Below are 72089 nucleotides of genomic sequence, written 5' to 3' on the forward strand. Positions count from 1 at the left end.
CCTATATATTAGAGAAATTCAAGAGTTTCCAAAAGTTACCTGTATCTTTTCTCCACACCTCTGTTGATGCACTGATGAGCTGGAAGAGCAAGGAGCTCAGTCCTGAGGAGTTACTCCAACACTGCAATAGCTTGTACACAGAACAACTCCTCAACAAGGATAAACCCACCAATGCTGGACTTGTGAGGTCCTGCTAGGGCTCTGCCTGGAAGGTCACAGCACAGCTCCTGCAGGAAACCAGAGCATGGTGGGGAATCACTACTTCATTGATCAGCTGGGAATGTTCCTAATTTCCTTCCATGAAGTGACTAAACGTTGCAATCAACCCTTAATTAGTTGGGAAACAACAGTTACCCTGTGGTAGATGCTCCTCACAGTAGCAACTTCCTCTCTACCCCCCTGCAAAATAAACCCAGTTTCCAAGCCTGTGCTCAGCCAAACCTTTAACGCTACAGTAAAGCAATGGTGTCTAAGACACAATTTAAATGCATTTTAACCTTTTATTGTTTGTTTTTGTCCAAGTCCTTGTCAATTAAACAAACAAACAAACAAATAAACAAAAAGGCTAGAAGAAACATTTAATGAAACATGGCCACTTTCTTCTTTCTTTGAATATGTCCAATATACAAAACGTGGAAGATCCCTCTTAGAAATGAACTTATTCCCCCACAATCAGCTGTTGGGTTACATTTAACAACTAACCCTTAATAATAATAATAATAATCATCATCATCATCATCACTATTCACGGTTTTCTTCCCTGCCCTCTGCAGCTACCAAAAGAACCATTTTATACACAACTGAAGGAACAGGTATTTACTTCGAATTCCCTCATTCTCGCCGCCGCGGTGGCGCTGCCCCCGGTTTATCGCAGCGGAGCGACTGCGTTTCCAGGCGATTCTGAGGAAAAACGGGCCAGCACGTGCCGCTGGCGGGCGACCCCGCGTGCCGCTCGGGGCTCGAGCCCCTCCCGCCACCATCCCGAACAAAGAGCGGGGTCGGGGGGGCCCCAAATCCGCACCCGTGCACGGTGCAACAGCAGGAGCTCGTGCTGCTGCTCGCCCCTCTGCAAGCGGTGAGCGGAGCGGGAAGCGGCAGACGCAGATGCGTGCGGGTGGTTTGGGGACAGCCCGGCGGCACCGCCCGCCCCTGCGAGCGGGGAGCAACCGCGGGGCTGCGGGGCCACCGGCAGGTGGGTGCAGCGTTTGCACGGAGCACAGGTTGGAAGGGACCTCTGGAGAGCATCCAGTCCAACCCACCTGCTAAATAGGTTCAGCTAGAGTAGATTGCACGGGAAGGCATCCAGGTGGGTTTGAATGTCTCCAGAGAAGGAGACTCCACAACCTCTCTGGGCAGCCTGGTCCAGGCTCTGGCACCCTCAAGGTAAAGAAGTTTCCTCTCATATTCAGATGAAACCTCCTATTGTTCCATCTGTGCTTGTTGCCCCTCATCCTATCATTGGGCACCACTGAAAGGAGGCTGGTCCATCCTCTTGACGCCCACCCTGGAGATATTTATAAACATTATTGAGATCCCCTCTCAGCTTCACAGAATCCCAGAATGTCAGGGGTTGGAAGGGCCCTGGAAAGCTCATCCAGTGCAATCCCCCCATGGAGCAGGAACACCCAGCTGAGGTTACACAGGAAGGTGTCCAGGCGGGTTGGAATGTCTGCACAGAAGGAGACTCCACAACTACCCTGGGCAGCCTGGGCCAGGCTCTGCCACCCTCACCAGGAGCAAGTTTCTTCTCAAATTGAAATGGAACCTCCTATGTTCCAGTTTATACCCATTGCCCCTTGTCCTATCACTGGTTGTCACTTCTCCAAGCTGCACAGCCCCAGCTCTCTCAGCCTCTCCTCGCAGGAGGTGCTTTCCCCATTTTGTGGTGCTCCCTGCAGCCACATGCTCATCCACTCTCAGGCTGAGTCCAGCAGCCTCTCAGTCTTCCCCACTACAAAATACCAGAGAATAACACTAAATTAGGGCAGCTCCACAGCCTTTGAGAAAATAATCACCTTTTTCTCTCAGGGTGGGGTGTGCACAGCCCAGATGTCAGGGTGCCAGGGCCTTACTTTGCAAAAAACAGGTAGTGGCTTTCATCCCAGTTACTGACTGGATTTATCTTCTTTTCAGTCAGCCGGGCTGAATACCGCACTCAGCACGCTGAGATTTACCAAGTTCGCTATTGTAGCTGGACGCTTTCCATTCTCTCCATTAAGTCCATTTACATAAGAGTGCATTAACATATTTCCAGGCATGCTGAGCACAAGTATCCAGCTCTTTTACTGGTTTCCATCCAATGTTTTTATATAGTTTGCCTGCAAACCCCAGTTGGAGAGGCCTGTCTGTACTTATTAAAATTCACATGTATCTCAATGGCGATGGCTGCATGACCAGCACACCTCTGAGGATCTCTTATGGCAAACCCCCAAGCACAGAGAAAGACTTTTTCTCCTGCCGTTTGCAACTTGTTGCAAAAAGCTTTTGTTTAGAGGCTTACCCAAGTTAACATCAATATTTGGAAAATTTTAGTTTTTGTAGTCACTCCAGACTGTTTAACCCACAACAAAAATAGAAATACACATCTAGGAGTTTACTATAATGCAAACACACGTTTTGCCACCACTGACATGTGTTTGACTACAGGAAGTGAAATTGCTATAAAAAGGTGAACACTGATAACGTGATTTTTCGTTTAGATCTTTACAAAGTAACAGCAACAATAATATGCAATGGAATCAGGGCTTTTTTCTTTAAATCACATGCTGTTTATAGTGAAACAACAGATAATATCAATCAGTGAAAGCAATTAAAAAGTAGCAGTAAACAAGTAGTCTGGTTTGTGGGAAAGTCAGGAATTCATGGAATACATACCTTGATACAAGACTCAAACAATTCTGCCCATACAAAATTAAGAAACCACCTGCATGAGCTGTATGTGCTTTATGAATGACAAAGATACAGCTATTAGCATGGTTTACAGGCTATGCACCACACTATTCTTTATCAAAAAATGCTAATTTAGTGTCTCAGCTAGCCCGCAGATGCTTTATTGTATCATGACCATTTAGATTCCACTTTTCTCATGCCACAGTCAGATATTGTGAAAAATCAAGTTCCATTTACAGCAGCCATTGTTATCTCACAAAGTAGCACTTCATGCTACTACTGATGTGTTACAGACTATTAACAGTAATTTAGTTTTAAATGCCAGTGCATGCCAAGTGTTCTGGAGATGAATACTAACAGGATGAAGTTATGCAGGTGTAGAATATTTTCTTAAAAAAAGGAAAAAAACACCACCACACACACCACAACCCCCAGAGGAGCTGACTGCCAACTCTTTGAGAGAGCAAACAGAGGATGGGACTCATCTCTTCACATTTTAGCTGTATAAAGTTAGTTATTCCCCCTGCTTATCAGTGGAAATGCATCCCCCTACAGGGATGTCCAAAGATAGATGCCAACAGCCCAGAAGTATTTATACCCCTGCACTGATCATAGAGTGATATTAAGTAGCATTTTATGGTGGTTCCTGGTCTTACAGGTGGATGAGAACACAGCAATGGCCTGTTGGTGATCCTTCCAGTTACACGTGGTGCTTTACAGGACAAAACACCCACAAACAGTATGATGAGAGCTCTGCCTACCAAACCAGGGATTTTCTCATTCCTGGAACAGCCTCTCTCTATGGTTACCTGCTGCCTCTCATCTCCTGCGTAGTTTGCTGTAACTCTTTATTAAAAGTGTTTCTTGTACCCTGTTGACATTACAGCTGAGTTCATACGTAAGCACATGATAATGATTAATGAACAAAAATAAAAAGCAAAATCAGATAAGTAAACTACCAGAGCTCTCTGGAGGATGAGTGGTCCCATTTAACATCTATTCTTTTAATAAACAGTCAACTGCCTAAACAATACAAAGAAAGAGAGAAGTACAGAGTCTGATGGATGCTTAACCACCTACAAAACCTGCTCTGCCCCGTTCTTTCCTGTATATTCAAAACTTAGATGGGCTCAGAATTGCTCTAACTGAAGTCCCAAGCATTGGACAAATAACTGTTTATCTTTATAAATACCTAGTAAACCTAATTAACTGATGGATAATAAAGGAGAGATGATGCCAAGAAAGGATTGTCCCTTTACCACATCCTTCCCTGTTTCCTCTCCGTGGTTCTTTTTCTGTAAAAGCTGCTTCAAGGTGGGATTTCAGATGGGCAATATGGAACTACAGGGAGAAGATTCGTTATTTGGCCTGTGTATCCCCTTTCGGGTTTAGCACAAGAGATAAAGTGGGAGGTTATTTTTATTAAGCTGGGAATGCATTTTGAGAGACTTTGCCAGCACTGAAATGGTTACTGTACATTGAAACAGTTCTTCACCTTTTTGTTCAATGTGAAAGGCAAAAAAAATGATGCAAATATGAAGCAATGTGTCAGTTCTGCTAAATAAAAATGTGCACAGTAAAACTAAATCACATACATTGAAGTGTTATTTTGGTTTTATGGAAATGTAATCTGTGTTATGACATTTGCATTTCATATAACTGCTATGGATAACTAATCTTCCAATGCATTGCATACCATTTTGTCACCAAAAAAAGTAATACTGTATCATCTGTTTCCACCTGTACACTAGAATATTCCATGACAAATGTATCAACATCAATTGTATAAATTCACTCAAGAGCCAATGAAAAGTACGGATACATTTAATAGAAAGATTTCTTTTTCCCTTAAACACTACACAGCTATTAGAAGATATCATAGCTTGCTAGCAAATAAAAAAACACAACTTCAAACAACACAATATATGGATGTTTGTATGCTTCTGAATTTTGAGTGAAAATTAAATACATCAATAAAGACTGCCAATATGGAAACTTAACTGGAACCTTATGAAATTGCATGTTTCCCATTCCATGACCAACATCCATAGTTTCCAGCTCTAAGAGAGTTTGCATTATGCCACATACTACAAAAAATAAAAATAAATAAATAAAGTAGTACTTAAATACAAATGAAAATACTAAGTACATTTGGGTTTCATTATCCTTTCGCTTTCCCTTCTGTGTCCCTTACTTTTGGTTTTATGTTTTCCTTTGCTTACCTAAGTCATCATCCAACATGCCTGAAGTTTCATTTCTCAACAGTTGCCTTTGGAAGAAGATTTAACGAATGGGTTGTGTGTGCTTTAGCAAGTACAAACAAAAAGCCCCCAACTCACCCATTTTGGAAACCAGTCAAAACTGGGGGACTCCATGGGAATACAGAGGTGCAAGGGTTAACCCTGAGACAAGCCCTGGAAGTCACTTGGGCAGAGGGAGTAGGATTACTTCCAGTAAAAACCAGTATGCTCCAGTAAAGTGCAGTGTTATACCCTTGTAGTACCCTACATATAGCTGAGATATGGCACTTCAGGTAATTAATTGATTTATCAACAGACCTTTCATTGACTTTCAGTGAGACTTGTGCTCCTTAGGTGTCAAGGGACATTTCAAAAAGGTAAATCTATGCCTGACATACAGAATGGCCTAACTTACTGAAAAGTGCGTAACTTACTGAAAATCAAACTAGCAAATGTATGGTCATTTGATTATTTCTTAGCATAATTAAGCAAGGTCAGCTTTAAATGTATTTGTTTCTTTTCTTGGAAAATCATGCTTTCCTACTTGTTGTGAAAGCCAATGCAAAAAAGATGTCTGTTCACTTGAATGTAGCTTTCTGCAGCGACATCGCTGTACTTGGGATTCTTTTGTGTGCTGGGTTAGGAGGAGTAGCAGCTTTTTAAGCTCAGATGTGTAAATGTCCCCATTTACACCCTAGCTCTGCAAAAATAGGTTTTCGTGCGTAGTACAGTCAATATACACGCACAAAAGAGAAAAGCGAAATAAAATATAATTCTCATATTAGAAAACTGAGTACTTACCTAGTGATAGCAGCTGGAATGAAAATGGCTGAAAGCAATAAAAATCCATTTTACCATTTAGTACAGTTTGTCAGACTAGAGAAATGGGATTGAATTTCAAAGCCACAGGCAAGCTGGCAGAAATCTGTGGTTATGCAGTTGATAGGGGATTTTTTTTCCACTCTTTTTTTTCTTTTTCTTTCTTTTTTTCTTTTTTTTTTTTTTTTTTTTTTTCCTTATTTACAACTCTTTTGATAAGCCTTCAGCAAGTTACATAGGTTGTTCTAGTTGTATCTCCTTTGACTGGATTAGAATACTTGATGACAGTTTGGATAAGTTTGAGGCAGATGGTTCTTGACATTTTTCATGCCATCAGTTACAAACCATGCAAGGAAACTCTTTCATCCTTTGTTTATCCTTCACTTAGAAGCCACTATAGTAGATCGTTAAACTTTCATTTTTCACAGTGCTGATTAAGGCGTACTACAAGGCAGATGTTATGCAGCACCATTTTTAACAATTTACATTTAGCACCAAAGCTGGCTTTGTACTTGTTCCAGTGGATCAATTCACATTTCAAAAACTTCAAGGTCAACCTCTAAGCATTGCTACTCTGTTGAACAACTAAATGTTTCATAAAGTTTTCCCTGTGACTGTAGCACTTGAAAATAAGTGCTGGCCTCTCTGCCTACTTGTTTTTATCTGCCAAAATGAATACAAATATCTATTGTTCATCTCCGCTCTGATTAAATGATGGATACAGTTCTATAAAATCCAAAAGACTTAAACCAAACAGAACAAAAGATTACTATTTCAACACACAGTATGTCAAAAAAAAATCCTCATTTATTTTCAGTACCAGCATTTCAAAATAACAAGTAATTACTATTCAAATGGCAATTGGTCTTAATTTACATCAGGTCAGGCAATAACATTTCATGGATAAAAATGTTTACTGGTTTACTTCACATCTTTATGTGCATTCTTGGTTTTATGATTATGTAAATTATACACTTCCTAGCACAAACTCTAATAATAGCTATATGTAAACAAAAATGGGTAAAGGCACCTTTAGAGAACAGCAGAATAATGACAATAATGACAGAACACAATAAAAGTAATTCATGGCAACTTCATTCTTAGAGGATTTTGTGCTCTATAGAAAACTCTGAGTACTTACAAATATTTGAGCTCATCTGTACGTGATGTAAGTCATCATTTTTTACTGAAAATTATGAAATTATCTGTTCTTTTTAAGTGGAGTTTATCTCTAGACACTCATAGCAGCGGGGTAGAAGGTTTTGTGCTAGTGACAGTTTCATCAATAGACAACAAAGGGAAAAGGAACTTTGGTAACTGAAGACTTCTTTCAATTCCGACTCTTCAAATAATCAACATAAAATGGAAAAATGAGTATATATGACATTTGAAAGCATAGTTTCTTGAATGGCATGACAGCTGACTAACATGAATTTTTTGAAGAAAAATTGGGGATTTTCTATGGTTTTCTGTCTTCTTCTTTATTTTTTTTTTTTTTTAAATTAAGCTGCAGCAATGTCTTATTAATTATTATTGTCCTGAAGTTCTGCAGCAAAGATTAACAGATTGGATTATAATTTCACCCTCTGATACCTTCTGATCCTCCACACGCCCTTTTCTTGTGCTCAATTTATCCTACAGGGTATTTCAAAAAGCCCAAATGCCTCTCACAGTGTCTCCACTTTGGGTCCAGCTTTTTGAAACACCCTGTATTTATTTTTTTCCCCCTGAATCTGTGCCATAAGGACTTTTCAATCCTGGTCCTTAACTCCCTCAAGACTTCCCATCTGTTACTACTACTTCACCCTTACATCCTAAACTATTTCATAGTTGTATCTCTAACTATTATTCTATCAAATTAATGTTTAGACTTTTTTCAAATTGAAGATGGATTTCATCTGAGTAGTTCAGTTGAGTAATGACCACAAGTCACTGAAATCTTGTTCTTGGGATAAGCATCGAAGCCACAGAAAAAATACAAGATAAAAATCTCTCATGAAAAATATTTTCTGCTCTGAACCTACGAAATCTTAATTTTGGTAGTACCTGGGAATGCCTTCATTTTGCTTGAAGAATTACAGACTCTGTAACTGTCAGTCATGCTAATGAAAACATGGGGAATACACAGATAACACACCGTCACAATTCTTTGCTGCAGAAACCATCCTGGAAATCTTATAAAGAAAAACCTACAGAATCTTAAAAAAAAAAAAAAAAAAAGGTTTGAAGTGTTTCTGCCTTGAGATATGTGTCTGTCTTAAATGTGATGCTTTTCCCATCTAAACCCATACACCAGTTTATATTTATAAAACCTTGATCAAATAAGGCTCAGAGTGATGATGACTGTGTTGTTCAGGAATGTGTAATGGCCTTGCAAAACCACCGCCACTGACATTGTCTTCTTTTTCAATAGCTGTATCAGCAAAAATAAATATAGAAGATGGATACAGGTGGGAAAGGGTGGATTTCATCTTATTTTTTGTTATATTATTATCCTGGCTTACAACAGTATTTATCACCCTACAGTTTGATTTGCTGTAATTTATGTTTACCTTTTATCTTCTCAGAAGAAAAGAGTATCAGCCTTCCAAGGATAATGGAGAAGCGATGTTATTTAATTATTCCAACCTATCTTGTGCTTTGGTACACAAAAGATAACAGTCAACATACTGCTACAAGTTTGCTGATATGCAAGCTGCGGTCAAGATAAAATATTTAACAGCAGAAAAATACACTTTATAGTGCAGCTGCTATAATGGGATTTTAAAGAAGGAAAAACAATTCTGTTTAGTCTGAGTTTTGAAAATATATAGGAAGTTAACTACATTCATCCATAAATTAACTTGATAACGACTGAAGACAGGTGCATAATGGAACTTGACTGTTTAATATACACACACCAAACAGGTACAGGAGAGAGAAAAAGCACACGCAGGTCACTGTGAGCAGCAACACGTATAAAAAATAATTGAACTTATAATGGAAATGGTGACAGTAAAGCTCAGAGAGATTGCACTGTCCTAGTGCCCCAATGTTCATCTCCAGACTCGGCACAGCTCCCTGTGTAGAGTTGCACGTATTGGAATGTTTGGGAACAGAAAAGGAGTACGGAAAAAAACAAGAAAACAAGACTAACACGGGCCAGATCCTTGTAAACTGGCCTCACTCCATGGAAACAAATGCAACGGTGCCAGCTTGTGCCAGCTGAGGATCTGATGTTACATGGAAAAATCCTGAGGCACCTGCAGTTGTGTGAGAGTGAATAATTTATGAATACATGAAATGTTCTGAATAACATATTTCTGAATATTTTTACATTATTCATTCCATCTTAATTCTTTCACAGACCATGTTCTTTAAACCCGTTTATTATGAGCTCACAGTAGGATTGTGACAGTGACAATTATTTGGCCAATCCCCACCACCCCACCTGTTTCAGTTTCTTTGCGTACTGCGGTTTTCCTGGGAGGTAAGGAGAGGTGACTTTTAGCATATTCTTTTCCTGACAGTTCTAAGAAAGTGACAGACAAAGGACAGACAGGTAATCCTTCTTGATTAAGAGGACAGATACAGTCTCTGCTGGCTTCTCTAATTGCTTTGGCTGCACTATAAATATTATTTCTGCCTTTTCTCAAATCTATATTCCATTTTAGACCTAACACCCATTAAAAAAGTTTCTCAACTCTACTGACAAGGTAAGGTGAAGGTGGAAGGTCAGATATAACATATAACCAAGGACCTCACTAAAATCCTTCCCTTAGGATCCCATATGCAAAAAGGTAATATGCAAGAAACAAACCTCTGATGAACAGAGCTGTTGTAAGAAACCACATAAGCAAGCCTAGATATCAATAGCAGAAAAAAACAGCACCCAGTACTCCAAAATTGCTGTTTTCTCAAGGATAGGTCTGCCTGCTGTCTGTACCAAGAGGCTGGCTTGCTCTCTGCCAGTGGGAGCATCACACGTCCAGGCTGGTCTCTGTGGATAAGGGGTTTGCACACCTGGTTCAGAGCTCACCAGCTACAGAATTTCTCAACACTGGCTGAAATTCTGGCAAAGCCTGGGCATTCATTCCCTCCAGGTACAACTCGTCTAACAGGAATACTGCTTCTTTGGGGTGATCTTATCTGAAAAAGATCTGAGAAACTCACTACAGAGCAGAAATAGCTTATTGGATTTCCAGATGCACAGAGATAAAATGCCTTATGGTTCCAGCCGTGAATGCATATATGCAAAAACTCTACTGCAGCAAAAACTTGCTGGTAGCAAAATTTTCATGCAGTTCCTACGCAGAGATGGCTCTGTGGATGTCTGCAATAGAGATAAAACGTGATGTGAAGCTTCCTGAGGCAGACAACACCCAAAGTGATGCCTCCTGTAGTGGATTTACTGTCTCAAGTTCAAACCTGAGCCGCTTCCTCAGCCACCTCCATCCCGCTGTCGCCCCGAGCGGGAGGTCCCTGCTGACCGTGGTGTGACCAGAGTTGAGGTTGGTACCTGCACCCCTGCCACAAACCTTCTGTGTGATTTGCATCTTGGGGACATACACAAACACGTTGCAAAAACAAAAGTTCGTGTGGGCCTTGTGAAACCTCGTCCAGCCCCTTAAACAGGAAACTTTACTCCTCTTGCCGACTTTTCATCAAGAAATTCTGTGTCATGTTCAAATTTACCAACAGCACTATAGGAGCTGTGCATGTGCGCAGTTTCCCATTAGCCTTCTTGAGATTTATGCATGTATCCAAAGAGGAGAATGGCCCTCTAGGAATGTTTTAACAATCAGAACAATGAAGCACTGTGCATCAGACTGTTAAAAATGTTTCTAAACGCTGTGTTCAATACACATTGCTGGATTTCCAAAGCTACTCTGGACAGAAATGATTTAGAAAACAACTCACAAGTAAACTAAAGCTCTTCTAATAAAACAAATATTTCACAGTTCATTTAATCTAAGATATTGAAAAGAACTGCCAGTACTCAGGTACGTGACCTGAAGCACAGAACTTTATTGCTTTCTCCACCAGAGATTAGAAATGTTTGGAGTAAAGCAGATGCTGGTAGTCAGGGCTTCCTTTAACCCAACTCACATATCCCAGGACCACTCATCCTTGCCCAAGCAGTAGATAAAAACAGCAGGGAAACTGAGGTCAAGAAGATTTCACAAGTTCTCGGCTTTCCTCTATCACATTAGAGAACAAATTTAAAATTCACAAGCTAACGAATGAAATAATTTAAAGCATTTGCATTTGGTAATATTCAGTAAGAGCTTTAAATTTTCTCACAATATTTTTTTTCCTATGTGAAGTGTTTTATTCCACAAGACACTTCACTTGTTGGTGTGTAGCTCTGTCTTTCCTTTCTTATGAAAACTTCTCCCTCTCAACATTTGTCCTCACATCTGCCTCTTTCTCCCCTTCACTTCTGTTCTGTGAAATGCCTATTCAGGAGGTGCAAAAGATCATAGTTACATTGGTCAGTTTGCAGAGACGTGTAATATTCATGAGAGATGAAGCTCACATTGCGTCGACAACACAGGTCAGGCCGATGTCCGTGACCTCTGGTTCTGTGGGCCAGTTATGACTAAATAGAGATGATAAGTGTCAGTCTAACCAGATGTGTAAATTTGCTTTCAACAAGCATGTTTTTCATAGAATGGTGTAGCTCGTTGTTCTTGCTGCATTCTGTAATGTATTTCATATTCTAGCATGTTAATAAAAAACTCAAATTATTTGAAAAACTACATCTCCTCTGTATTAATCTTTAGACAGTGATTGAGTAGAGTTTTCTCCAGCTCTAATCTCTAGGTGAACTGACACTTTTGCAGTCTGAAATAACTAATGCATTGCCAAGGAAAAGGAAGTTGAATTAAGTATCACTCACTCAGAAACTTTAGGCTGATTCTAATCAGCAGCATCAAAACCCGACACTGTTTAAGGACATAAACTGCAGGTCAAGCCCAGCCAAACACAACTGTTTTCCTACCGAAAGAAGGAGCAGATCCAAAACCGGACCTTCTTATTGTATTAGTCTCTAGGGACTGCTTGGAAAGCTCTTGAGGCAAGGCCAGAGGAAAAGTGTCCTCATGGAAAATGCAGCAGCATATTCCTAAAATAGTTGTAATAATGGTGAACCTTCTGATGTTCTCACCATTCCCAAATAAATAATGAAGACTAAAAACACGTCTCTCCCACTATTCTCCAACAGCACTAAGCCTGGCTGCCAAACTAACTCCATTTGAAGGAGACTCAAAGGCTGTTGTGCTTCCTTGTTCATCGTCTTTTAATCAAAATAATTTGATGAGTGAAATTAGATATATATACATAAATAAATCCAATAAATCTAGTTCTTTGAACTCATGGAGAAATTTAATTCCAATTGAAATCAATGAGATTTATGGGCCTAAGTGACTTTGGGACTCTAAATCTTAGAATATATTTTACTACCTTGTAACAATCAATAGCTCTGAGGGTGAGAGGACCAATAATGTCCAGATCCCTTATGAAGATGAGATACTTTCAAACAAATTTCTCTAAGGGGTTTGGAAATGATTGTTTGCTTTCTTATAGATCATCAGAAAAATATTAAAAGTTAAAGCAGTTTAACTTTTAATAAATACAAGTGATTAAGTATGAAAGTGAAAACCATTGATTTATTCATTTGTTTATAAAATAAAATATAGTGATTAAACAAACCTTTCTTGCTAGAAGATCCACAGATAAACAGACATCCATTGACAGCATATATTATCATGAAGTACATTACCTTAGCTCTTATATTGAGGAAATACAGTGGAAATTCTGTGATAACGCATCGTCCTAAGAAAATAATCAAGTAAAATTGATATTTTTTTCACATAATTTAAAATATATATTTCTAGGGATAAAAACTAGGAAAAAAGTACTATAAAATTACATAAGGCACAAGTATAACATTTATGTAGACTCTGCATGATCATATGTGTAAGATACTAGGATATTTTGGTAATCAGTGTAATGTAAACCAAGAATAGGAGAAGAGCCTGGAGCTGTCAGCTCAGTAGTTTGCTTTTTGTAAACTTTGTCATGTTCCTGTATTGTCTTAGTCTGTTAAGAGAATAAATAAATCTTTAATTGAGAAAATATTCTATTTTTCTAGATACATTTTACCTTATTATTTGCACTGAACTCTAAGTGCTCAAAAGCTCATGACTAGATTTTCAAGTACTCAATATCAGGAGTTCTCTTTCTGACAAACACAACAGCTTTATGACAGAATTCAGCTCTTTTGAAAATCAGGCCTTAACCTACTTAAACTTTAAGTATTTCTTTTGTTGGATTTTCCACCAGGTCATTTTAGTTTCAGCACCAGCCCCCAAATTATTTTGAATGCAGTGAGCTGGCAAATTTCTCTTTCATACACAAACACAACAGTGGCTATGGAGATGGTTCTAGTCAGTAATTAATCAGAATTTACATACGTGTGTTAGCAACACAACATCTTAACCAAAAGAAACCAAAGAAAAAGAGTGTACTGTTTAGGAAAACCTTAAGAACATAACCTGGGCTTTTGCCCACCCTGGCTGGCAGGAATCTGAGAAATGCTCATAAAAAATAGCATTAAAGCAAAACAAAACTATTTTCCCTACAGTAAAATTAGATTGAAGAACAGGTCTGTCTCAAAATAAAAAATATCATCTTGAACTTCTATTTTGCAAAAGCTTTGGAGAGAAGGAATGATGGTACAGAGCTAAAAGCAAAAGTAACTACCACACCATACAGTCCACTTAAGAGAAAGCAGCTTGCTCACTGAATAGCCCATAAATGCAGCATGTAAGCAAGTCTGTAATATCCACTTATTTGTTAATATTGAATTGGCTAGACTAACTTAAAGAAAAATTAGTGAAAGAAAACCGGTAGGCCTTGAACTTCACTTAAGTTTATCCATCCAACATAACTAATTCACTCCAATTTGCCCTACTAAGAAGATGAAGAGAAGAACATTATAAACACCAACATGATGGCAGTTATTTTATAGAATTTCCAAAGAGACCAAACTGGAATTCTGTCTTCAGTTGAAAAATGAAAAGACATCGTTCAGACCTCACAGTGTCCAGTTTTTCTAGAAAAGGACAAAATAAAGTCATCATTTTTATGCTAACAAAGGTAGAAATAATGCCTTTTCCCCTTATCTTCACATAAAGACACAGCCATGGTTGGTACTATTGTGAATTTAACCTACATTTTGAGAGCTGGACCAGTTCCATACTGACAAATAACCACTGCTTTTATTCCAAAAAGTCTGCACCGTGGTTTTCTCACTGCATAGCTCTTGACATGAGACGGTCATGGAAAGAAAGAGCATTACCTTCCTTCTTCCCACAGTAGACCTTGACTAACCTGTCTTTACAAAGCTATTCAGTATTTCTAAGTTACCCACCTTTGCTTCCCCCTAGGCTGTAAGAGCCATGGTTACAATAGGGAGCACTATTTTTACACAGCTTGCCTGATTTTCTCTTTTATTAGTTTGCAAAGAATAAAAGAGAGTAGTGGCAAGGAAAGTCTGTTCTTTTTTCAAATATCTGTCCTCTTATACTGCATGTACTTGTGCCTTTGCAGTGTTCTTGGTGCTCAGTTTTGAGCTGGGCAGTCTTGGGGCAAGTGTGTTCATCAGTTTCCTCCCAACAATTCTACAGCCTTTTTACATGATGACTATTTCTTAACAATTATCTTTGCTAATCAATATTTTGCAGTCTTTGGATGCAAGGCCTACATGAAGTTCGAGTTGTCACATTGTAGACTTAAGATGCTCCCATTGGTAATCATGGAGACCCAGCAATATGTCCCAGACAGGTCAGGGATTCTTAGTATGCTCTGATGTGACCTTAGTTCAATGAGTGAAGATGGTAGCTGATTTACATTGACTTCCCACACATTGAGTATTGCAACAACTCACAGTTAAACCAAGCACCATTCCTTAAAAAGCTGTCATTTTAGTTGTGATTAAGTTACATGAATAAAATTAAATATCTGCAAATTACCAGGCTCTAGTTATGTACAGACTATGATCTCCAAAGAATTTTCTGCTTCACTGTAGCTTCTAAAATGCTCTGTTTGGTGGTCACATACAGCGATCTCACACAGATCTGAAGAGTACATACCACTTTTAATTGTTCTAATGTGAATAGGGTACAACATCCTGTCCCTATCCCCTCCTGATCTGTGCTAGAAGCCATGTTAAAAGCAGGACTCCATGACATGTCTCCTGAGGAGATGCCTTTTTTAATAGAGGATGAGAAAACAAAAGAGAGGGAGCCACGGTCTTGTGTTTTCCAGAGTTCTGCCATGGTGCAGGCTTTTAGAGATCTGCAGGAATTAATAGTCTTTTGGTCGACCAGAGGAAGCATGTACACAGTGGACGTTTAGCCCTGTTGATGGCTTCTCGCAGGATGGAGAAGGAAAATGATCCGCAGTGGATTTATCCTTGGGCAACAAGGAAGACATATTCCATGAATTGTGTTTAAATAGCAGCTCTGACCATTTCCTACCATTTGCTTAAAATGCTACAAATTTCTGGTCAGTTTTTGAAGTATTTAAAATATTCTGTAAACAACTGCAAATTGTTTCTAATGCTATATGTCAAATTGCACTATAAAATAGGAAAAAGAAAGTTAAGCTGTCAGGTGTTTAAAATGTGGATATGAGCTTTCTTTTACCTTTTTTATTTTGCCAGAAAGAACTGTCCATCTCATACAAAATTTTAGAGCTTTTCTTTATTTCCTTGTTTGCTTTTATTGCAACAGCAGCTTTTATTAGTCATACAACTAGATTCTGTAAATTGTGGGGGCAATAATAGGTCAAATTAAGATTTCAGTTTACTAGACAGATTAGTCAGGAACTTCCCAGTTACGTATTTGTGTTAATTTTTCCTGTATTGTACCAAGGGATATGACTAAGACTTATCACATTTAATTTCCATTTGTAATTTTCTTTGAATGGATATTTAAATATGTTTTTCTCCTGCTAAGAACATTTGCATTAGGAGTTCCTTCCAATTGCTTATCAAAGTTTGATATATCTTTTTATAAAAAAAATTAAATGTTGATGAATTTTTAGTGGAATTACGGGGCCAAATTTTTCTCTGATGTAAACCTGGATAAAAGGATTTGCTGCAGCAGCAATGGACCACACTGGTGTTTTACTTAGCCCTATATTTCCTTTGCCTCTCAATTGCATTCAGCTTTCTTTGGAATATGGCTAAAAAAGATACCACTTTTTATGTTTTAAAGGTATTTGAAAGCCTTCTGGAAAGAGGGGACAGTTTTAATAAGTATTAATCTTCTATTGCTACTGGTGACTATATTTAGAGATAGTAATTGCATGAGCACACCCACTGTATGTGTGTAGAGACAAGTATCACAAGACTAGGTAAAACCTCACAAAGTACACAAATTAGTATAATTATGCAAACCTACAAGAGTTACAAACAAAAAATAGCAGGAAACAAATATGAACATGCAACTATTATCCAAACAGATGCCTTGGTATAAACATTCTGGAATTTCCCTTAAAAGAGATCTTACCATAGATTCCAGGCAATGTCAGCTATATAAGATTATTCATAATCAAAATATTTATAGACTGCCTAATATATTATCAGTATAGTATAAAAGCTTCTCAGTTCTATTGTGATGAAAAGAAGGACAAAACAACACCCATAAAATTCTAATTAAAGAATAACTGATTTTCCATGGAGCCTGAAGAAATATGACACTTCTATTAAAAGAGATATTAAAGAAAAGAAATTACAACACTAGCATTAAAATGGAACCAACCTGACCCCACTTCAAGCTTATTCTCATTCATTTTTGCAGCCTACTGACTAGTGCCATCTTGCCTTATTTACACTGCGTACTGAACCTTACCAAACCATACAAAAAAGTTCATATTCCAATTTCAGCCAACAGGAACAGCAGGTGTAACCTAAATTGCCTTCCAGACCCTTCTTGCATCTGTAGGTAAATTAAACTAAAGTTCCAAGAGACCCGTCTCTTGGCTGCTGTTGTTCAGAGCATGAGGTCGATGTGAGGCAGGGGCAGGGCCGGGGTATATCACATTTGCATAAGGAAGATCGCTCCTTTGTCAACATTGATGCAGAATGGCAAGGCTCGCAATGACTTTTTCTCCCCTAAACTCTCTCCTCTCTGACTTACACATCCTTGTAGTATATACTGCTGTTTTGACTTGAGCTATGCACCCAAATAGACTATTTGTGGAGTATTTGTGATGCACAGATCTATTATGCGCAGCTATCAGAGGTCAAACACGGAGCAATTCTATAGCTCTGGTGTCAGCCTGAACAGCAGCATTGTTCTTGGCAGTGACAGGAAAAAGGCACCACATCCAAATTACTGAAAGCCCTCTCATGGCAGAAGAAAAAGCTGTCAGTTTAACAGCTGAACACAGAAGGTTCAACCAGTATATATCCTTCTCATTCAAGTAACATGAAACCCTAGGAAAAAAAAAAAAAATAAAGGCAAAAAAAAAAGCTGGAACGGTGTCAGATTTTTTTAAGTTGGAAAAGCTCTTGTCAACGCTGAAAAAAGAAAACCAGCCATTTGTGTTGCCAAGGCAGTGCTACCAAATTACAAAATAAAAGAGAAAGAAGGAGCCTTGATATAAATACGTAACATGCGTGTCTGTCTATGTGTGTAATGAAAGAGGAAATATTCTAAATTTACTATAGTTTCATATTTACCCATCATAGGAGGATGCAAACTGTGTGAATATCAACATGCACACTCAGACATAGGTATATGCTGATATATAGTAAATCTATGATATTTGTCCCCTATGTATATTTCCCTATTCTGGGTTTCATTGCTCAAACTAAAAATAGTTCTGCCTAATTACCAGACTCCTTTCTTATTCATGATCAGTGTGTGTTCCTTGAATATCACCCCCAAACTCCAGAAGGCTGTACCCACAGAGCAGGGGGTGAACGAACCTTTCATGCATCTTCGACAAAATGGACCTGAGCATATTAACAACTACAATATCTAGTAATGACACGAGAAAATAATCTTATGACTCTGGGCTGTAGGAAATGAAGGTGTAGCTGTGTCTAACCCCAAGAACACAACCCCCTTCCCTTTCCCCTAGAACAAAGTATTGCTCAGTGTAAGGAAAGATATTTGGAACTACAGCAATAGTAGGCACCAAATCTTCACATTTTAGTTTCATAGGTTTAAAACATACACTGGATGAACAGGGAGCGTGTGTAAAAGCTAAGTATGTCATCCAGCTTACAGGCTATATTTCATTTTATAATGCATAAGTAAGAGAGATTTAAAGTGCCAGTAAATAGCTCTAACCCAGCTATATCACACAAGCGAAGCGTTAGGTGGGGAATGTGCTCACATCTGTCATCTAATCTGTCCTTGAAGAAATATCTGTCCTGACATGAGCTTTATGGGTTTTGTTTTTCACTACCACAGGATAAGCACTTTAAAAAGTGATGCTAATTTTTATTGGAAGAACCTTGCAAAGTAATACGAGAGAAAGGTGCACACAGTCACAGGATGAATTCAGAATATTAATACATTATTCTCTGACAACATTAAAAAAGGCATTGACTTTAATTTCGCTCCTGTGGATTGCTGTTGCTTTTTTGTTATTATAAAGTAAAAATAGATCATTTTTGATGATTAGAAGTTCCCTTACTCTTCTTATTTATCTCACACTTGAAGTCATAACACTCGGCTTGTGACAACATAATTGTCTCCATAGAAACTAATTGAGTTCTCATGAAATAGAACATTTGCACAATATTTGGACCCTATTTACTGAAAACCTCCTAAACGGCTGTACCACACAAACTGTCACCACTGGCAGATTTCATAGAAACCTAGAAACCGTTTTAGTAGGAATTTATTAGGATAATACTGTTTTCAACTTCTAACCAGCCAAAAATAAAAGAAAAGAAAATAAAATCATTACATTAGGGCCACATAAACTTCTCAGCTGCCCAGTACTAGGATGGGTGCCTGAGTGTTCTTTTATACTCAGGTGTAGCTATGTTCAACCTAAACTGTGCATTTGGCCTCTGGTCACTATGAATTGTTGACACATGACACCAACTCGCAAACCAAAGAGAACATGTGAATCCTGTGTACGGTATAAAATGGATTCTGAGATTAAGCTCCTATTACCTTTATTTTTCTTCTGCTTCTAATTAGAGACCTTTAATCATCACCGAGGATCTCTGTAGGCTCAAAAAAAAAATCAAACTAGACTCCCAAAAGCTCCTCAAATAAATACTTTATGTGAAAGTCTTTAGGAAAGTGTGGACTTCTGTGTTTGTTTTTTTTTTATTTGACTGCAAACAAATATTAAAATGTGACTATATGCCTTTGTTATTTTAATACATGGAGTTGCTTTTGTACATAACATTAAGTGGGACACATCTTGCTTAACTTCATTTTCTAGGCTTCTTTCGCAGTTCACAGAAATCAATAGGTACTGCCAGATAATGAGCAAACTCAAGTTATCTAAGAGTGAGGTGTTGTCTGGAAATGAAGTCAATGACAAAATCCTAATTAGCCCCAAAACTGTAGCATGTGCCCCTAGGCTGCTGGCCAAACCGGGGGAGGCATCACTCACTGGTATTGCCAGCGGTTTAGAAGCTGAATGCGAGAAGGACGTAATGAAACTCTTCCCAAACACATTATCTAAATTTTTCATTATCTCTAATGGGTGACTATTTGCTATATCTCTCTAATAGAAAACTTATCTTATGGCTTTCAGGGTGAGAGGGTGTATCTTCTCTTTTATCAGACTATGCAAAAGAAAGATACATAACTAAAACCAAAATTCCTGAGTGTCTGATGATCAGTGCAACCTGAGCACCTCAGACCAGCCCACTTATATGTGTGACATTACCATATGATGCTGTCTTAGACACTTGCCAGAAGATAAACAGATGGTGCCAATAAAAGGCAAAAATGAACTTCATTCTTCCATAACAAGGCAGTAAAACCTACCGTAATATAATTATTTTCCATAAGTCTGGTCTTAACACATAGAGGGCAAAAGATGAAAAAAATGAAACAACAACAACAAAACCCCAAACAAAACCCCACAACTACTTCTGTTCCAGAGCTTTGATGTCATCATTGTTATTTTTCAGAAAGGAGCTCACAAAACTTTATAAATCCTATTTAGCTTTTCGGTTGCTCTGCTCAGGAATTTAAAAAGGATGTCAGTGTATAGTTACAGACTGGATTACAATTCTCTTTGCTGCCAGGTGTGTGTGGGCTGGAGGAATAAATAAGATGCATGGAGACGAAGTTTGTAGGTATCTCTTTTCCCATATATTGACAGAATACATTTCACAATGCACCGACTGAGTTTTTCCTTTCTCTCCCTGCTTCCTCCCTCTTCCATCCCCAGAATCCCTTGGGTATGTGAATATTTTTCTTTCTCTGTCTTGTTTCCCCATTCTGGCGTGCAAGTTTACCCCGCACACCTGCAAGAGCAGGAGCTTTCAGTCACAAAGGGCTGCCAAAGCTCTCGTGTCAAGGAGGAGACATAATTTGGAGCATCTTTTCCAGCTTCATTAATAACAAAACACCTGTGAGCCAGGGAGTTTAAGAGATTGTGTCTTCATCATTTATGAATCTTCCTCCCTGCTGTGGCACTTATCTCTTTGCCAGCTCAACCTGGCACATTTCCTCAGCATCCAAAATTAAAAAAGAAAACAAAAATATCCTTTTGTCTCCGGTGAAAGCAGTGTGGATGGAGAAGGCAGGGTGCTGGGAAAAAACACCACCAGCAGCTGAAAGCATAACCCTGCCAGAGCTGGGAAGAGTGACAGGCCTTCACATTGCTTCATATTTATTCTCAGTTTGTCACTGTTTTTTTGTCGTTGTTGTTGTTGATTTGTGTTTTAAGAAAAATAGTGGCCAAGGAAAAATACAATCCTAATGATTCAAGTACTGACATTAAAGCTGCTCCTCTCCACCACACTCCCATTGCAAACTTACCCTTTGCATTTTTATATTTATTGTTAAATAAAATAACTGTGGCAAAGGCAGAGAACATTTTCTAAGCTTATCTTTCCATAATAAGTTGCTAAAGGGAAGAATTGCTATTAACACATTCTTGCCGTGAAAGGTTAAACCCTATCAAAAAGATTTATTTTTTAAATCATTCTCTTTACTGAGAAGCTTCAAGGGACACTCTCACAAAACACTCCATTCTGAAGCACTACCAAAGGAAGGACATTTGATTTGCAACCAACCTAACAGCAGCTATACAACAAGCTGCGGTTAATTTGACCTCTGAGGACACCAAAGCATTTTGCTAACTATCCCAGGCTCCCGGGCACAGAAATCGCCTTGTGATATAATCTGAGTTATTGCCATCCCCTATGAGCCTTTTGAAATTCTCTCAATACAAATGTTAGGACCCAGGACTCTTTTGGTAGACGATATAAATGCAAACCAGAGATCGTTGAATAAATCAATTATTACATCTCACAATGTTGTTAGATAGGATTAAATAACCCGATAGATATCCCTGTCTAACTGCAGCAGACAGAATAGCGACCACAATTGGAGAATTTTAACTGATGCTACAGTATTAGCATCAAATCTTGGAAAAGAGACTGAATCTTTAAATGCCAAAGAGTCATGAAGGCACAGAAGTGAATGACTGAATCTGTCTTTCTGGCTTTTAAAGAACAAAATAAGGCTCCTACAACAGCTTGTGCCATTGGGGGGTTGCACCTCTGTCCACCTTCTTCATGATACTGATACTCGGCTTCTCCCAGGCTCTCATCTTTTGTGATAATGTGAATAAAAATCTCAGGGTTTTACAATCTGAGAAATGCTTTGATTTTAGGATATACAGATTTTTTTTTTTTTTAATGCAATGCCTGGTTTATGTTTTCCTTACAGAAGTAATGTAATAAAAGTAATGGTCTGAAATACAAAGCCTGGGCAAGAGCTGATGTACCACAGGTTTCCCCCCAGCTCTGCTCATGGACCTCAGGACAACTCCCAGGATCTTTATTGCTGCCTGTGCTTGAGTTGTGCCACTCCCTGATAGAATCACATGTCCTGCAAGCAGAACGTGAGTGCATCTGCTGTTCATATTCTTGTGCTTCATCATATAAACAACAACTTGAACCCTTCAGAGCTGCCATCCTAGTTCATTAACAGATCGAGCAACACATGTAACCCTGAAGTGAGCAAGTGTCTCTGTGGGATATGCCTGACTTCAGGTTCCAATTGAAAGACAAAAAGTCCAGCTGAGACCTTTTGTTCTTTTCTCACATGACAAGCACTGAAACCCCTCTGGAAATCAAGGATGGACACATTTGTGGGTTTCCACAGGGGGAGGGCTTGATGTTTAATACTTTTGATTTGTGGAAGACCAGATTCCAATACGCTTTCCCTGTCAAGATTCGCTGGTAACTTTGGAAATGCATATATTAAAATCTTACCAAAGTAAAAAAAACAATATTTTTAGAAACACACTATTCAAAAATTTCACATGATTCTTATATTCTTGAACATTCCCCAGTTCAGTTTTACAGCATAACTAACTTGTGGACAGAAAAATCTGAGTTGCTTTAAATGCCATGAGAATCCACTGCTGTACTGGTTGACAAATATAATTCAGACAGCTCAGTTCTGAGTCATGTTTGAGTCAAGTTTGCAAAGCAATCTGAAAAGTTTCTTAAATGTGTATTCTTTTGGGAAAGAAAGAGCTGGGGCAGCTCCCCAGTGTGGGGGTCCTGGGGAACCCCCAAGCCCGAGGAGCAGCAGCCAGGGCATCCTCCTCCCTCACGTACCAGGAAACCACAGAAAGAAAACTGAACTCTCTCACGTGTTTTAAGCTACAGAAGCTTTTGTCAGTGCCAAAGAGAGAATGCAACTGACACAGTGCCACGGAATTAATAAATAAATGCAGACTTTCAACATAATTCCCAGCAATAGGATTCATAAACCCAGCCCAGCCCTGAGCCTGGCTGGCACAGGGCAACCCAGTCCTGTCGACCGCATTTAGAACCATGATCAACAACACAGACACGATATTTCACTTGTAGTGCTACTGAGTAGCTTCTGGATTTCCAAAGCTGGGCATATTACCCACTCAGAGGGGATATTTCTTGTTATTTTGGTGTTAGATGTGAGCTACAAGGCCAACAAACAAATAGCACAACCAGTAGCAAACAAATCTGTAACAGACAAGTGGGTCTACAAATGACAAACATGCTTCAATTCACCTGCAGTTTATCCTCCAGTGTACACAGATACCTGCACTCAGGTGTTATCCAGACTCTTTTCCAGCACTGCCATAGCTCAACAGTTAAAGAACTGAGAGCAACTCAATCAAGAGTTTCACAGACCAGCAATGCAAACAGACTTAGGAAACATGACAGGCCCATCTCTTTAACGAGCATTCATCATTAACTTAAACAACTATGGCTGGAGGGAGAGGAGAAAAAAAAAAAAAAAAAAAGAAAGAGAAAAAAAAGATAAAAACAAACAAAAAAGAAATAAGAAAAAAACCAAAGTGCTACCTTACTAATCGACCAGAATGATGACTAAAACACGGGAGTTCCCAGCACCCTCAGTGAGGAACTGTTTGAGCAACTGGTAAGTCAGAAGCTTGACCAAACTATTATCTTGAATGTGTGAGACAGTTGAAGGGAGCATCTACTTATGGGGGCGGGAAGGAAATCCATCAGGTATCTATCTTCTGTTGCTTATATTATTGATCTGATCACTTGGCAGGGTAGGTGAACAATGGGAAGTCAAATTCTCAAATGGTTTAATTCAGCACAGCTTAATTCTTCTTTAATTTAGCACAGTTTCATTGACTGCAGACCAGCTGGGCTGATTTATTCCAGCTGAAGAGTTGGCCCCATTCTAGTGTAACTGGTGAAAACTATTATCCACCAAAAGCATGATCATAAAGAAAAAAGTATCGAGAGGCATAGTATGAAATACAGGGTGTTGTTACTGAATGCTAATAGTGTTTATGGCAAAGACAGCTCACCCTTTCACTGCTGTGATTGCAGTTGCCTTTTGTTACTACAGAGCAATAGAACATCCTTATTGCTTGGAAGTCCATGTGTTCCTCCTATTTATCTTGCACTTGAAATCTTTACACTTAGTTTGCAACAACATCATTATCTCCATGGAAACTAACCAAATTGTCATGAAACAGAACACTTACATAGAATTTGGACTCTGCTACTTACCTAGTAAGTAACACATGCTGTACAGACTGTCACCAGGGACAGATTTCCCATGGGCACCCTCTCCCTCCCGTAGGAATGCTGGAACACAATGGTCTTCCTGTTTCTGTTCAGCCAAATTATGCCCCTTACTACATTAAAGCTTCATAAACACCTGAATTGTTCCATGTAATGAAGAATTGTTCCGGTTTCATATTCAGAAATATCTATATCTGCCTAAAATAGCCTTATGATGATTTATAGAACAGTACAATGTATGGAAGCTATCATCAAAAACTGAAGGATGCTTTACAAGACTCAATTTCCATTTTTCTAACCTGAAAGCACAAGTCTGGCCAGGAGAATATTTCCTAACAGGAGTTAGAAGTTCAAACCACAGAAGCTTAGCAACAATGAGTAGATTAAGTATGTGAGTTCTATTAAAGTATTTTTTCCTTTACTGCTTTTGAAAATCTCACTGCACACTATTAGCTGCAACTATCCCGGGCCAATCCGATTAGCTATCTCCATTTAGTGTTCACAACTTCCACTGAAAGATGCGTTCTTCCATTTCATGAGATATTTAATAGATTAATTGCAGACTTTTGACAGTTAAGTTGCATTCATCTTATTTTAAATTCAGCATGCACTGATGCTTTAGATAGCATTACATACAGACCCTTTAATATTTCACAATTTTCTTAAATAATAAAATATATATACATGCACACACGTGATATATGCTGTATTTTGCCCCTCTAACTATTCAAGCACTTAAGAGCTATTGGAGAAAGATTAGGAAGTGCTAAATTCACAGTATCACAGTATGTTTGGGATTGGAAGGGACCTCAAAAGATCATCTAGTCCAATCCCCCTGCTGGAGCAGGAACACCCAGGTGAGGTCGCACAGGAACATGTCCAGGCGGGTCTTGAATGTCTCCAGAGAAGGAGACTCCACAACCTCCCTGGGCAGCCTGTTCCAGTGCTCTGTCACCCTTACTGAGAAGAAGTTTTTTCTCAAATTTAAGTGGAACCTCTTGTGTTCCAGCTTGATCCCATTACCCCTTGTCCTATCATTGTTTGCCAGCGAGAAGAGCCTGGCTCCATCCTCGTGGCACTCACCCTTTATATATTTATAAACATTAATAAGGTCACCCCTCAGTCTCCTCCAAACTAAAGAGACCCAGCTCCCTCAGCCTTTCTTCATAAGGGAGGTGCTCCACTCCCTTAATCATCTTTGTTGCCCTACGCTGGACTCTCTCCAGCAGTTCCCTGTCCTTCTTGAACTGAGGGGCCCAGAACTGGACACAATATTCCAGATGTGGCCTCACCAGGGCGGAGTAGAGGGGAAGGAGGACCTCTCTCGATCTACTAACCACCCCCCTTCTAATACACCCCAGGATGCCATTGGCCTTCCTGGCCACAAGGGCACAGTGCTGGCTCATGGTCATCCTGTTGTCCACCAGGACCCCCAGGTCCCTTTTCCCTACACTGCTCTCTAATATGTAATTTCCCAACCTATACTGGAACCTGGGGTTGTTCCTGCCCAGATGCAGGACTCTACACTTTCCCTTGTTAAATTTCATTAGGTTATTCCCCACCCAACTCTCCAGCTTGTCCAGGTCTCGCTGGATGGCAGCACAGCCTTCTGGCGTGTCAGCCACTCCTCCCAGCTTAGTGTCATCAGCAAACTTGCTGATAGTACACTCAATTCCCTCGTCCAAATCGTTAATGAATATATTGAATAATATTGGCCCCAGCACTGACCCCTGAGGCACTCCACTAGATACTGGCCTCCAACTAGACTCCGCACCATTGACTACCACTCTCTGGCTTCTCTCCCTAAGCCAGTTTGCAACCCACCTCACTACTCTATTGTCTAGGCCACACCTCCTCGACTTAGCTGTGAGGATGCTGTGGGAGACTGTGTCAAAGGCTTTACTGAAGTCAAGGTAGACCACATCCACCGCTCTGCCATCATCCATCCACCTTGTTACGTTCTCATAAAAGGCTATGAGGTTGGTCAAGCATGACTTACCCTTGGTAAAGCCATGCTGACTGCCCCATATAACTTGAGGAGAAGACAGAACATGGAGGAGAGTTTGAGGTACTGCCATGGAGAGGATGTGATGAGGGGAAATCAAGTTGCTGACATGACTGAACACACGTGAAGAAATTGGGCAGAAAACTGCAAGACTTCATCAGGGAAAGTTCTTAAGGGAGATATTCCTGGAAAAACAAGTGCTTTGTTACAGTAAAACAATCGACTGGAATTCACTGCTGAAGGTATTGCAATTTTGTAAATGAGTTCAAGAGAACAATAAACCAAATATACTTTTTGTTCCAGGTGAGTACATGGGGCTTTCCCCGCACTAAGCTACTCATTTCTAAAGCTGTCCTGTGCCCCAGCAGCAGCAATTTCATCCCACGTTGTATTTAGCAAATTGCACGAAGGTGCATGAAGCCTTCCCGTAATCTGTGTACATAAGGTCATATATCTGAAGGCAACTGTTACATAGGGGTCATTATCTATTCTATTGCTCAATATCTCCTATTCATGACCATGTCATCTCAGTAAAAATGAAGTTGTTTTGCATTTAGATGCCAAGTAAGGTGTTCTAAAATACATAAAATACAAATATTTCCATACACATAATTTGCTATTAATATAGTAGATTATATCATTCATATAATGCCTTTAAACCAAACAAAATATACATCAGAAATTTAAAACAGCTCCACAAGCAGCAGGTATTTTGCTTTGAATCCATTATTACCTGTATACATATTATCTTCTCCTGAGCACCAGTAATGGGTGAATCTGAAATGTTTTGGAGGTTTTGTCATCAGTCTGAAGTTTAGTATAAACTGACTCAGGAAAACAAGAGGCCAGGCACAACAATCCTCCTGAAACTCAGGATGGTGAGTAACAGAGGTTACACATATGGTGTGGCACCTGGTGCTTATTACATATAGATCAAACAAGCTCATCATTCTTGTAAAGTAGTTCTCCAATATGAGCCTGGCAAACCCCCTTCTCTTCTATTTCTCTCTAATTTTTAGACATCGCAGTCAAAATGTGACAGCCACAAGACAAGAACATACCAGCTGGCCACCAGGGAATAGGCTGCAGCTGAGCTCCCCACTTCTAAAGACTTTCCTTTTGTGGTCCTTTAAGTCAAAGGCACATGACCCCCCCACCCAGAACAGCTGACAGCACTGTCCAGTATCCCCCTCCCTCATTCCATCCTACCAGTATGGCTTTCAGAAGCTCCAGACTGTACTGAAAATAAACCCACAGAACTCAAAAGCATCCAACAGGAGTAGCAGAAAGCCTGTAAAATCAATGCAACACCCCCCAAACCACATCAAACAGGACTGTGAACAACCTGCGTTTGAATCAGCTTGATCTAAGTATTGCTGTAAGATCTGGGCAGTTGCAGTGGTTACCCCAGTGAAATATCATATTCTCCAGTGCCACTTAATAAAATGTAGTGCTGTAGTGTTTGTGTAAGAGTAGATACCTACAGGGCAACCACCAAAGGATATCTCCTGAGGTTCTCCAAGTCAACTCCACAATGCTTCCCACAGCCTTTTTCTTAGGTTAGCAAGAGGCAGAACACATTTAATAATGTAACAATTAGCAAAGAAAAGCTTCAACTATATGGCAATTTGATGGTTGGGTTAGGGATGCCTTACAGGAGCACCTTGGTGAAGCACACCTTTCAGAAATAATCCATTTCTATTTTATCTGTACTTTTTGGTGTAGGTTATCCACAGAGCCCTGCAAAAAGGACGAGCCGATGCTATGGCAGCCCTGTGATAATATCAAATATTATAAGTAAAAGGGACCATCCTCCTTTTGTGAGCAGCTGCGTAAGCCAGGAAGTTGCCATTACCCATTTGGTAATTAGCCCTCAGATTCCATTGACTTTAAAAAGAAAAAACAACTTTCCATCAAGTTTTCATATAGAAAAAGTTATGCTAAGGGAAAAGAACAACATTTTTATGTGTTTCTCCCCCCTTTACTTAATAATAAAAAGGCAGATTCTGTCATTTTTTAAACTCATATAAGAGTTTGGGTTCGCTAAATCTTCTGGAACAGCTCAAAGTTGTAGAGTCAGGCATATAATAATAAAAAATAACTATAATTCAGAATAAAGAAAATCAGAGATGATACATACATCTCTATAAGAAGCCACTGTCTGGCATTTTAATAGAAAAGCTCATCATGGTGCTATTTTGTGATATTTTCAAAACCTGATTCTTTTCCTCAAAGAAGAAATTTAACATTTTTTGCTAGAGTACACAGTTCATTCTATTTAACTGTGACGTGGGGGAAAGCAGTCATATGTGAATAATACATCATCAATAACAGATGAAAAGGCTATTGGTGGTAACTAGCTTCATAAAAAGATTTTGTGGGTAAGTGAACATATATTTAATCTCTGTTAACTTCTTTTCCCCACAATTTAGAGCAGGAGCTTCACTGTCATTGCAACACTACAGCATCATCTATCATAAGAGGAACAAAAGACCAAAGCACTATTCAAAGATGATAACATGAAAGGCTTTGGGGACCTTTCATGCTTTCAATCACATAGCTCTGAATCCTCCCTTTCTCAATTATTTCTGTATAACTGTTACAATATAGTATATAAAAACTGCATCTATCCAATGGCAGATCTCATCTGGAGGTCAGGATTTAAAATACTTACGCTGAAGCACAAATTGTTGGGATGCTTTCTCAACTTCAAGCCCTTTTTTTCTAGCTTTTCTAGCAGTTATAACAAACAGGTGTAGGTATCTCCCATAAAACAATTTATCCTTACTATCAATGTATTTAGACCCCACAGCTATTTATTAGTTAAAACTTTACTAAATAATACTTCTTTTCATGTCTTCAGTGCTTTTCTCAGAGGACCTCAAAGCATTTCACAAATTATAATTAACAACATCCTAATCAGACTCCTATTTTTATTCTGCTTTTACCAGCAGAGAACGAGAAACATGGGCAGTTTCCTTGCAAGATTTAAAAAAAAAATCTTAAAATAAGCCTGTGGTAGAGTTAAGAAGAGAATCCATAATCACAGATGTCCAAATACTGTGCTTTGAACACAAAAGCATTATTTCAGAATGTGTCTTGTTGAGAACGATTTTCTATGCTAGTAATTTTGTAGACAAAATGCAGCAGAGCACTGAAGTCTCTCAGTGTTTTTTGTCTAGCCATAGGTGCATGAAGTATTTATTCACATGTTGACATGAATTGTGTCTATGTAGCCTATGAGAATTCTTTCTTATTCTGTTTTCTTTCTACTATGTCTTCAATTTTTCCACTTCTCATCAATTCTCCAGAAGTACAGCACATGCATTTTAATGGAGAATACATCAAAGGTCCACAATGGTGCCTGGCTACTCAACAGAATGCCAAACTGGTGAATCACAGCTCACAGACAAAACAAAGACCAATCTAAACACTTTACATGTGCTCAATTTTTAATCTCTGTAGGCAGGAATATGCTCAATGTATTTTCCTGGGCTCAACAACATTCAGCTATGCTTTACCATTCACACACGGTTTTTGCAGCCTTCTAGAAATATCAGCAAAATCTCTCACACCGGGATATGTTAGAACCTTGTCTTTGCCAACCCTCCTGAAAATGTCTTTAAATAACATGTTAAAATTCTAGTTGAAGAATTAAAACAAAAAAAAGAGGTGGAAGGATTTTTTGCAGAATAGTGTGAGAGAGATTTAGATTCTTGTAGTTGCAAAACAGCATATAAGTGGCACACAAGTTATCCAGAGGAAATGACTGTATCATAGATGAGGGCAGCTCTGTAGAGCATTGTTTGTCTGCTGGAATTAGAGGCAGAGATGAAAGAACAAGATGGTATGTAAGACAGTTCAAGAATTTCATCCGTATCCAGTATGTTCCATCCATTCAGTAATAGTGCTGTTGTTGAGCAGTGCCTCTCCCTTCTGTAGAATCATTTAATTTCTAATGGAATAAATATGTAAATTTAAAATCGGAAAGCTTGCCTGCAGCCATTAGCTGACTGTTGACAATGTCCACATATCTTCCAAGAAAAGGCCCTGCCTTATATCCCTCAACACTGGCAAGTCAGAGGGCAGAATAAAATGAGTAAATGAAAATGTTGAGTTGCTCTGATTTTGTGTTGATTATTGTCCCTTTTCACATGATGTCCGCTATCAGAGCCTCGCAGTTCTGAAGACAACAGCTAGCAAAGAGTAAGATGACCCACATCTCCAGGACACAGCACCAGTTTGACCCCAGCGTGACTCAGTGGCAGCAGCAGATCAGTTGGTTCTCAAAGCTGTGATGATGGCCTGATGCTTCAAGCACAAAAATCTATCCTTAGGGCTGACCAGTAGTGTCAGAAATGTAATAGCAGAAGCAATTCTACAGCTATTTTATTCACAGCCAGATGTGCTTGACCCAGGATTAACTCATTGACACCAACCCCTTGCCAACAGTGGCCGTAATCCCAACACTTGTGGGCCCTGCTGGAGGTGTGGATTGGGGCAGGTCTGTGCCTAGGACAGACCACAGGACCAAGGATCCCACGGCTAGGGCACAAACTGCTCCTTCCCTATGTCTCCTGAGTGCCACCCAACTGTCCCTATTGTTGACCGGATCATCAGGAAAGGCTTCCAGGATCTGATGGTGGACAAACAGATCATCTTTCCCGGCCAAGTCTTCAAGACATTGCACATGGGATGCCAAGAGACCTCATCAGAGAAGATTTAATAAATCTTAACAATCTGACTTCATAGCAGCTCTTGCTTTCTTTAGCCAGAGACCCAATATTATCTACAAGCCTAGCAGAACTCTGATGTTATTTGTGCATCACATCTGCAGTGCTGCAGACACTGTTTTGCATCAAAAGCGAAAAGATATTTCTTTCTAAGCCACATAGCTTGTTAGAAGCTATTTGGACCTGAGGTATGAGACATCTGTAGAAAAACTAAAGCTTTCATATGTTTTAAAGTGTTTGGAGTCAGACCCACATCCACCCTTCCTGCTTGCAAAGAGCAAAGCGGGCTCACAGTCATTTCCATTTTTACCCCAACAGATACCTAAATTAACTGGGAAGTGAGAGGTGCAACCACAGCTGAGTGGAGGCTACAAAACCAGAGCTTTGGAGTTGAGAAGTTTATAAGAACTCATCCTCCTGAGGAGACACATGTAAGTGTGATATTGTCATGGAGACAGCATCCAAGCAAACTGGAAGCAAATAACACATTAGAAATAAGATATCAGGGGAAAAAATAATATATATATATTTTAAAATTAAATACTCTTGCCTAGTTTTCCTTAGCTAATTAGCACCCCTTCTTAGAGGTTTAAGTAACTGCTCATTTAGATCAGTGAATGATTGCTCTGAGATTAGGGTGTAGGAAAAATCTTTCTGTTGGGAATAATCTACTTATGCTACTGTTTATTTGAAGCAGTGATAAACATAGAGATTTTCCTTCCATATGTGCCAAGTATAAGAGAAAGCAGCATGATTAATGAACCCTTGCATTTTACCAATAAATTACTAAGTTCAGACACAAATTTATAGTTGTCATTAGTACAAGACATCACAAAAAATCATAACTAATTTAAATCAGTTTCAATGAAAGCTATTCTTGGGTTTTTAAGAATTTTTGTATTATTTCCATTTGATCTGCTGGGAATGACATTTTGCACACCATTATTTATAATCTACAAAAATTAATTATGCTTCTAATTAATGGCATGCAAATAAATTATTGCTCAAGGAGTTATTTATTCAGTTGTAAAGCAGGAGATTTGAAACTGTATATACACACATTTCAGGCTTGTTCCTAGGGTTTTATATTTTGTTCCTTTGCTTTTCACTTACTCATTTCTTCTCAGATTTCTGAGGTCCATTGAAGTTTGGCTTTTCTGAAAGTTTTCAGATGCTCATATCTATTTGTTCTTCAGTAAACAAGAACCGGGTATACAACTTCATATGCATTCCCTTTCCTATAAGAAGTCTAAGAAAAAGAATAATGGGAAAGAGTGAAAATATATTGACTGACAGCATCTACCTCGTCTCCCAGTAGAGACACGTTACATGAGAGAAACTCTCCGTTACAAAAGGACCTGAGTGAATGCAGCCACACAATTACTGCATTTGTGCCTGTTTTCCATACATTCACAAGTTAATGGTAGACACAGTCATAAAAAATAGTTTGAACTGATGTTGCAGAATATTCAGAGAAAATGCACTTTGCATCATAAATATTCATTCGCCCACATTTCAAATGTAACTACTCCTCGTAGGGAATCAAGGAAATTGTAAGTGGTGTTATGTCCAGGCAGAACACCTCTAGTTTCAAAATGCAGACAGCCAGAAAATGATTTTAAAATGTTTTACGGACTTCAGTATGCACACAGAAATAATTTCAAACAAACAAGCAAACCCACCCTATCCGCTCATGGGCGAACATAGGACATAGAAAGAAGGTAACCATCAAAATCTTCATTGTTAACCCAGAGATAGCCTAAACTTTTTTTTTAACTAAGATAATAATTAACTACTGAAATAATTTTTCTGGGGTTCAAGGAGTCCCACAGAGCTCCAGTGACCAGCTCCAGGTCCGACAGAGCCCAGAAAGATGTATAGATTAGGTTCTTAGGGACATGGTTTAGTGCTGGGTTTAGGTTATGGTTAGACTTGGTCATCTTAAGGGTGTCTTCCAACCAAAATGATTCCATGATTCTCCAGACCAGCTCTGCGTCCCTGGCAGCCCATCTGTGTTCATCTCCCAGCCGTTGTCTCCAAAGTCACCCTGGCACAGCCCACTCCAGAGGAAGCTGCAGCAGAAGCAGCTGGAGGTTTTTGGACACAGCCATGGACTAAATTAATAAGATTATTAAAATGAAAGAGGTTTTCAAAAGACACAGCCTTGTATTTATAGATGGGGGCAGCTGCTGTTGAAAAAGGGCCCATCACTGTCAGCGATGAGGAGTTTGTGCACATCAAACACAGCGATGGCCAACAGAGCCTGACGTGCTCCACCAAAAAGATGTCAGCTCCTTCTCTTGCCATCAGTGAAGATGGAGAAGGCAGTTTCCTCCCCGGGGAAGGGACTTCATTTCCAAGATAAAGTTTTCATTAGATGCCAGAGAGAGTCTTGCTTCAGCCCCTCACTAGCTATGGAGCATCTGCTGCAGTGATGTGCCGGGACCCTCAGCAAGGAGGGGAGAGCAGGCTGCTGAAGCATCAAAAAACATGGTGACAGCCGTGTGAGGGGAGCCTGGTGACAGGAAGAGGGAGCGGACACTCAGAGTCTTCTGAAGGAAATACTTTGTGAACCTGTTGTATATAAACGTGCTCCCTAAGGTCAGAATTACTTCAGGTTCCACACACCTGCCACAGGCTGGATTCATGGCAGGGATGCTCCAGCTTCAGGAGGGGCTTCCCACCGCAGAGGGGAACATCTTCAAACCTGTGCACAGAGGAGAAGGGAAGGTCCTTGAGGACTGTCTGGATGTGACACAGCCAAACTAGGGGGCAATATATGGAATAACTGAATGTAAAGTGCTACCAGGGACCAAATGCAATTGAACCACTGAGTACTCTGGTAATAAGATCATATTGATCTGAAAATTTACAATAATGGTACACCAATTTTGCTTTAAATATACAGCACATACTGAAGCGGAAGTCTTCCTTTTCAACACTGGCACTTGATCATCTGTTTTTCTTGATAGTTGCCATGTGGGTCAGGTTGAAAACATAATGAGACTATCAAAAGGTATGTTGGACAGTTTAATAGAGAATTCTAATAAACAGATGTTAGTAATGAACAGCTACCAAATATATTAATAGATCTTCTTTCTAATAAAACATAACGTAAAGTAGATGGATTGTGATACTCAACAACCTCAGCAGTGGAGTTAAAATTGAATTATATGGAAGAAAAACCAGCTCTGTTCCAATTTCAAAATTATGATGATCTACTATTATGATCCATCACTGGCAGAGCAGTAGGTGAAACAATAATAAATCACTGTTATTTATAATGCCGCAAATCATAAGAAGTGTCAAGAGGAGTTATAATTCATTTTCACTTCGGGTCATAATTATACATCTACTGCATTGTATTTTTGCATAGGTGTATCAGTAGCATAGTAATCCATAATCCATCACAGAATCAAAACAAATGCAAACTGAGTAAAAAACTATTTCCCTCCCCAGTTCATGTAATATATGCATCAAGTAACTGGAATAAGTGCAGATATGCAGCATACACAAGTGATGTGAAGTATATTTTTTCTGTTATGCTAATACAGGTCAATAATTTATGCAAAATTCCCTATTGGCTTTTGAATTTGATGACTTATTAAAAAAACCTACATGCTTTCAAACATATATTTACCGGGTTTTTGCCACACTTTTTTGATAACCTGAAGTGGTGATTTTCCAGCCAGGTAGGGGCTCCTGGTTTCCTTCTTGGTTTCTGAGTGCACAGGCCTTCAAGGGAGCTTAGAAGCAAAGTGGTACGAATTTCCATTTGGGGGAGGAATTCAGTTATTTTACCTTCTCCCTTTTCTTGTTTTTCCCTCCAGTGTGAGAAATTTTGCTCCATGGATCATGCGGGAAGCATTTTGCTGCTGAAAAGCAGCAACTGTGATATACAGCTGCGCAGATCAGTGGGGTTTATTATAACAGGGATTAGAGAGTCTTAGTTGTATTTACAAAGAATTTCTCTCCAAAGCAGAGTGAAGCCTGTGCAGCTTATTCTTCATAAATAAATACTTTTTTTTTTTTTTTTGAAAAAATAGGCAGCACAAGATTAGTTTGGACATAAAGACATTGAACTTCTCTTTGTGATATTGTAAAATAAGCCTTGGTGGAGGGAAGGTGCTACGTTTCTGAGATTCCAGATCCAAGCATCTAAGGTCCGGGACCAGCATACTTGTTTTTTAATATATATCCAGGTTTGTATGTGCAGCATTTTCTGATGCACAGGAACTGTTCCTTAAAGATCAAAATAAGACACTGCATTGCACATCTCTTAGTGGCACAGGCAACCAAAGTGGCTCTGCAGCAAATAGAGATCCTGCAAAAACCTGCAAATGCCAGGCAGAAATTCAGAGTCATTCGGATAAAGTTATAGCAAACTGCTTAAACTCCTCACGGGCTGTGGTACCGGTAGCACCCTGTGTCACTCCACTTGTCACCTCTCCATCTATGACCTCTTGCTGGAGCTCTGCCCTGCACTTGGGCTCTGACACCCCAACCTGCTCCCAGCAGTGACAAACTGCACATTTCAGATACAATTTACAGCAGGCCGAGGTCAGGCTTCAACACCTCTGAGCATTATTCTACAATGCTGTTGATTATAGCATTACTTTGTAAGAACGCCTGTCTTTCACTTAAAATGTAGCCTCCTGTTAGTTTTTCCCTGCTGAGGTCGTGGCTGGAGGAAGCAGCCACCCGATAGCAAATTTTGGAGAGTGTTGTAGGAAATCCGAAAGCAAGCTATACATCAGAATAGTAATTTGTGCTTCACAAGGTGTTATTCAATAAAAAGTTATCAGTGCTATATCTCCTGTGGTAGAAAGGATGTTTTTTGGCAGATCCCCCTCACCCCAGGCAGGTTTCGGAGCCAGTGGGTTAAACACGTCCCCTCCCTGCGGGTTGTCACAAATCAAGCCCCATCCCCTGCCCCTCCGAATCCGTGTGCTCCGGGTTTGGTAGAGACATCTGTCTGATAAATAGCTCATTTTGCAATCGCTATCATATAATTTAGTATTTTGACAGGTGCATAAACTTAACATGAGCTTTATATAAATATTAAACAGTCTTGCTAAAAATGAAAGCTGCGAAATGAACACAGTTCCCTAGGCCTGCCTTAATAATTATTCTGAGGAAAGGGTTTTTTTCTGAAGAAGAAAGGAAAAGAGATTTATCTAGTGAATGAATATTGGAGTAATTTGGTTACATTGTATCTGGGTTTTGTGACTATCAGTTTCAGGTGCTGTCAGACAGTACCGGTAATGGCAGCTTTGTACCAAGCTTTCTGTTCTTCCCTTTGCTTTTGGGGTTCTTTTATTTTATTTTATTTAGGCTTATCTCTTCTTTTCACTATGCTGAAGGGAGATGTTTACTATAAATCTGCAAGAATATCACTGAATGGGATCAAGGTTGAGTGAACACACAAGAAGAGTTAGGAAAGACATGATAAAATTAATGAAGATGTTCCCTCCTGATGCTCTTCCTGATGTGTTACCCTTTTCACCCTGCGATCGCCTTTCTATTGTCCACCTCCTGCCCTCTGCTCCTGTCCCAGCTGGGCACGGCTTTGTTCCCAGAGAGGCACTTAAAGGATAAATAAGGATAAATCCCAAAGTCTTTGTGCTATTTTTTTTTTCTTCTTTTATTTTTCTTCTCTTTTTTTTCCCTTCACAGGCATTGATTTTGCACAGAATGCACTCTACTCTCAGCAGTTATTGCAATCAACATGAAAATAGTGTGGTACCACTTCTGAGGGGACCTTTCTTGTTTTGTCTCCTGTTATAAAAAAGATCAGTGAAAGAGAATGATACAGCTGAAACCTGCTGTTTAACTTCTTGTAAAAATGTTCTCTTCTTTTTTGTCCTTAAATACAGTATTTAAAGTAACCTTTTAGGCGGCCTTTTGTCATAATGAAGCATCTAAAATATAGAGTACCAAATATTCTCTTGCTCTGCCCTAATAATGACAATTAGATGTTATACTGAATGCATGATTTATGTTAAAGATGTGTAATGGTCACCAGTTAAACAATACCATCCAATCTCTTTAAAGATAATTAAATAACCCATTACCAACTTTACACTTAGAAAAAGCAAAATGCCTCTAAGAAGTTATTAATATAAGTTGTCGAACGCAACTGAAGGGTCCAGTCTCAGGACTGAAAATTAGGAGTCAGGAGCTCCCGGCTCCGAATTTTCCACTGTGGTTCTGTCTGATGTCTCTTGGCCCAACACTGGGCGCACGCCCTGAAACCCCAACAGACACACTATCCAAGGCACCAAAATCTCAATGACAGCCACAACATGAATCACAATTTCTGGCACTTCTGTCTCCATTACTTTCTTGTACACCATTTTTTAAACCACTATTGTGTTTACCTCTTTATAACCTATATGCTTACTCATTACAGCTTTGTGAAATTCTATATATTCCATGTTTCACTATTTTTTTTGCCCATTTGTTATTTTTGTGCTATAAGAAAACATTTTCAGAGTAAATATAGCTTTGTGATGAGGATTACCTGCCCCCCATATCATCAGCCATATTTCACTCTTTTATTTCCCTATTGACATCCCTTGCTAATACGCAAATACGAAGAGAAAAGAAATATTCACGTATTATTCCTATTAAGGACTAAGTTTTACTAGGTATGACATTGAAGGTGAAGTTTTCAAAAGATAAACTTTCCCACAGGAGCGGATGACATATTGCTTAAAATGGCAATTTATTAATAATGGCCTTATGCATACACAATTACCATGGAGCTTCTTTTGGTGACATATCAGAAGGAAAGCAAGCCCACAAAATACAGATTGTTCTTTTAATTTATTCTTTAGTATTTGGACACTGAATATGTTTCATTGTCTCACATGTAATATTCTAACACCAGAAAATACAACCATGGGCACAAAAGTTGAAAATCTCAACCAACTATAAGATACTCTGAATTCAAAATTGAGTAAATTAAATGTAAATTCCAAGACCATTTACCAGAAGTTTTCAGGAAAGCCAAATCCATTTCTTGTGGCCACTATATCAAATCAGTTCTAATTCCTACAAACCTCTTTGCAAGCGTTTCTGTACCACAATACATTGCCTTCTTCCTTACATGAGTAAATCCCCCAAAGTCCCTCATTATTATTTTACCAGAACGATTCCAACTAAACAGAGTATTTGCGTGTGTTGAGGAACTGAGTTTAAGGGACAGATTTTTCTGGTAAAATACAGACCTCAATAAAGGAAGAGAACCCCCAAAATATTTCGCAGTGGTAATTTTTAAGACCCTCCTGAATTCCGTGGACAAGTTTTATCATGTGTGATTTCCATTCCATTTTCTTCATCTCTGTTATAGCATAAAATTTCATCAAGTGTAAATGTCAGATCTTTGTTTTATTATTTGCTAATATCATAAAAAGCTGAATTGTTTGCTTTGTTAAAGGGCTTACTGAGCGTTGACTTTTCTTTATTTGTATTTTACTACCAAAAAGGTTTTAAAAAATAAAATAATAATAAAAAAGATCCATCTGAAATGGGATTTAAATAACAGAGCAAGGTTTGCCGTTATCATAAATGTATAAAGTGTTTTGTGAGTAATAAAATGGATCATGGATTCTGGATAATTCAAACTGAAATGTTATGTTCAGTATCAAGATTAGATTACATTAATGTAGTTCATTTTAAATGGTTTAAAGGCCATCAGATGCATGTGAAAAGAATCTGTATCATAACTTAGAATAAATAGACTGAGACATTTGTTTATAATGTCAGTGCTAAACAAATCTATTACTACATTTCTGTATGTAACATTATGTTACCACTGTTACTAAACAAGCAGAGCATGAAGATAAATTATAGCTTTAATTATAAACATTACTTTTGCATATTTATTAATTTAAAATGAAACAATGTTCACTAACCTTGGATTATTTATATTTGCTAACATTTTAATTAACTTTGGTTTATTTAGGTAACTTCTTTGCTGCTGCTGGTCCTACATAGCCACTTAACTTGTGTAATCTGATTTATCATACTACGTATTATCCAGGAAATCATGCAATGCTGTTATGGCTAGTTTTGCTATAAGATACATATTAAAAAAATTGAGTTAATAACTGATGGGAACCCCCTTTAAGCTCAATCTTAGATATAAACTCCAGCCTTGCTTTTTCTTTTTTTAAAGTTAGACCCATCTACCCAAGATATCAGCCATAATTCAAAGAAAACTCGTCTTTCCCTGAAATTATTCCATTTGACAATATGCCCTTGATTCAATGTTGCTGGCTCTCATTCTTAAAGTGATTTGGGGAGAAAAAAGTCCTTGAAGGCTTCCATGTTTATTATAGCTCAATAATGAGCAGATAATGGGCTATATGGAGGAATTAAGGTCATAATGCAGCCTGAAAATTTTCTTTGCCTGGTTGAAGTGTATCGGAGGAAGAGAAACTGCTGAAGTTTCAAATCCCTGGATGAGTTTCAAATCCGTCCAACTTCCAGCTAGAAATGGGGAAAACAAGCTTAACAGTGAAATTCTTACTGCTGCTTTACACTGACTCTCTTTATAACTTCCCACCAGCCAAACTTGGCTAAAGTCATAATAAGACTCAGCTGACTTAAATTGCAACTCTATGGGCCCACCTGCAAAAATCTTACATGGATTCTCTTTGTCCCACATATCTGGGAGACAGTTTGTTTAATAATTTATTTTTTTAAAAGGATTCAGAATTTATCATACTTTGTATAAATAAAGTTTTTAAAATTAATTTTGTAATGCAAATGCATAAAGTATCTTTAGTATAAAAAAAACTTTTAATAAGGAATGCCCTTAAATTTAAGTAAATGACATAAAGATTTTTATTGGATTCTTCCCACCAATTGCCAAGTTGCCTCAGTAACCACGAGTCAGAGACACGAAAAGGAACCAACTAATACATTCTAATACATTTTTAATATTAAGTAGAAAGCTTAGATTAAGTTCTATAAAGGATTTACACTCTGTGATACTTATCTTTATAATGCTACAGCATCATATACTCTGAATAACTGGGACGCTCTATATAGCCTGTCTATGTGTTACCACATTTGGATCCAATTCTGCGTAGTTTTACTTACAAAAGTGCTGAAAATACCTTGAAATCAGCCTGACTGGTGGGATTTAACCAGCCTTCAGAGAGAAGGTACTGGTGCCCTCCCCATCACAACCAGGTGCATGTTGTTACCAAAACAGTGAGGTTTAGGACTCTGGTCAAGACCTATCATGTCTGAAAGGAAATAAATAGAAGAAAGTCCAGATCTCTCCATCCCTTTTAATATTCGAGTAGGGGAACAAAATACGGGTTATTTTTTTGCAGTCTTTCTAAGTGGCACTGAAGAGCTGGTATTTCTGGACAGTTTCCCCAAAATTTCAGTTCAGCAGTCATAACACAGCTGTCTAACTGACCATCTATCCAAGATTTTCCTATTGGTTTAGGAAATTAACTTTTTCTTTTCATTTGTTTATTTTTTTTTTTACTATGACCCTCCCCAAAGGGATTATGTTGTTTTAATGCATCTCAATTACAAACAAATGAGCCCACATGTTGTCATTTTCTTGCTTCCCACATTTAAACCCAAAACTCTACCTCTGTCTTTATTCAGAACCATCTAAACTTCTCTGTCCTTAAATAATATATACCATACTGAGGTGCAGTCCTGTCAATGACAAAAAATATGCTTATTAATTGTAAGCTGCCCCTTTTTCAAAACCTTATCAGTAATCCCATCAAAAAGCAGTTGAAACTCTTTAGTGAGATCACATGTTAATTTTGGATAATCATCACTAAAACTGTCTAACGATTCCAACTCATTATTCATTATGATGACTGAAACCTCCTTTATCAGCTCTTTTGACCTCTATAGTTTTATTATTCTTTAAATCATTTACAGCATGTCACTTGCCACGGCTGAAATTGTAATTAACCTTAGCGATATCATCAAAAACTTTGGAAAAAGTTGGGAGTAGTAGGCAGAACTAAAAATAAAATGTCCTCAGTGGTGTATCTGCTCCATCCAAAATTTCTTGTGAAAAAATGATGTAAAATTAAGGTTATATATACATTATAAAGTAAGAATCATCATTCTTCCTCTAGAAGAAGACTTAGTTCCTGCATCAGAAGACAGTATTTTTAATGATATCCAATTAAACTCAATAAACCAATTAGCATTAGCTCTCAGGGTAATTACATCCCTGGGCTTGACAAAGATCATACTTCAACCAACATGCTAGCAGAGCTTAGAGACTAAATAAATGTACGGTTTACCCCACAAGGTCATCTCCCTGATGTTATTATCCCCGACAAAGGAGTCAGCACCACACGAGCACAGCGAGATGGTGAATGTGCCCACTGCTCTGATCATGGCTGTACCCAATTTTCTTGATCGGCAAGAAACATCTCCTGGCAAAGCTCAGCAAAACTCTGGACCATTCTCACCCCTCTTCGCAAAAATGGAGGAGAAAAGCAATCTGGCCGTGCAGAAATTATACTAGGAAGTGCCAAGATAATGCAGTTTTACTTTGTATGTGCTTGAAAGGCTGGCAGAGCAGAAAGAAAAGCCATCCATGCGTGGTCCACCTGGGGAGATGCTGCTCTTGGATCTGCTTTAGAGATGGCGAGTTATGCAACTCTTGGGCTGTGTTTCCCCGCAATTCTGTTCCTGTGCAAATATCTCACAGAAGAGCAAAGGACCATACAATAATTTTTTTTCATGTTCATTCAAAAACAAATTCTGAAAAGTTTATAATACCGTCTTAAAACATCACAGAAAATGCTTGAAGATTGAACAACTATCGATTTCACTGAGACTAATTACAATTTCAACACAAACATTTTCTTTAGATTTTTTTAGTTTAGATTTTGCAACAACAGTCTCTTACTAATACAAATATGCAAAATTCTGATAGGAAAAGATAAGGAAAGAAGAATGATCTCATTTTGATCCATTTTTTTGGGTGACTGGAAACCCCACAAGACTGATTTACTACCCAGCATTGTAGTTCTTCCTGTCGATGTTAAGAGATGTCTCAAAATGCAAAACCGAAAAAGGCGGTACGCATTCATTATTGTGCTGTATACAATACATTTCTTTCTGATTTGGTTCTAAATTGATCCTCAGCTTAGTTACATTTTCTTAACTAGTTCGCATTTCCCTGATACCTTCACTTGCCACATCAAGAAACCTTCCTGCTGTTTACTTGGTGCCAGCTGATACAAATAAATATGAGAAGATGCAGATTGTCTCTGGAGGGAGGAGGGACAACGTGCAGGACTCGCTCAAACCAGACAGTCTGAAGGTTCAGGGTTTGTATTTGACACATGGAAGGCACATTTGGGTGGCTGGGACTCCAGCAAACATCTTTTTCAGTTTCACAGCACATATCCGAGATGTTGCTCCACGGATGTTGTGTTTATAATCTTAATAACGCACCAATTTAATCAGGTCTGCCACAGTACCATCTCTGGCATTTAATTGACTGCGGTTTATATCTTGCATATTTAATAGTTATGTGTTTTATCCACTTAGCCAAAAAAAAAGATACAAATATTAACAAATTTTATACTGTGAACTCAAATTAAATATGATGGTTTTATTTCTCTGGATTTTTTGTTGTACTAAATAAAGCTTACAAGCTGAATTCATAGAGGAAAAAAAAAAGTTCTTAATTATACCTTTCCAGTCTCTTACAAGGAAATCAAAGCATCGTTGCTGATACAGCTAAAAAAGAACTCATTATGTCTCACTCCTCCTTAGCACCAGGTCTTTCTCTAGTAACAGGTGATCTTTTGATCTCTTCCTTTTTCCTCCAGGTTGACTGCATTGAGCATTTGTCCGAAGGCTGCAACACATCTCATGACATTTCATAAGCTTTATAAATTCCATTTTTTCCCTTTCCTTGTTTCCTCTGGTAGTTTTAAATCAGTTTATCTCTCCCACAGAGCAGAGGTCCTGACCTGACATGGACCTTTGACCGTCACACTGCTAACACAAGAGCTCACTTATCAGATCCGAGTGCCGTGGAAACCCAAAGACAGCTGGCACTTCCTGAGAATGGGGGGATAGGAAAATTAATGATGTTGTACTGAAATGCACAAGGTAAATATTTGGATATGTTAGAAGAGCATATATACCCATAAACCTCATCCATATGGACACCGCACATGAGCCGCGGCTGAGCCGGAAAGGGAGAAGCAATACTGAATGCCAAACCGTAGCTGCTTCCTCTCCAAGGAAAGTTTAATTTTCTCCTCCCACATTTCTATTTTCTATAAAATTGAGTTTTAAAATAAAAGGGGGGGTCACTCTGCTCATCCTTGGCTTCCTGGTACATTTTTGGAAGTCAGTGATATATGGAAGATATCATGATCTCTTCTACACATCCCATGAAGGGGCAGCCGGGTGAAATTCTTAACTCAGTTTGTCACTAACTTATGAGAAGCACTTGAATTAAATAAAATATTTTGGGCATAATGGCTATAAAATGAGATTTTTATTTCAAATGTTAAGCAGAAGTGGGTGTTATTTTACCTAGCATATCGATTTGCTCATTTTCTAGAAAATTGGTTAGGAAACAGCTGCATTTTTTGCATAGACAACAAATAAATGAACAAACAACCAACCTTCAGGAGGGTAGAGTTTATTTAAGGTCTTATAAAAACAAGGGATACATAGCATGAAGTTTTCCTCAGAAATTCATACAATTTTCACCATCAGAGAAAAAAGAACTGGAATATCTGTGGAACAATCCCCATTTTAGTTATAGCTCTATATAGGTTCGAGTTTGCTGTTACTACCACAGTGCTCATGTTTGGTAAAATGTTTTCTGGCTATCTGAAGGAAATTCCAGGATAATGATACAATCTTGAGAACTTGGAGAATTCGCCCCCTCCAAAATTAGATTGCTCTCAGGAAATACATCTGGATGGACAAAAGATGATTCATTCTCTGTTTAATGGAGTAAATTTCACGTTAGGTAATTAGTCTTAGTGCATTACCATGATTTGAAATGTCATATTCCTGCTTTCCTCCACCATCTATAGGTCTGTGCTGCAGCCAAGACAAGGACTTACTCTTTGGGGTTTGGCTTCAGAGCTGGGAAAGCGTGGCTGCGGTCAGACTCCACACAGCAGGGATATACAGAAAACTGGAATTTCCATGATTCAGCAGGGAAAATGGACCTTGGATGTGAGGGCCACGTTTATCTTCACAGTCCTGGGGCTTCCTCACACACACGTATGTGAGGAGTGACACAGTTATCTCAATAGCAAGTAAATTGCTTCCTAGAAGTTGTGAAATATCTGTAGCTAACATTTGAAACAAGTTTTGTAATTGTGAGCAGAGGGCACCGAATCTCAACCAGTAACTCATCCAAGCAGTTCGCATTTATACCAGCAGATACAGTGTGATTTAACAACATTAAAGAATGGATAGATTAGTGTATTCATTGTCAATAATTTCTGCTGTTTAATTATCCTTATAATATCCTGCTGAGACGTGAGACCTCAGCTGGGTTTGCATTCCACTTGCTCCAAGGAGAAAATTTAAAGTAAACTTGCATTGTTTAGCAGAAGGGGGGTGGGGAGGAACATGCTGAGGGGAGATCAGCAGTGGGCTTCAGGAGTTTGTCTTACAGAAGGAAAGGAATTCTATGTGCTGGGTATGGGGGTGAGCCCTGGGCTGTCTGTGCACAGAGGCTCTGGGAAGATACGACATCTCTCCCTGCTGAGGGTTTTGAGGAAAGATTCAAAACATCTGTCAGAAAAAAACCACCTTGGTCTACCCTTGGGAACTGGAGCAGGTGACCACTTGAGGAGTCTTTCCAACATAAACTTGTGCCATTCTTTATTTTGAATCTTGATGGTCATTTTCCATGTATTTCATTTTGACTTGGGTTGTTTTGCTGGATTGAGGAGCGCTGTAGTATCAGGTCTCCATTTCTGATATATACCCATACCCACATTTTATTTTAAGATTTTCACTCATCATATAGATGCCACGTATCTTGTCTTAGACTGGTCTTACCAAAAATGCAATCTTTACTTTCATGAGCACTCTAGCAGTGTCAGTGGGAAAATGTATCTGAGTAGAAATATGCGAACAGTTTCTTTGTTCTGAAGTCTTGATTACTGTAGCAAAAACCAGCTTGGAACATAATAAAAGTGGTGCTATTAACACAATAACAGTAGTATTAATATTACTGGCGCAGTTGTTAAGATCCTAAAGGTTTTTCAACAATGGATTTTATTTGTTTCACCAAAAGATTCTAATCCAACACAATAGCTTCCATTTACAAACAAGTCTGGCATATGCTTGAGTGAGAATTTTTCATTTCCCTAAACACAGAAAACAATTCAGGCCCTGATGTTAATACTAAACCCCTGGATTTGTTAAATGTAATGGCGGTTTTGCTGTGGGCTTCAGTAAAAGTGAAGAAACCATCAGGATTTCAGTTCAGTCCTTACATGTCCATTCTGCTTTTCCTTCTTGCTTTTGTAATTAAGCATGCTCTAGCTTGCTCAGGACAGTTCATATTATTTTACAAATAAATCTTTCATTGGCACTGGTCCACAGAAATGGACTAATGGCAATTTAGAACATAAATTATGGGAACATAAATAAGAGAGCTTCTCTTTCTACCCCCTCCCCCCCCAGTCATTCCTTCTTTCAGTTTGACTTTGATTGGAGTGGGATTGCCAGTGGTGTTGGACAGTTTACAAGCTGTCCCCAAAATCCTGAATGATGTGTTTCTTGCTGAATCTATGCCCCACAGGATCCGCCAAGCAGCCATCACACTAATCCAGTATTGAACTATTCAAGCATGTGGGAGTTCGAGCTGTCAAGAACTGTAAGAATCATGTGTAAGAAACTCAGCTTTTCTCTCATTTACTTGCCCAGTTCATATATGTAACTACATTTATCAATATGTTATGTGTTCATCTCACCACTAGCCTATTTTGATTTCTCGCTTTGAAGAAGCCGCTATAATCAATCCAAACCAATCTAAACAATTCAAGGCATCTCATATGTTCACTTCAGAAAGAGCTTTCATGAAGAAAGGGCTCTTACAATTCATGCAAAATGTGGATGCAGGGGTGGGCAGTTGAAAGGGGACAAACCTCAAAGTGGTCACAGACTTCCACTGAACCTCAAAAAACTGTCCAAGCACCTTTTTCCCCTTATCTGCAAACATTCTCAGTATTGCCCCTGAAATCAGTGGATGGTTTGACAATCAAGAATTATATGCAAACCATTAACAACCCGGGTTGTCCTGCTCACGCTCCCTCTGGTGCTCTGGGGTTTGCAAATAAAACAGTACAATTTGGTTTAAACAGAAGGTTAGGCTTGGCTTTACAGATAGTGTATAAACTTCTGAGCCACTCTTCAGAAATGCCTTGACACCAATATACTCCTAGGTTACGCTGAGTAATTGACCCTACGTTTCTGAGAAACATCTTCAAAAAGGAAGAAAAAAGCCCTAAATTCTTGGTCGTGCTCAGTGTGGAGTTACGTACAACCCCAAAAAAGGTTAAGGAAAGCAGATGAAGAAGGCAAACATTTCTCAGAGTGGTTAAGTGACCCTCATGAACAGAAAAGATTCCGGCTTGAGCTCTCTGTAGCATAGTGGGCAATATCTATTTCAAGAAAATGTTTTTATCGTTTATTATGTCATAAGCAAAAGAGCAAAATAAACTGTTTATTATCATGTATAAAATGCTTTTGACCAGCCAACTGAAAAACTAATTTCATTTTCTCATTACACTGCCTCAGGCATCCTTTAACGTCAATTTTTATTACAGACAAGGAAGGGAAATTAAAATGATCAGTTACAGCGGAAGAAAAACCATTGGTTTCAGAATTTTAAAAAGTAAGACTAATAAGCACTGAACCTGCTAATCATTCTTGGTAATTACCATTAATTTTGCAAGAAATGGAAGAGAGGTCCTAGGGATCTGTATTTTAATGCCTCAGAAGGAACTCTCCTGTGTGGAAGTATTAAGGTTTCTAAGAAGCCTTGAAACTGTAAAACCAGAGGTCTCTGTAGGGACTGAGAAATCTCACCACACTGGAATAGGAAAGTTAGTTATAGAGATGCTCCCTCAAGGAGAATTAGAGGCATTTTTCTTGCTTCTAGGTGGAATTTATTGTTCTCCTTTGGGTACGATTAAACCAGTTTCACCCGCACAGTCACACGCCTTAACATCTTTTATGCTTCTAAAGTGGATCAGATTACCAACAGCTTTATGCACTTACCAAACAGGGCAAGAAAATGCCCAGAAAGGTCACACAGGGTCCCCCACCGCTCCAGTGGGTCATCTCAGCCCTTTTCCACCACAAGGAGCTGCAGCAGAGCGGTCCCAGACTGGAAACAGGCCTTGTGGTGACCTCTGAAAGACACACGGGAAAAGAATTGAAAAATAAATCTGCACTTAGCAGTGGCCCAGTAACTAATCTTGTCCTGTGACTTTTCCCCAGGTGCGAAGGCCTTTTGGTGACGTGTGGCCAGGGAATCAATAAGCAGCAAGACTGAAACAGCTGACATAACATCAGTATTTACTATTTTGTGACTTTTTAATCATTTTTTAGTCTTGAAAGATTCCAAGAGTGCTATTGAGCTCATCATCATGCAGTGCCTGGTGGAGCCTATAGCAAATCATTGAGTTTTCTGTTTTTTTCCAAGACGTTCATCTGCTGGGGGACTGGTGGCAAGGAGGACCTTCACAGATGTAACGTCACCAGTGCAGTGACACCAAAAGTGATGTGCTTCTTACAAGTAGCTTGTACAATAAACTCTACCAAAGCAGCACACTCCAACAAGGCAATAACACAGGAAGACATTTCATAAGAAAAGGGAATGTCACATCTTTTTGTGTAATGATTTCATAAGTATTTCGAACCCAGTTCCCAAGCTACTCACAGATGGAGGAATTCAGGCTATTTGTTTTCCTGGGACAGCTTTAGGAGCCATGGTGTTTACTTTCCTTTCCTTCCTTTACCTTTTTTTTTCCCTTTCTTCTCTCTTTCACCATCATTTTCTTCCTTTTTGCAGAGCACCTTGGGCTTCAGTGGGAATGAGTTTCAAAGGCTGACAGAATACTATCTGAAATGACTTCCACTTTCTTCCATGGAAAAAACTCCAGGGAAGTGTGAGTATATGTATGTATATATATATGAATTTTTAATTCACCTACAATTGAACAATTTTCCTTAGATTGTGCAGTAAGTGATGGATGGAGGAGCGAAGGCACAAATGCACGCTATGAATGTGGTCAGTTTGCTTGTTTTCTGGAGCCACACTATAGGGAATCAATCCTTACTCATCTGCAAAAATCAAATTAGAAACTTCTTAAACTCTGCTAAAATGCCAATTCTTAGGGGGCATTTCCTCTCCAAGCATCCTCCAGGCTGGTCCTTCCTGGGCCCAGGTGAGCAGGATTGCCAGGGCTGGTTCTGGCCTGATCCTCAGCTTTTGTATTTTGGTGGAGTCACTCTAATTTATTCAGTAATAAGACCAGTTCCTATCAGCTCAGAATATAGTTTGCACATGCCTGTTTGCAATGACATACGCAGTGTGAAACATGAGACAAAAATTTCCTCAGGTAGATGCAAGCCCTAGACAGGTGTTTTTTCTCTTTTGTTTCCTGAAAATTGTTTAAATATTTAAAGCAGGTGCTTGAATGATCACCATTAAAAGCTAACTTACCATCTCTCCCCTTTCTAAATGACATGTTGATTGAGGACTGCGTGGCACATCAGTTATAACATGACTAAGCCTGTCTTAATTATTCTCTTTTTTTAAGCATACACACTACCTTTACGTGTTTCTCTGCCAGACTAAAATTGAGATTATGGCAAGTTCCCTTCATCTTAGAGTTCTTCTGGCTTGTGTCAGTCAAAATTAGTGTTATTATTAAGCTATTGAATGCTAATGTAATTCATCTTAGAAAGAGGCAGCAGCAAACATTCAATGCATAAGGATGATGGGCAAAGCTTGGTCTTAATATGCTCATAGGAACCTACCGCTGGCTGAATATGCAAAGCTGTTTGCTTGGATCTGTAAAACAATCTAGTCTTTCAGGACATAGAAGTGATATAACATTGGATTAAGGGTACAAGAGGTACTAAAATAATATTTCCAGGAAGCAGGAAAGACGGTTAAAACAGAACACACTCACTCTACAGAAGTAAATACAGTGTTTTGAGAATACCTTCTGTTATTCCTGTGAATACCTTCTGTTATTCTTGTGAATATTCTCAGGAGGATAAGGAGGCTTTATATCACAGATAATTAAATGCAGGCTCTTTACTATTATATCTGTTGTATTCCAGAGAGCAGTAGGTTATAGGGCAATAGACTGAAATTAGATTTTAGCAGAACATGTGTCCTGACCTTTCTTTAAAGCAGATCTATTTACTTTATAATGCAGTTCATCTTGTAGGAACTGATGTACTCATAGCCAGTGTAAAGGTTAAGACATATGTGACTCTTAAGCCTTCTTGCTTCTAACTCTGACATAATTCTCTTTGTTTATATTGTGCGAAGAGATAGTTTAAATAGCCAGTGTTGAAAATAATATTTTTGGGGGTGATATAATTTCAGCTATCTTAACATTTATACGTGCAGTGGAGCAAATGCATTTCTAAATTGCAAATCTAATGGGCCTGATCTCCTCAGCGTAAATCAGAGGAGCTTCAATGAATCAAATGCTGAAGCCAACGAAATTTCACTGATTTATGTCTAGATACCTAACTTAGAGCTTAAAAGGATTAAGGCCAGATTTACATGATTGTAAGTGATAAGATCTTGGCCTCATGTATTTTGATACATTATGGGCCAGATTGTGAAACCCTTATGTCAGAGGCACAACCTGCATGAGTAAGTGCTGGCTGATGTGACTGTGGGCTGCACAATCTGGCTCTGTATTACACAGATGTAAACAAGGAACCAAGAGAAAGTTATTAAGTGGCTTTGATGATCTCATAAATAAACACGTCATGACACTTAAGTAGCTTTAATAGTACCAGAACCACAAGAAATATGTACAGTCCTATATTACAGATGTCCTGTGCTGTGGTCTTTAAACATAATGGATGAGAGTTGACTCAACTATATCATGCCACAATTCCAGATACCATCTGATTTGCTGAGAAAAAAATAGCATAAAACAGGACAATGTTGCACAATGCAATGCAAATAGGAGATTTTGCACATTCCTCACTACTCTTACTGTTGTTGTCTATTGATCACCTCAAATCTTTTTTCTTTAGCTTGTGATCTTGTTGTGTTTGTTTTTTTTTTTTTTCTTTCCTCTTGTTCTTATTTTCTCCCCTTCCATGTAATTTATTTTCTTAGCAAGATCTTCACATTTTGACTACTATATTTTTTTCGGTACCTAAATTTATCTACTAATACTGCTAGTAACTGAACACTAATGCACATAATAGACATTATGTGTGTTCATCTGTGCAGATTTCACAGCCATTAATACACATATACATATATTAACCATTTTTTACTCTAGGTACATCACGTAGGCTAGTTTACAAGAAACACAGTCATCAGTTTAAGTGGTGAGAGTGTCAAGAGTCTCAAGGCAGTTATTACGTAGCAGATCTCCCCAAATGCATGGCCACCCCTGGAGCCACTGCTACGTCCCGGCCAAACAACACTTGGTGGTGTGACATTCTGCAGCCATTTAGGACCTGTACAAACACATTCCCATAGCACAGCACTTAGCAGAAGGTGAGAGATTATTGAATTAGCTCATTGACCGTGTCTGTGGCTCTTAACCACTAAACACTACGTAAATTATCACAGGCAAACACACAAGTCTTTCTCTACTAACAGTAACATACACAATAAATACAAAAGAAATGGAAGAAAATAATGTTTGACACTAAGGGCTTAAGACCAGAAAATTCTGCTTTTAGAAAACATAAGCCCAAATACATAGCACCTGGGATCATCTAATTTGCTGGTATCAGCTCACGTGTGCAGGGTGCACAGAGAAAAGAAGGGCCAGGGATGGGTGTTTGGAGGGAATATTTGCTCACTGGACTTTTTCTCTGAGGACCAGAGGGAGTAACAGATGATATTAAAGGATGACCTGGGGCAGGAGTTGCACTGCTGGCTGCTCAGCAATAGGGACACCTGGGCTCTCGGTGTGCACCCCAGTTCCTCTGATACTCTTGTCCTTCATCACACTTTCCTCTGTTTTATGAGCACCCAGGTGAAGAAGTGTGTCTTCCTAATGACATTCAGGGAAAAGGAAAAAGAATTCCAGGTTTCTGCATGAGAACCAGACTTCAGGGAAGCCCTTATAGATTTCGATGGAGCAGCACTTGTTACCAGCAATAGTACTGGGTTATGAAGGCTAACGAACACAGCTGCAGCACAACCACTGCCACATCCGCTGCAGAAATGGGGATCTGGAGGGCTGGAACTGGAACCACCAATTTGCTGTTGGTCCCAGGGTATGCTGAAGAGGGGGGACCTTGCATAGCAGCACTGGGGGCTCCCTGCAGTATCTTCTGGGGGTACCCAGGGTCTCTGGCAACACCATAAGCTTTGCCCCTGCCACAACCACCATGTGTGTGTGGCACTTTTTGGAATACACTGCATGATGTTAACATTTTAAATTATTTTTTATTTTTTCCAATTAAAGACTATATCTTACAACTAAAATAAAAAGCAAACCATGAAAAAGCACCAAAACTACAAGCCTGGTAACAATCCTTGATAATGTAATTTCAAGTCTCACAGAAAGTCTGGCAATTTCAAAATCCACAGAGCAATTACCACCAGCACAATAAGGGATAGCAGCACTGATTTTAATGTGAGCAAAATGGCTTCAGCAGTGTTCTTAGAGGAAAAGTAGATATATTATGGAAAAGGCCTTACATAATAACCTTTTTGTAAAGCTTGGATGGCAAGATGATTCTGTAAGACACTGAAGTCACATGCCATTAATCAGAAATGACAGTCTTTATTCATGTATATTTGACTGAAACTGCATAATTTTAGCCTCCAATAGCCCTGGATAAATGACCCTAAGTATAGCACTTTTTCAAATTGACAGTGATTGATGATGGACCAAAAAATTATGAACACAGAAGAAGTAAACATGAAAAATAGACAAACCCTTTAGTATCACACAGATTTCTTGTTTTCGCTTTTCAAACTCTTTCCCTCTCATTTTTTATCTCTATAACCTTTCTCAACATGTTTTAATCATTTTTATACTACTGCATTTGTTACATTTTGCCTGCAGTGCCCCCACACTAAACCCTGAGCTTGCTGAAAGATTCATTCAGATAAATGGAATTGATTTCATATTTTACCATTCATGAAAGGAGTCTTTTAAAGTTAGAAACTCTTTATGCGGTATGAAACTAAAGAAACTGATTACATCTAAGGAGCATTTATCTACATCTCTTGACAAAACTGCAGAGCACTTACGTGAGCAACATCCCTTACACAATGAGTAGTTAACCAGCCTCACTGGGGCTGTAGCTGCAGCAACCCTGAAGCTCCCAAGCCCCTTTTATAAATACAAACCACCTGACTGACCAGGGGGTAAATCATGTAAATAATGTTCTCTAAGTAACTAAAACCCCACCCTATCGATTTTTTTACAAACCACTGTGTGCTCGCACTAATTGATGAAGCAGCAAAGAGAAACTAGCACCTAAGTAAATTTGTCGTGCATAAACTAGTCCTCATCTGTAAGAGTAACAACTGCTGGAATTAATTACTGACCCCACAGTAATTACAACCCCAGCACAGCTCTGCTCTTGGCCTCAGCACCAACTGATGCTCCGTACACAGAGAGGACACGGGTCTGAGCCGGGAATTAAATACAGTTGATTTTGTACCTTCCTCAAAGTGTCTGCCGGTGCACAAGCTTGAGTTTCTGGCAAGACATCTGTCCTGGGGGTGGCATGAACCAGCACGCTGGGGTAGAGGGAGTTCCCCGATGTGTGACAGGGCTGGTCCATCGTGCTGTGACCCACTGGGAAGGGACCAGCTGGGAGATGGGAGAAGGGCAGGAGCTGCCTGCACCCATTCCCTCCACCCCTGCCATCAGTGACACGGCGAGACGTGGTTTCCCGTGTCACATGGGCTTCAGATGCCGGAGTCGACAAAACTGATTTCATACCGTGAGCAAAATGGCTGAGTAAAAGGAAAGCCAGTGGCTTGCAAAAACTACAAACATTTGGACTTATTTTGTAATTTATCTCCATACAAAAATCCCTAAGATCTGAAAATGAAATTAAAAATAGGTCGTGACCCTGGTTTTTTTTTTCTCTTCATATCAAGTATTGACCAAGCACAGTCCAGAAATCACCACAGCCCTGCTATTTTATTTTGCTACGAAGCTGATGGTTGAGCTGATCCATCACCCAGTTTTATTTCCCCGATGCAGTCAGCAGGGCTGAGTGTGCAGCGGGTAGTCGTCCTGGCAACTGAAACACAGTTCTAGATGCTGCTTTTATCTGGAGCTATACAACAACACAAATCTCCTCTGCCTGTCAGGCTTAAATGAAAAGTTTTGGGGATTTTGTTTAGTTGTGGGGTTTTTTTAAAACCAAACAATTCTTGATTTCAGACAGTACTGGCAGCTGTTATGAAGGGAAAAAACGAACCTTTAAAACTGTTTCTATTGGTATTAATTCACTGTACTCCAAAGCTTTGAACTGATTCTGGGAGATTAAAACTCCGCATTCATTAGGAACACACTGGTGCATGTGCTGTTAACCTGTACCAAATGAAAGTCTTTTATTGGCTCTCTTCTCTATCATGAGAATGACTTTCATATTGGATTAATAAGGCTAATATTGCCACTGCATTATCACTTTATGAAAATTTGCTAATGAGATTTGAATTTGCTTAACGAAAATATCCCAGTTCTTCCAGACACCCAACCTGCCGGTGACACAATGAAAGTGGGGCCGCACGGGTGCTGCGGGATCAGGGAGTGAGTGCTCCATGCCAGGAGAGACAAACTTTGATTTTCTCACACACTGTCATGTCATTCCACATCAAGGTCCCCTGAGTTACACTGTGTCAGCCCAGCTTAGGGCTTCACACAGTGTAACAGGAGGTGACATGGTGTAATCCAAAGCAATAAGCTCTAAGGAGCCTGTTGCCTCATTAAGCACTTGTGCAACAGGGCTGGGTTCTGCCATTGTCCGTACCCCCCTCTGCCCAGCCCTGCACCCCACCTTGAGCAGGGGCAGCACAGGACCCTGCTCCAGTCTCCAAACAGGGGTGGCCAGAACATGGTGCAACCATCTGCCCCAACAGCCATGGGGTAGGGGGGATATACCCTGGCACAGCCCTGCTGACAGTTCCCATATTTCGAAATAAAATTAAAAATAAAATCCAACCCAAACACAACAGCAGCAAAAGTTATTCCCTGCTGTTTACTCTGCACAGCTTCAGTTTTGGGGTGAAAAAATGAATGCCGCTTTTCTAGACGTGTAGTTTTAAGGTCAGCTTGTCCCACTTTGCTGTTCTTTGCACAGTGATGGTTTGGACACTTGCAGAAGTAGCTGCAGTTGTTGATTTGCAAGTGGGAAGATCTTGGAGGGTTTTGCTGTCCAGAGACCCCCGGGAGCACTTTGGGACTGGGAGAACAATTGCAGTAGATATGCAGACCAAATTTGTGACAGATCTACTGAGAGGACCAGTTCTCACTTCTTACAGTAAATGCTGAAGACCATCTGACTTGTGTGAAAAGCAATAAAGCTCATTTTTTTCCTCACTTCCAGCTGTCAAAATTTTCTATTGGGCCATGAAGACAACAAGAAGGAAAGCTGGAAAAGTCTGGGTTGTAATTCTGCATTCCCTGGCACATTTCTTGGCTGTGGAATTATGCAACAGAGGAATCTGTCCTCGGGTGTCTGCTTTTCTCCTGCCATAAGTCACGGCTTGTAACGTTGCATTCAACACCCAATGAAACAAAAAGAGCCCCTCTCTGCAGGAGGCATTTGGGTCAACAGGAGCTGCACGAAGGGCTTCATGCAGGGATCAGTGTGCGGTGCTCCAGGAACCCCCGAATGCCAATGTTTATCCAGCAGGAATCTGGAACATCTGAATTTCCCTTTTTTTTTTCTCTTTTTTCTAAACTATCTTTTCATGCGAGTGAAAGCCTGACAGGGAAGAACCACTGTGCAGTTTAAAAACAGATTAGTGAGCAGATGTTCATCTAATACAAGCACCCACCATGAATTTTTGTTTATTATTAGATTGTGTTTAGACCATAAGAAAGATGAGGCTGCTACTAGTGTGTGCATGCATGTGTTGCTCATCAGGGCCGTCCCATTGCAGGTTTTACTGCAGAAAACCCAATTCTGGAGGCACAGCCACAATAACATGAATAGGTAGCCCTTAGGTCAAGCTGTTCTGCTCACACACCCAGATTTGCACCAGCTGAGATCCACCAACACTACAGAGACACCTGATGTCCAGTTGCGGCCCATCAGGACTCATTTCCAAGTTTATAACCTATACTACTTTAGATTTACTGTTTGGTTTCTTTTCACGTCTCCACAGGTTGGCATTATTTCACATCCCACCTGGGAAATGTGGACACCTGGATTTGAGCACTTTGCCAAAGGCAGGTGGATCTATTGGTTGTGTCACTAATTAGTCGATCCCCAGCACAAAAGGCATAAGCAAAGTTACGTGAATCAATGTTAATAAAATATTAAAACAAGGACTCCCAAACAGTCTGCATGTATCGATCAGACAAGGAAAACCACAGCGAGGAGTGAAACCCCAGCCCCTGAGCCAGCTTCCAATGTGGCAACCAAGGGACTCAGAGCTCCTCATTCTCACTCACACAAAGGTTACTGAGGCATCACTCCGGCAACATAAAGATACCTCAAAGGGGATATAAATATTCAAACCTTAAGGTCCATTTATATGGCTAGAGGGGGGTAAAATGGCCTTAGGGTAAATGAGAATTAAGATAATAGATTTTAAGGCCAGAAGGCATCCCTGTGATTACCTAGTCTGACCATAGATGTATACTCAATAATTTATTTATTGAGCTGATGTCTTCTGGTAGCAGGAGTGCATCTACGTACCAGAGGTATTCACTGCACAGTGAGCCATAAGGATATTTTGTGCAGTGAAGTGCTCTTGTGGTGTCCTGATGTCCCAGATGTCAGAGCTGGGTCCCTTGTGTCTGGACGAGATCCCACTAGGCCAGAGTGCTCAGGCTGATGGTCCTGCTTGTGCATTTGGGCTGGGGCACAGCAACAGAACAAGCAGCCAAGACTGCTAGGAAAGCACATAGAGGAATTCATTCTTCGGCAGTGAAGGCAACTGACTCTACATGTTGGGTTGGACAAGATGATCTCCAGAGCTTCATTCAAGCCACAGCCATTCTGTGATTCTATGTACAGAAGTCACAGCCTGACACCATGGATCATATTTCTACTAATCCCACCATTCTGCTGGTGGTGGTCACTGTTGTTGGTGGAAGGAAACACAGTGCTGATCAACACAGTGTTGAGAAATGTGGCTCTGGCAAAAAAAGGGAAGAGGTGGGAAGACTTCAGCCCTGAGGAGGATGCAATGGTTCCAGTCTGAAACATGAGAGGAGGCAGTTCCTGACATTGGGGTTCACTTCCCATCCTTCTGGGTACAGAAGCTCATCTGCACCATGCTGGATAAAGCTCTTTGTGCTCTAGATGACCTACTTGTAAAAGAAAAAAATGGGTTCAAAAGTAGGCCCTTGCAGAAAAACAGATGCTGCAAGTGAGCTGAACAATCTTGGGTAATTAAATTGTAATAGAAAAAGTACTTCATTCATTAACTATGGTAATTGACCAAAAAGCAAAAGGACACCTGCTATTTTCATGATAACTGCCCCGATATAATTCGGAGTGCAATCTCCATGTGGAATGGGTCATTTGAATTTAACATGGCTTTAGATTATTGTATTAAACAGCTCATAAATATCCTCACTTTTTATTTCCAATCACTGCTTTCAACAGAGTTTGACCAAAGATGAATTCTTAGCCCAGGATTTATAATCAACAGCATTTCATCAGATTTCTAAGACTATTCTCATCTTCTTTTGCCCATTTCTCTAGACCTTATCTCACATAAAATGTAGTCTTTAGAGATCTCTCAAAGTTCCATGAGTGTTGTCTCCTATTTTCTTTATTTGTTATTTAAATGTGACAATGTATTGTCTTATTGCTATTTATTATTTAGAATGTGCCAGTGCGTGGAAGTATCTCCACTGCAGGGTACAGTCTGACAGACAAATGTTCTGGAGAGGCAAAAGAGGACTTTTATTTTTCATGCACAAAAAGGATTTATTGTCTGGCTGTATGGATGTCACTGCTGAGCCAATTCCATGTCCCAATCAGACAGGGTTCCTACTGCAATAATGTATTTACCCAAATAACAACCACTGTGGCGACTGGTTGCAAGGATCCAACCAAACACGTCTCCCAGTTTTAATTTAAGTATTAATGGAATTGTAATAAGTAACAAGAGAAAGATTCCTATAAAACAAGATTGATTCCTATAAAATCACAATTTCAGTGTTTTTAATACTGTCAAAACTACCCCGAAGCTCCTAAATCATGTCTTGAGAATTGTAGCTAAGCTGCTTCTTGGCTGTGTTCTGTAAGGGCTCTGCTCATTCTCAGTTTCAGCTGTACAACTTGTACAGCACATTGAGTGATTTAGCCAAGCAGATTTAGAGTTCAGCAGACAGTGTTCTTTGTTAGATTTTAGTCACATACCAAATTCAATAGACTCTCTGCTGCAGGCGTACGTCAAAATGCCAGGAAGGCATGAGACATTGTTGAATATGTTGGAGTTTATTGTTTCGAAAAAATTAAACTTGGTCTCTCATTCAGTCTTTAATTAAATAGTCATACTCTAAAGCTCAAGGGACAAAGGAAAAGAGAGAATAAAGACAGTTGTTCTGTAAAACACAACAGATATTTCTTTATGTTTGTATTGAACAAGTCAGGATATGTCATCTTCTCTGAAAATAAATACAAGTATTTTGGGTAAATGTGTTCCAAGCAATGAATTACCATCACTACTGCTAGCTATTACCTACATAAGATCATTAACGAACAGACAGCTTTTCTGCATAAATAGAGCTGCGTTTGTTTCCTAATAAGAGCTGCCATCATATTCTCTGGTGGTGAGTTTTGGAAAACAAGCCTTAGATCTCTCTGTAAAGCCCTCACACAAAAACTGAACAGCCATATGTGATAGCTAGCTAAAAAACATGTCATTTCTCTGCTCCCCATCTGCAAATGTGTCCTTCAATATGAGCAGTGAGCAGACTGGATGCGAGATCCTCGGCGTCAGGCATCGGCATTCAATTGCCTAAGCCCAGAGAACTGCCAGGAGTCTGCTGAGCCTCATGTTTTGAGGAATCCTTTCAAAGGCCACTATTAGTGGTTTGACCATGAGCCCGCCCAACTGCATTTGGAGTGGGAACGCTTGGAAAGTGCTCAAAGTCATAGAATCATAGAAACATTTCAGTTGGAAAAGACCTTTAAGGTCATCATATTCAACCATAAACTAACTAGCATTAAACCATGTCCCTAACAGCTTCATCTATACATCTTTTAAGCACCTCCAGGGATGGTGACTTCACCACTGCCCTGGGAGAAGTCTGGGGAGCCCCAGCACAGCAAACCAGCAGCTCTGAGTGGTTCCACCCCCACAATGCTGGGGGGGTTTGTGCTCTGCAGGGGTCATGGTGGGCAGTGGGCTGCAGAGCTCTTGCTGATGTCTTCTGGTAACAGGTGTTTAAAAGACATATAGATGAGGTTCTTAGGGACATGGTTTAGTGCCAGTGTTAGGTTATGGTTGGACTCAGTGATCTTGAGGATCTCTTCCAACCAAAATGATTCTGTGATTTTGTTTAACCATGGAAGCAAGGGTTTCATTTCATGCCCTCCACGGGACATGGTCCTTACCACTCTATTACATGTTTGCCCAGACACTGAAGCATGTCAACAGCCTACAGTAAAAATAACAATGGTTTTGGTTGCTCTCTGGCATTGGCTGTACAATTGTCAAAATAACCACACCAGAAAAAATAAATCTCTTTTACCCTGGTAACTGCTAAATTGTGTGACAGAAGTCTTTTATTCCTGCAAGTGTAATGAGAATGGGAAATGGTAGAAATTCTAACCCACTTAATTACAATCTTTAAATTGTAATCTTGTTTTTCTCCTTGCAGACCTTATTCACAGTCATTTGCAGCAAATCAATCAGTAGCACTATAAATTGGGCTTCTTAATATTCATATTCCTAATTATCTATTTAATGCGGGTAGTGAAAGTTCATTATTCCTCTTCACTCCAAATATTTTTATATGCAAACTGAAGTTTTACTAGCTTATGACCAAAATATGCACTGTTGTCTTACACCAAATAGAGAAGGTCAGTGAAGTCATTCAATTAGCTGTGATCGAACAGTGGCCACGGTCTTATGGGCAGGAGCCTCCACCTATTCCCATCAAAACCGAGAGTTACTCGGCCAGTTCAGTGGAGCAGGGTTAGGTCGATGTTGAGTTAACTTTTTTATTTAGTTGAACAGGCTTGCAGTAAACTCTACTGGCTTTCATTTTCAAACTACAATAGTCAATAATCGCTTCCAATCCAGGTGCCAGGGAGGTGTGCAAGAACCTTTTAAAATGTAAAATAACATGATTCTGTGACAAATAGAAAGGAAATCATTTTCAATCTAAAAGCAGTTGGAAAATTCATGATGTGTACTCATTAAAAGTGCCTTCAAGATATCAAGACAGGATTTCTCTATAAACACCAGATGAATAAAAATGGTAAGTAGCAGTCAAGATGTACAAAACACTTCAATGAACACAGTTGGTTTTGGTTTATGCTGCTGTTTTGTTTTGCTTTTAAGCAAAACTGTATTTCTTTAAAGAACTGCATACAGACCAGAAATGAGGAGTGAAGACAAAAAAACGCCAGTAAGATTGATTTGGTTTTGTGACCAAACATTGGGATATTGGATATTCTTTTTTGTAATGACTAATGGCCTAATTTTCTGGTGTAGAAGGCGAGACACTGCACTCACAAGTAGTGAATCAAATCGTACTTCAAGGGGAAACAATATCACCTCTTTCAACACCAACTACATCCCCAGTTGTCCCCAGGTTCACTATTTCTCACGATGGTTTCTGCAGTGCTGCAAAGCTGAACAGGATTGCACTGAGCTCTGAGTCAAAACACCTTCGCCTCACTTACAGTGGACATTTAAGCACAGCTCTGAGTTATAATAATTCTTTTGTTTAATAAAAGTCTTGAAGCTGCTCTGTCAAGATTTGGTCCAGTAGCACCAAAGCCATTGTGAGCTCTACAATTGATTTCAAGAGGTAATGGCTGAAACTCCACTGACACTAAACTAAAACCATAGTAAGGAAATGTTACATATGATATTGAAATGGGTTAATGAATCTTTATTCAAGTGCTGTTTAATTCATAGAGGAATCATCTATCTACTCTGCTCCAAGGACTCAGTTTCTTTCAGTACCTGACCAGCAAAAGTCAATCACGGCAATATTTGCCCTGAGCTGCAGACAATCAGCCACACGCCCTCTGCTTTTCCATATAGGAAACCCAGGAGGATGTTTTAAAGAAACAGATGCAGTTATCAGCACTTAAACATCCAAGACTTTAATTAAACACCAAGAATAATAGCAACATGGTTCAGCTTTTCATGAAGACACCTATTTAATCAGCTGTTTCAGTTTTAACAAAAACCTCTGCAACAAAGTTTTCTTCTTGCTTCACTTCCATAGAGTGAAATCCTTAACCAAAAACTAAAATAAAAGTAAAACGTAAATCCTTTGGGAATTCTCATTATTTCTGTTTCCAAGGCCTGGAGAAAGATGAGATGGATTTTAAGCAGTTATGGGCTTTTCTATTGTACTTATATCTTAATTATGTTTCCTGCTCAGGAACATACTTCATAAGGAGTTTAACTTATGTATATGCTTAAGAGTCATTGAATCCAAAAGGAAGAAGGTAGAGTCAGGACACTAGCAACCAGAAATGGTCTCTTAGCCGGTCACAGATATAATTAACTTATCTTCAGGTTCAAAGGGCAACAGGGGCCATCAGTGCCTGTGGGAGACATAGACTGGTTTGATGTGATCAGGGTTTTCGTTAGTGTTTATAATTATCCTGTAATGAAAATATTTGAAATTTAAGGTGATTTTTACATGCAAACATAGGCTGAAACAGTGTCACTGACTCTTCCTAGACCTATGATCATCCTGGAAATCACTTTTCCATCGATGCTGCCTGGCTGGGCCCGGCTGGCTGCTGAGAACAGGCACCAGAGACTAATGGTACAGCCTCAAGTCTGCATAAAAATGAGAGTTCTGAACCAGTGGTAACAAACAGAAAGTAACATTTGCCCTCAGGTTCGTAGCTTGGATAGTGCCTACATGTGCACTGTGCCCTGCAGGGACCCTGTGAGTCTGTCCTGTTATTCCCAGTTGAATATTATGAGCAACAAATACAATCTGGGGGAATTTTTGCTGCAAAGAAAGGCTCATGCAGTCCATAATTTTGAGAGAAAGATGTTTTCATTTTTTGTGCTTTCAAAGAAGCTGAACTCTATTTTCTTTCTTCTTTGTATGGTTTTTTGACTTATTTGACTTCTATTTGCCTGTGTTCTCTGTCGAGACAGTACCATGTGAAATGCTTCTGGTTTGCTGATACGGAGTGCTCATGTATTTGCTCATGCAAATGAAATGCTCATGCATTTCTTTGGCTCCCAGGTGTTGGCTGAAGATCTGCGTAATTAAATACAAGTTTTCCCATATTTGGAGTCTCTGCTCTGAGTAGAGCTGCAACTTGTTAGGGTTTCTTAAGGGTGCAGATTATCTTGCAATGCATAGTATATGTAGTCCATCCCAAGACAGATGAGAAAATAATACCTAGACGTTTCCTTTTCCCAAAGATACTTCCATTTCATGCCTTTAGCAGCAGATGGGAGGGTTCATGCAGTCCCTGTCTTCCAGGTCCGAAGAGTCATGACCCTGCCCCGGGGTGGCTCGTGCAAGAATTGTGTAACTCTGAAGAGGTGACCTTCCTCTGTTGCTCAGTCTCCTGTTATCTCAGTCCATCTGTTTGGTCCTCTTGCGCTCCTGGCTCCCTCGGAATGGCCCTGGAGAACTGTGAATTACTACCTGAGATAAAAAAGATAAGGCCAACAGTCTTGGCAACTGGGATGGAAAGGACTTGAAATCCACCTTTACGCCATTTGCATGGTAGCCAAAACCCATGTTCAGTTAGCAATACTACAAGTATTTTGCATTTTTTACAAATGAGACACTGCATACTGTTAACAGCTATTACCAAGTATAATCGCACTGTAGTTCTATAAAATAAAATGTAATATAATACTTACACTTTCCAATTACACAATAGTAATTGTGAATAATTATACAAAACCTCAGGCTTTTTTATGGCTATTTCTAACACTGAGCTTGTGTACGCTATATAAACACCATCTGTAGAAAACGTAAGATGCAACTTCTGTTTGAGCACAGATATATAAAACTGCACCATCAACTTTTCAGCGAGCATCCCGTTAAACAGTTATTGTCTGCATCTCCCTCTGAACTACATTAACTCAGCAACTTCCCCTTTCGGATTCACAATCCTGCTTCATTACATCCAAGCTCACATACCTTCAGTTCTTTCTGTTTATTGCCAGAACATTTATGTGTATTCCCTGAATCCCTGACTCCATTTCCATCACATCCCCCTTGTCTCCAGGGCACGGGTACCACTGCAGGTACCACCATGGGTACCCCACAGGTCCCACCGCACCCTGCCCCATCCCCACCGCTCGTGGGTCCCATTGTGCACCAGCAGCTGACACAAGGCAGAGCCTTCCAAATTCTTGCCGTGAAAAGCCTTTGAGGTGTTTCAGCTGAAGGCTGCTGGTCGTGAATACCAAAGCAGGGGCTTTTCCCTCTGCAGAGGCCCCTTCTTAAGTGTAAAGTACAAACAATGAAAATGAAAAGCAATAAAAAAAGAGAGATCTGGGCTCTGAATGCTTCTCAGGGTCAAGCACTAAACCCTCTTTTGACAGCTACACAACCCACACTTGTTCTCCTCAAGAGAATTTGACCTCAAGTAAGGAATTGAACAAAGTGTGTATTTTGTCTACAGTGGACAAATAGGTTGTTCTAAAGCAACAAACAAACTTCAGATAAAATATACAGATAATGATAGGGGAAAAAAAAAACAAAACCCCTCCAGAAATGAAACCCCACTATAATTTATGCAAATTTTTAAAAGGAACAAAGTATTTCTGATTTCATTGACTTTGTGTTGTATGGCAGAAGGTTAATCAAACTAAAGTGTTACATTTCTCCTCTGTTATTGATTAACCAAAGTCAAATAACATTATCATTTTGTTTAATGCATTTAAATCACAAATATTTTCCAAGATGCTGAGCCTAGATAGAAACCCTTTGCTGTGATAGCAACACATACCCAACAGTTTTCATTTTCTCAGTTCAGGAGGAAGATTGCTGTTCCTCCCTCTCCTTTGAATTATCTCCCTGCAAGAATTTTTCCTACATTTGAAAAAATTACAGTCCTGCTCCTTATGGCTGCATTTTCGTGCCCATCTTCAGCTAAGCCCTGGCCCAAAGTCCTCTGAAATCACTGGGGTTATTTCTACTGGCTTCACAACCTCTTATTTAGCCCTGAGTACACCGCAAAGATGGTTTTAATTTTTAATAGGCCCGCTGCTCAGTGGAGTTGCTTATGCAGAGAATTTGGCCTGATGGCAGGGAAGCCATCTCCTGCCCGATAGTGACCACGGTGACACAACTGATGGTGACAGGGCCAAGGAGATGCAGTGGTCCATGGTCCATGGTCCATGGACTCATGTCCCTTGGCCATGCGGCCGGCACTGGGCCTGGCACAGGCTCCCAACAGGGATCTGTAGGTTGATGCAGAATCAATTTTTGCTGCTCAGCAGCTTGATAATGGAAAGAAACCATGAGAACAAACTCAGCTTTGGGTTTAAAGCCAAGTACATCTTCAGCAGACTTCAACAGAAGTGAACGTGAGATTATTACATTTTTATTACTATTTTTGTTCAAATATGTTTGATTTCTCCAAGTCCACTAGTCAGCTCTGGCTGTTTTTTGAAGTGAAGGATAAGGATTTCATTTGCATTGGGATGAAAAACAAAAAGAAGGCTGCTCATTCCTTATAGAAACACAAGTATCTCTAAACCGACACTTGGAATTATGTGTATTCCATCAGCAGCTACAGATCTACCTGCTGTAAATGAAAAAATACTTATATCTGCTACAATAGTATAAGGGAGAAAGTCTGCTTATACAAGGGTGATAATTATCACCAGTTTCATTTATATTCTGCCAGGGCCAAAGTACGATAAGCAGTAACCAAATCTTTGGCAGCTGACGTTACAAAGAACATTACTCAAAACCTCCTCAAACGCATGCCTCATTTTTACATCTATTCTATACATTTTCCACATAAAATTAAGTGCGTACATCTGGACATCTCTTTATTGAAAGAAATACGTACCATGTATGTGGAATACTTGTCCATTTCCTTGAGATCATGAGGAACAAGAGGAAGAACAAGCGGGTCTGGGAGAGGAGCAGCTTTGCAAGGAGGAGCTTTCCATGGGTGGTGGGTGGGCAGGAGCAGGGGGCAAGGACTTACATATACACACATACAGATGATACAGACGTACACCAGTGAGAACCCCCTGGCCAACAGCTGACAAGGCAGAATGTTCGAAAGTGACCTATGATTTTCAGTGCTTCCAAAATTAGGAACAGGAAAGAAATTAAGCAATGGTACAGCTACTTATTATTTTTAAAATATCCATGCTGTATGGCCAATTCTTGTGATTCATGGAACATCAAAACCAATTCCAAAATTAAGCACCTATAGCCATCAACAAGAAAAGTAGAACACAGGGAATTTTTATTTGTGTACTTCATGCTAATACAATGTGTACGTTTGTTATCACTACACTATGGGATACAGCATTAAAAATAAACCAGCCTGCAGTAACGATACCCTTTAGATTTCACAAATATTGCCAGTAGGTATAACGGTGCTTTGTTTGCTTGCATTTACCTCTCTGTTTTGTAAATACAAATATTTGGTCAAGGCATCTGCTCAGTGGCGAGCTGTGAGTGCTGATGCAGCTTTTCAGACCTGTGCACAGCAGAAACCCATCTGCATGGCTGAGGATGCAGATCACCACTCAGGTGCTTCATTCTTTACACATTTATGATGATGCACAGTCACTGAACCAGCACAAAGGTTAGATACCTGTACTTGAAAATCAGACCCGTGACTTGTTTTGAACAGAATTTAATAAAAGAAAATGCAGAAAATGTAGGTTAGGTTATGTTACTTCTAGGTTCTGATTATTCTTACTATTGCTACTCGGAATTGTTTGGAAAACAAATACAATGTTTTGCAGTTAGACCCCTGATCTATGAAAGCACTTGAGCAACTGTATTGCGAAACATATGAGTAGTCACTTTAATGAAATTACTACTTATATATATGAATTATCCACTCATTTTAAGTGATTTGCTGTATCAAAGCCTTTCTGTTTCAATTAGAGCAGCAGGGTTAAAGTAATGTAACAACTCCAGTTTGGAGAAAATAACAGAGCAAAGGTGGCTGTATCAATAAAGATATTCCCAGAGGGGAAAGAGAATAAATGGTACCTGTAGACAGTGCCCATATAACACCACCACATCAAGTATAATTATCTGTCCAACTTTATCTAAAAGATTAAAATATATTTCCTTTCAGACCTTGCAAGAAAACTGCACTACTTTGGTTGGTGTGGGGGCTGAAGATGTTAATACTCCAAGAGCTTGGCCAAAGCCCACTACTTAAAACAGCACTTCTACTTTTTATCTGAGGTAAACAGAGTACATTATAAATCTCCAGCGTAGCCTATTGAATTGTCAGACCAGCTCATTCAAAGCAGTAGCTCCTCTTCTGAAAGATTTCAGTATTATAATCGAAAATTCTCTCCCTCAGATGCACCTGAGAAGCATTAACTTCTTGGTGACTTTAAGAACCAAATCCTTTAATACAAAACTAGCTTTTCCCACAGGCACTTGAAAATATTTAGCATTTTTTCAGCTGAATGCAATTTTCATAATAAAGTAGCTCACTTGGCTACCTGACACCGCAGACAAAGACACCGAGTGAGCAGCTCCTGCCAACTTCAGCAAAGCACGATCGCAACCCCCACTCCATACGTAAGCAGGCCTTGAAACATCCAATTGCCGTGACAATCTGAGCAATTTATGTATTATATGTTTGTGTTATGTATTTGGTTTGTTACCTGTAATGTAGGTATTTTACTACGTAAGGTCTGGACGCAACTCTTGCATACACGGTGTCTTTCAGTTAACCTTAACGGGGGATACAACAGATCTAAAATTTCTGTAATGGTTTTCTGGCCAGTTTTAAACACCTTTAAAGCCCTTTGCGACTCTAAACTCAATTTGGAAGCCTAATTTTAATGTCTGTGTTTTGCGAGATGGAAATCCGAATTTGCTCACTGCAGTATCGCTACTGCTGGGATATGGATTCCTCCACACAAACTCACACCCCTTTCTCAACAACACCCCTGATGCTGCTCATTCCAACTTCACTAGCAAACCTCGCAGAAAAGTATGGGAATGAGGTTTATTTTGTTCTGTGCCAAAATAGTCCAGTCTATCAAATCCAAAATGTTCACGTTTAACTGCATCTCTGGCAGCTTCAAGGGTATCATTTTAAAACTACCGTATATTTTGTTAAATGAAGCCCTACAATGATCCTGTTTTACTTCCATCCACTTAGCCTATTAATGCAGGCTAATACCGCGTGTTCTCGTGGCAGTAAAACCTAAAGCGTACCAGGAGAGCGCGGTGATAGATTACATGTACATGCTGTGTCATATCCAATTAACTCAAATTGACTGTGTACTGCATTATGCTGTTAGTGCATGGAAGATCAATAAATATGGAGAAAATCCAAGGAGGCTCTCTCCATTCCCATCCAATTCGGGTAGGTCTGCGACAGATCATGCTCCGATGATGTGTGTGCCGCTGCCGAAGAGGGCAGGTGGTGCATAGACACCATTCAAACTTGGCCTATTCAATCTCAACTCCTCTAACTCGCCATTCATGCATAGCAAAACACCATCTGGTCCTATTTTGCCTCCAGCAATCACAGCTGACCAAAAACGATAATAACAGCTGTTGCAAAACAAAAGCCAAACAAAGGGGGGAGGGAAAGGTTAGAATGAAGTCCAGTGCTGCAAAAAACTCCATGAAGTGAGAAATGGAAAAGGAGCCGTTCAAATAGGCAGCCCCCACTGAAAAGAGCCAGCGCAAGACTTCTGGTTAAACTTGAGATATTTAATCCATCTGTCCTGCTAACCACAATGGTCAGGTGATAATATAAATTTGAGATTATGTTGCATAGAGGTATTTAAATGCTTTGTTCTCCAAGTTAGAAACTAATGACCTTGTGTCAGCTAAAAATTAAACCTCCTTATGTTCTTTCATCATGTGTCAACCTGGGTTAATGTGAAAGTAGAACGTGGTTTACTGGGGTGATAAAGCATCTGAAACCTTGGGAAAAGAAGGGAGCGGTTAAGCACTTGTACATGATATGAAAGAAAACATTATTTAAATCATGCACAACACTGAAATCATACAGTTACTGCATTTTTTGCTGTATAAATTGCATATTAAGTGATTTAAATTAACAGTTTTATTTATGCCCTATGATATCTAAGTTATCCACTTAGAGTTAGGGAATATGAACACCAACTTGCACAGTTTGAAACACAAGATGTTCTGCAATATGCTATTATGGGTAATGCAAAATACAATTTTGTAGCAGGGAGGGGGATGCTCCAGTTTTTCAAGATTCAGATTTCGATATTTAAAATGTACAGTCCTGCCTGGTGATTAGTTATCATTAGTTGCAGTAATTAAAACTGTTTTTCCTGGAGTTGACCATCAGTAGTTCAGCAGCTCTTAATCAAATGTGATAAAACTCAGGATTTATGAAATCATTTAATGAGTGTAATAACACCTGCTTCTCACTGCAAATAGTCGAAAACAGACTTCAGTTGTAATTAACTCTTATCACTAGTGACATTTTTCCAACGATACTTCATAGGTCTTCAAAATGACAATTATAGAACTAATACACAATTACTGTCACATGCAGTTTAGCAATTATTTCTGAAGACATTTGTCTCCAGGTTTCAAAACGCCTATAAAATGGTTCCCTTTGTTATGTAACATTGGTTAAAACCGACAGACACAAAAATCTCTCCCAAGCAGCCTGTGCCACGTCCAGTGCAGCAGCTTCCCCGCGCTTGAGATAAACATCCCCCGTCCCAGACAAGATGAGATATCGTACCACAGCTATTAGGAGCATGGGTAGCTGTCAGCTAACACCTATTATGAAAAGCTTCAATTTATACATGATTTTTTCCTGCTCCAAAAAAATCTATAAGTTTATAATTAGAATCTCTTGCTGTTCAATATTCGTACATAATAAACAGAGTACCTGAGGATGATGAAATATTGAAAACTGAATTCATTATTAATAAACTCAGACAGTATCGTACCTCTTCCCTGAAGTCTGGCTGCAACTTTTTGGGGGCTCCATATTCCATTATTTTTTGGTTGCAGCCATGGACACCGCCTCAGCCAGGATTAGGATTCTGCTCAGGTTTGACACTTGCTGGTTTTAATTTTGGTTTTATCATAAGCAGTTTAAGATTGTTGCCAGTGGTAATTTGCAATTTTTATCAAGACCTCTTCATTATAGCTTCTGACAGGACAGATGCTGTAATTAATCATGCAAGACAACTGGGGATAGTGGTCAGACCGCTCTCGCAGCCCAGCTACTGCAGGCAAAGAAAGGGAAGAAGGAAAGAAAGGATTTCTCCTCTTTGTCAAGAGTAAAAAGGTATAAATGGCACAAATACCCTGACAACACACTGGATGTGAAATTTCCAAATCCTTCAAATACCTGCCCTCTCCACCCCTCCGACTTTCATTATAAAAGACAAGTTGAACAACTTGGGATCAGCTGAGTCAGGGGCTTATGGATGGGAAGCCCATGGCAGTAGCCGCATTTACATCTGAAACTCAAAGATGCAAAGAAATCCACAATTTGCGCTTATTTGCATCTCTGAACGCCACTGCTGGGAGAGGTTTGCTGTCCTTTCCTGCGGATCAGTGTAACACAGGGTCCACCGATCCTTTGTCATTCCAGCACCTGCTCTCTCTGAAATAAGGCGCAGAGACCTCAGAGAAGTTGCACACGATCCACAGCATCTCTGTGGATACACGAGCCGATCACACACTCCGTTCCGATCAGCAGTGATTTACCCAGGATGTCTGACAAAATAAAAACCCAGAAAGTTAAAGAAATTTGCCGAGAAAGTGTTTTCATTAAGGCAACATTTCTGGGTTTTGTATCAAAGACTTGTGCTCATCGGTTTTACTGAAATGTGTTTATTCTATAGCAAGATAAAAGCATTTATTTTAGATAAGCAAAATACAAACAACTTAATTGCTGCTATCGTAACTCATAAAAAAGTATAAAACAGCATAAAAACACAATAAGCAATGTAGCAATTAATAATTCATGTTACCAGTGTTTACATTAAAGCCTCATTTATGAAAACTTTACAACACATGATATGAAAACTTACAACTTTTAAAGAAAATATTTACATTGATTATTCGGTTGTGGAGTTCCATTTAAATATTCTACTGGTTTTACAGTGTATTAAAAACTCTTGCATTTTTCTCTTAGCTTTCTGTAATAACAGTTTTATTTAAGTGCATTTCCCTTTTAAAAATACAGTGTATTAAATCTGAAACTCATCACTTCGACACAGAATATAATATTCACATTTGTTCTGTAATTGGAATTAACGTAGGAGCATAAATGTCAATATATATTTTCTTACAAACTATGGCAGATTTATTTGGAGAAACGAAGTGAAAGGTTGGGTCAAACATTTAGGTTCAGTTACTTGCATTTGTTTTTCTGCAGACATTTAAGAGAGAAAAAAATTAAGAGCTTTGGCAAAAATCTGTGATTTACTTTATTTTTTCATGACAAAAAATGCCATCAACTAACTCATGTCATACAAGTATGATTGTATGAAATGCAATCATCATTTTACAGGTAGTTACAACTGTGCTTTAAGGGCTTCATGAGTTCATACTGCCTTGAAGTGCATTACTCACTTTTGGAGAAAGAAGGGTTATATCATATAACTCTGAAACACCATTTTGCAGTCATAAGGTCCAGGTATTTATTAGGCCATTTGATTCACATATTGTAGGTAAAGCTTAAATAAATTAAAAAGGCATCACATGAAAAAGAGCACAGCTTTTTTATTAAAAAAAAAAAGAAAAGATTTATAGTCAGCTAAAAGATGATACACAGCTACATTGTAGTTCTTTATTGCCTATCTAATAGACACTTTAGAGGATCATTTGATCTGTTATGCATCCCTGCATAACTACCATCAACAATTTACAGTTTTCAGCCAAATATGGTTTAGCCCCTGCGCCTCCATCACACAAGATCACTGCTCTTCAGAAAATACTGACCTGCGAAAGGACTTGAGTCTGTGTCTGAGATTGTATTTGCGACTGGTGCTGGGGGGCAGGCGGGGGGCTCCCGATGGCGGGCAGGGGAGAGGTGATCTGCGGGGAGTGCTGCGGAGGAGAAGGCTGCGACTGGTGCTGCATCTGCTGCAGCTGTTGCTGCTGCATCTGCTGCAGCTGCATGTGCTGCAGCTGCTGCTGCATTTGCTGCTGATTCATTTGCTGCTGAAGATGCTGCTGCTGCTGCTGCAAATGCTGTTGCATGTGGTGCTGAAAATGCTGTTGTTGCATCTGCTGCTGTATTTGCTGATGCATTTGGTGCTGGTGTAGCTGCTGCTGTTGCATCTGCTGCATCTGCTGCTGCTGGAGCTGCTGTATCTGGTGCTGCTGGCTTTGCATTGAGGGACTGACTTGAGATGAAGACGGTGTTGCCACCATATTTGTTCCCATCGAGCTTATCAAGGGAGCTGCAATGTTTGTTGGCATGTTTGGGGCAATGGTGACAGAAGCTACGCTCTGATTCATTGGCAGTCTCATGGTTAGGGGTTTGGGGGCGATCGCTCTGGGGAGGGACTGTTGCAGAGTTTGAGGAGATGCCGATACTGTTGCGTGTTGAGAAAGAGACGTATTCAGTATAAGGGAGGAAGACAAATTGGTGGATGCCAACGTCTGCTGAACAGAACGAATTGTCTGGGCTTCAGCAGATTCTGCAGCAGCCTGTGTTTGGAAAAGGAATTCATTGTGTTTTTAGCAGAAAAAAACCACATTGTTACTGTTTACATGAAAATAAAAGTCACAGCTATTCAGGAAGGCTTTTTCACCTCCCATTTTCTGTCAGAAAAGATAAATCAACAATCTGAAAAAGATCACGGATCCATTACATCACCTCTTCATCTGCCTCCGTATATGGTACCATGGGTTCTTACTTGGACAAAACCCTAACGTGGTCCCTTCTTCAACACCAGAAAGTCACAGATGACACGTATATTGCGTGGCTGAAAGAGCTAAAAAGGGCCTAACACTTTCAGTATTTATGTTTTCAAAATCCTCCTGTTCTTTGGGAGACAAATCTGAGCAGAAGCAAATTCCCCTCACCAGTTTATCATGCCTTTGAAGGCATAGTTTTACTAGGTATATTTAGATATACCGTGTATGTTTGAATTAGATATATTTAAGCACCAAAGGCAGACTTCATCTCTCATAATTTACATGTCTGCATTGTACACATATAGAATATTTGCCTAGAGTCCTGATATACAAAGACAACACTCTGAGTCTTCCCACAAGTTACTCGGCAGCCCAAGTCCCATAGATTTCGGGAGAAAATATGATTTCTGATGGTTTTGAAAAGGGAACTTAGGACTGACAAAATAAATTTCCTCAAAGGAATTTAGAAATCCA

At 39.4% G+C, this 72089-nt stretch overlaps 1 protein-coding gene across 1 annotated transcript in view; it reads right to left on the reverse strand.

Annotated features, from left to right (window-relative positions):
• Positions 1-70385: 70385 nt before the first annotated feature.
• The window catches only part of TOX3 (TOX high mobility group box family member 3), a gene marked incomplete at its 5' end in the record, with an annotated part of 71720 nt that continues 70016 nt past the window's right edge, over positions 70386-72089 (reverse strand). The window contains one exon of the mRNA XM_082062660.1: positions 70386-71405. Within this exon, the coding sequence (XP_081918786.1) occupies positions 70677-71405 (729 nt within the window). The 3' untranslated portion in view covers positions 70386-70676. The remainder of the gene's footprint in view (positions 71406-72089) is intronic.

This window comes from Streptopelia decaocto (assembly GCF_964273445.1).
Source record: "Streptopelia decaocto genome assembly, chromosome: 11".
In the NCBI taxonomy this organism is placed as follows: domain Eukaryota; kingdom Metazoa; phylum Chordata; class Aves; order Columbiformes; family Columbidae; genus Streptopelia; species Streptopelia decaocto.